The sequence below is a fragment of the Nicotiana tabacum genome, chromosome 18 (assembly GCF_000715075.1).
Source record: "Nicotiana tabacum cultivar K326 chromosome 18, ASM71507v2, whole genome shotgun sequence".
NCBI classification, from domain to species: Eukaryota; Viridiplantae; Streptophyta; class Magnoliopsida; order Solanales; family Solanaceae; genus Nicotiana; species Nicotiana tabacum.
Window position 1 is genome coordinate 85,331,620 of NC_134097.1, and position 72,089 is coordinate 85,403,708.

The 72,089-nt window shown below is 39.1% G+C and overlaps 2 long non-coding RNA genes across 2 annotated transcripts; both read left to right on the forward strand.

The window, feature by feature from the left end:
* Positions 1-14,865: 14,865 nt before the first annotated feature.
* On the forward strand, positions 14,866-18,399 carry LOC142172936 (uncharacterized). Its single transcript, XR_012702178.1, has 2 exons — positions 14,866-15,490; positions 18,145-18,399. It is a non-coding gene; the product is annotated as an uncharacterized LOC142172936 (long non-coding RNA).
* A 7,875-nt stretch (positions 18,400-26,274) lies between these two features.
* Positions 26,275-30,656, forward strand: LOC142172937 (uncharacterized). The gene is made up of 2 exons (XR_012702179.1): positions 26,275-26,808; positions 30,292-30,656. It is a non-coding gene; the product is annotated as an uncharacterized LOC142172937 (long non-coding RNA).
* The last annotated feature ends 41,433 nt before the right edge of the window (positions 30,657-72,089 follow it).

Consider the following 72,089-nt stretch of genomic DNA (forward strand, 5'->3'; position numbering starts at 1 on the left):
GTGTTTCTATCTTTCTATGTGTGTCCCTGTGTCAGAACAATAAAAGGCTTTTATAGCATAGAATAAAGCAAAAAAATAAGGTAGGAAATCAATTGCATACAATAAGGCAAAATGATCAGTTAGTCAGTCTATTAGGGCTAACATGAATCAATTAATAAGCAGAATTAAGTCAGTATCCCTTAAATTAAGGAGAATCTCACACGGAGTAAATCAGCAGACAAGATTGAGGTTTAAATAAGGTAACTAGTAAGTTCAGAGATCAATCAAAACACAGAAATCACACCAGTAGAGGAATTAAGGGAGGTAGTAAAAATTATTAATCACACGTAAGGAAAGAACGAGTAAAAATCGTATAAGGAAATATCAATTTTAAAGGGAAGCACAATTTCAAACCCTAATTAGGCAAGTAAATCAATTAATACATTAATTGACAGAGCTAGGTAAGCAGGCAAACATTATAACCAACAATCAGATAATTGAAAAACCGAAGGTGTAAAGCCATAGAGATGAAACTCCAGTAAGATTAATCGAAAAAAGCAAAGAAGAAAACAAGAATTGAGAAATGCCTAAATGTTTAAAACATTTTGCAGAAATCTCTGAGAAAAATCGAAACCCTAGCTTTTAGGAAAAAATGAAATGAAATCGGTTGACAATAATAGTAAAAACAGAAAAATCTTAAAGGAAAAATACCAAACAAACTCAAAACCCGTCAGATCTAACGGATTCAACCAGAAATAACTAAGTTTATATTAAAAATGAACCGAGGTGGAAAATCTGGTTTGAACTAGAGATTTGAAGTCATGAAAACACGAAAGTGATAGTACTTACAAACTTAGGGTTGAATATAGGCGGATTAATCGAAAAGATGAGAGATTTGAACTAAATCTGGTTCGAATCCCTTGAGATCCCATCAAGTAACATGAAAATCGAACAACCAATAGAGATATGAGGTCGGATAAGGCTTGAAATTGAAGAAAGAACAAATGAATCGAGAGGGATAACAGTGACGACAGGCTAGGGTTAGAAGGGGCGTCTGAAGGAGAAGAAATAAGGAGAGGATTCAGAGGCAGCGGTGTTTGAGAGAATGGGTAGGGTTTGGGGGGTCGTTGAATTAAAAAAGGAAAGGGATAACGTGGACCGTTGATCTTAGAGATTAGCGGCCATGATTATAGGAGGTTCTGGGTCAAGTAAGGGTTATTTAGTTTGGGCTAGGATTTTAAGTAATTGGGATGGTGTAATTGGGTTAGGTCCGAAAATGATTAAGGAAAAGGGGCTATTATTTAAATACCCAATTAACTTAACAAAACAATTTTATAAAATAACTTATAAATGATAAAAATATCCTTTGTACATAAAAATAATTTAAAATAATTACTTAGTATTATAAAAATGTAAAAGGTCATTTTCTTATAAAATAAGATAATTATGCACGCATGGGCTATTATTGCAAAGTCATTGTAATTATAACCCTAACATGTACATATGGCTATTCATTAAATAATCAAGGCTTAGTATATATATATATATATATATATATATATATATATATATATATCTTAGTATAAATATAAAATAATAAAATTAAGCAATAAAAGTATCATAAAACCATTTGTGATGCAATTAGTAATTATTTGGATAATAAAATGCTAGAACAAATTAGTTAAAATTCTTTTAAAATTCCAAAAAATTATGGAAAAATGTTAGTTGATGCTCATGCACTATTTTGAAAGTATATATACGCATTTTTGAAATATATGAGGGAAAAATTAGGTATCAACAGTTGTCCCTCTTTACCCGGGAAGGATGAAAGAGTTTTCGGGTAAAGAAGTGATGACCAATTTTGCCCGAATAGGGTGTTTTGAAAAACAGAGGCTGCACCTTGGTCTCTGAGCTGCCTACATATCCCTGGTTTTAAAATAATCAGGCCATGTGTAGTTCTAGACCCGCCGGTGAATGAAGCCGACGGAATAGGAATGGTAGTCTATTTTAGAAAAAGGGCTTCTTTTGAGTAGGATAGTATCGGATGGGTCTGTGCGGAGTTATGAAGGTGAATCTGAATCATGACGGATGTATCATAGGGCAGGTATCTGAATGGTCGTGGAGTTAAGGCAAGAAATTGATGAGAAATCGGTTACGTTTGCAATAACAACAAGGTATGAGCAGAAATCGGAGCGAAGGTTGCTCCCATTTGAAGAACATTTACCTCTTGGATTTCTTGCAAAGCATAAAACACGATGCATGAAAGTATATAGATTAATGCAAAAATTTAAACATGATGCAAGTTCGCTTTGGACCATGAAAGATTGTCTTTGTACAATGAAGATTATGTCCTTAGACCATGATGTCCGGGGCTATGAATCATGAGATAAGAGATTCGAAGGTCATGAAATGATATTCTCGGGCCATGAGAATGGTGCCTCTGAACCATGATGCCTTTGAATAATGATGTGCATTATTGAGCGATCCTCAGGCCATGATATGGTGTCTTCAGGCTACGAGGATGATGCCTTCGGACTATAACGCCTTTGGACAAGTTGGCTATACATCAGCCCATGAAGTGCAGAGACATAATTCCAAAGGTAATAACAAGGAAATGCTTAGACTCGTGCAGAGTTTGGGGCCAGAGCTTAGCCCTTAGAGAAGAGGATAATGCAAATTGAAAGTGGAGCAACACTTATGCAGAGGGAGACAATGCTTAGTATCACGAGAAGGCGGTGCTTACCCTTATACAAATATGGAGGTATGGCTTATCTTCATGTGAGCTTTGAGACAGGGCTTAGTCTCATGCCGAGAGAAGGCAGTACTCAGCCTTATGCAAATACGGAGGTAGGGCTTAACCTCATGCAAGGTTTGAGACAAGGCTGAGTCTCATGCAAAGAGAAGGCAATGCTTAGCCTTATGCAAATGCAGAGGCAGGGCTTAGCCTCATGCAAGGTTTAAGAAAAGACTTAGTCTTATGCAAAGAGAAGGCAATGCTTAGCCTTATGCAAATATGGAGGTGCAAGGTTTGAGACAAGGCTTAGTCTCATGCAAAAAGAAGGCAATTCTTAGCCTTATGCAAATATGGAGGCAGGGCTTAGCCTCATGCAAGATTTGAGACAAGGCTTAGTCTCATGCAAAGAGAAGGCAATGCTTAGCCTTATACAAATGTGGAGGCAAGGCTTATCCTCATGTTAGATTTGAGACAAGGCTTAGTCTCATGCAAAGAGAAGGCAATGCTTAGCCTTATGCAGTGAAAGAGTAACAAATAGGAGTAGAATATTTCTTAGATGGAGGTATATTTGCATCTCGTGGCCTGATTGTTATGAGGATAGTTACTTTGATATATGTATACTTGCAAATACTCCTCTTATGTTCACTGTGCTTGTATCCAAAGAAAAATCGTGAGTTTTGTTGGGGAAGGTTGGTTCGTGCCCTTGCCTGCTTGTTTTGCTTTGCTTTGCTCTGGAGACCCTGCTCGAGTTACCCTATGTAATACCTGGTTGTCATAGAAATAAGATTTTCGAAGAATATGTACTTATTGATGAAAAAAAGTTATTTTAAAAAACATGGTGGTATAAGTAAATTAGATGAACTAATACTGTGAAACTTTTAGAGACATTGCGGCTTCCTTACATTAGAATTTTGAGGGTCCTCCACAAAATTCTGCCCCAGTTTGATCCTTCGGTCGTTCTACGTGCAACAAAGTTTGTTGGATCTGCTCCGGAATGATAGCTTCAGTACCATAAACCAGTAGATAGGGAGTTGCCCCATTTGATGTGCGCATCGTAGTGCGGTACCTCAATTGGGCAAAGGGTAACTTCTTGTGCCATTGTTTGTGATTTTCTACCATCTTCCTTAGTATCTTCTTGATGTTCTTGTTGGCAGCTTCCACAACTCCATTCATTTGTCGCATATATGTTATAGTGTTTTTGTGCTTGATTTTGAAGGTTTCACACATGGCTTTCATCCGAACACTATTGAGATTAGCGGCATTATTAGTGATAATGGACTCGGGAACCCCGAATCGGCAAATAATATGATCCTTGACAAAGTCTGCGATGACTTTCTTGGTTACACCTTTGTAAAATACGTTGTCTACCCATTTTGCGAAATAGTCGATGGCCACTAAAATGAACCGGTGTCTGTTAGAAGTGGTGGGCTCGATCAGACCGATGACATCCATTCCCCAGGCAGTGAAAGGCCAAGATGCACATGTCGTATTGAGCTCGTTTGGTGGTATGTTTATCATGTTTGCATGTACCTGACATTGGTGACATTTCTGGACGTACCTGATGCAATCCGTTTCCATGGTTATCCAAAAACATCCAGTTCTGAGTATCTTTTTGGCTAGAACAAAACAGTTCATATGTAGTCTGCAAGTTCCGGCATGTATCTCCTCAAGTAATCTGGAAGCCTCTTTTGCGTCAACACACCATAACTATCCCAAATCAGGAGTTCTTTTGTACAGGGTCCCTCCACTTTGGAAGAAGTGATTGGACAACCTCCGTAGTGTGCATTTATGGGTATGGTTTGCCTGTTTCGGATATTCTCCTTTCGCCAAATATTCTTTGATGTCATGGAACCAAGGTTTTCCGTCCGTTTCTTCTTCAACATAAGCATAGTAAGTCAGTTGATTATTGATCCTTACCGGGATGGGGTCGATGAAATTCTTATCTAGACGTTGTATCATTGAGGACAAGGTGGCCAGTGCATCTGCGAGCTCATTCTAGACTCTTGGAACATGTTTGAACTCTATCTTTGTGAATCTCTTCATCAATTCCTACACATGATACAAGTATGGTAGTGTCTTGGTGTTCTTCGTAGCCTATTCTCCTTGAACTTGATGTACCAGAAGATCCTAATCGCTAATTACTAGCAACTCTTGTATACTCATATCGATGGCCAAATTGAGCCCCATGATGCAAGCCTCATATTCTACCATATTGCTGGTGCACGGAAACTGAAGCTTTGCGGATACCGGGTAATGTTGGCCTGTTTCTAACACCAAAACCGCTCCAATGCCCGCTCCTCTGAAGTTGCAGCCCTATCGAAGAACATTCTCCAAACGTCGTGGGCTTCAGCATTGTCCTCTCCTACGACTGATACTTCTTCATCGGGAAAATACATTTTTCATGGTTCATATTCTCCTCCCACAGGATTTTCAGCAAAATGGTCTGTCAACGCTTGTCCTTTGACCTCCTTCTGAGTTTTATAGACGATATCAAACTCACTTCACAATATCTACCACTTGGCTAAATTCCTGGTTGGCATGGGCTTCTGAAAGATGTACTTTAAAGGTTCCATCCTGAATATGAGGTATGTGGTGTAGGCACATAAGTAATGCCTCAATTTCTGAGCTGTCTATGTCACAACACAACATGTGCGTTCCAGTAGAGAGTATCATGCCTCATAAGGTGTAAACTTTTTACTCAAGTAGTATATGGCTTGCTCCTTTCTTCATGTCTCGTCATGTTGTCCCAAAACACATCCGAAAGCTCCATCTAATACAGATAGATAGAGTAGAAAAGGTTTTCTAGGTTCTGGCGGGACTAGGACTAGTGGTGTGGACATGTATTCCTTGATTTTGTGAAAAGCCTTCTGACAATCCTCGGTCCAACTGATTTCAGCATCTTTCCTCAATATTTTGAAGATGGGTTCACATATTACCATGGACTGTGCTATAAAGTGGCTAATGTAGTTGAAGCTTCCTAGGAAACTCATCACGTCCTTTTTGCTCTTTGGTGGTGGTAACTCTTGGATAGCCTTGACTTTGGACGGGTCCAACTCGATTCCTAAGCGGTTGACGATGAATCCCAACAGCTTTCCTGTGGGAACCCCGAATGCATATTTTGTGGGGTTCAGTTTTAGATTGTACATCTTTAGCCTGTCAAATAATTTTCTCAAGTCTGCTATGTGATCTATGGCCCTTTTGGATTTGATGATGACATCGTCAACATACACCTCTATTTCCTTGTGTATCATATCATGGAAGATGGTTGTCATGGCTCTCATGTAGGTGGACCCAGCATTCTTTAGACCGAACGACATCATTTTGTAGTAGTACACTCCCCACAGTGTAATGAAAGCTGTTTTCTCTACATCTTCTTCGTCCATCCAGATCTGGTGGTAACCCGTAAAGTAATCTACAAAAGATTGTAGTTCATGCTTAGCGCAATTGTCGATTAGGATGTGTATATTTGGCAGTGGGAAATTGTCCTTGGGACTTGCTCTATTTAAATCCCGATAGTCAACACATACACTGACTTTCCTATCTTTCTTCGGAACCGGTACAATATTGGCTAACCAGGTTGGGTACTCAACTACCCTGGGGACTTTGGATTTGAGCTGTTTAATGTCTTCCTCCTTGATTTTAAGACTTATGTCTTGTTTGAATTTTCTGAGTTTCTGCTTCACCGGTGGACACATTGGATTGGTAGGCAACTTATGAGCCACTATGGATGTGCTCAGACCAGTCATGTCATCATATGACCATTTAAAGATATCCTCATATTCCTTCAGGAAACGAATGTACTCTTCCTTCTCTGATGGTGATAAGTGAATGCTTATGCGTGTCTCCTTGACGGTTTCGGCGTCTCCCAAATTGATTGTTCGGTTTCGTCGCCTTTTTTGATAAGTCCAATTGATCCCTCGGGGATCCCACTCCTCGTCAGTTTTTATCACATTGATCCCTTTGCCCCTATGATCTAGAAGAGGATTATTGCAGACATTGGGTGCAACTTCATTCACCTGTATGACCTTGTTATCAATAAATGTATGAATCTTATCTTTCAATGTTCGGCACTCATCAATGGTGTGCCCCTTCATACCGGAATGATATGCGCAAGTTTTATTCGAGTTGACCCATTTAGATGAATTCTCCATTGCCACAGCGGGAATAGGGGTGACATAACCAGCAACCTTCAATCTTTCATACAACTAGTTGATAGGTTCAGCAATACTGTCTGGGTGATTTGTGATCAAAATTAGGTCGGGGTTTCTGGTAATTTAGACGAGTTAGAGGTGAATGATAGTAGGCTGAATGAGTGTTATGAGTGTGATAGGCAGTGGTGATTTTAGAGTATCTGAGAGGTGAGGGTTGGTATGTAGGTGGAGGTGTTTGGTATGTGAGTGGAGATTTTGGGCCTTGGGCCACCATTACTGCCCCTACCTCTTTCTTCTTTGATATGCCACCTGATTTCAATGCTTTATTCGTGGCCTGTAGTGCCTCAAAATTTGTCACCATCCCGCTTTTTATGCCCTCTTCAATTCTTTCTCCGAGTTTGATGATATCGGAGAACTTATGATTCTCAATAACCATTAGCCTTTGATAATATTGTGGGTCCTGTGCCCGGACGAAGAACTTGTTCATTTGTTCCTTGTCTAATGATGGTCTAACTTTGGCTGCTTCGGACCTCCATCAAGTAGCATACTCGCGAAAAGTCTCAGTTGGCTTTTTCTTTAGGTTCTGGATATAGAAAACATCTGGTGCATTCTCCATATTGAACCTGAATTGGTCCATAAATTTTGATGCCATACTCACCCAATTGGCCTATTTCTTAGGATTCTGGCTTGTGTACCAGGACAAGGCATCTCTAGTAAGACTTCTCATGAAGAGCTTCATTCGAATCCTTTCATCCTTTCCGACCCCCACGAGCTTGTCACAATAAGTTCTCAAATGAACCTTGGGATCACCTGTTCCGTCAAACATTTCAAACTTTGGAGATTTTTAACCCTCCGGTAGTTCCACATCTGGTATTATGCATAAATCCTCGTAGTTCAGAACTTCTATCCCTTTACCTCCTTCAACAACCTGAATTCGGCTTGTCAACTTCTTGAGCTCCTCGGCCACGTTCTTGATGAGCAGGTCCTTCTCAGCGGATTCTAGTGTATAGGAGATTAGTTGAGTGGAGTGAGGTAGGGTTTCCACGTATATGGGGTTGTTTTGGTGAGTGTCAGGGATTTGGGTGTAGTGGTGGTCGTTGCTTGAGTTTTGAGGATCGAGAATAGGTTGGGGTGTATTCTGAGGAGTATGATAGGTAGTCGTGTGTGGGTACTGGGTTGGTTGATGATGGTGTTGTGGAGGAGTTGGTATCGGTAGAGGATTGGGGTTTTGAGGTGGTGTGGCATATTGATGGGGTGCAGGAGGATTTTGTGGACGTTGGTTTGGAGTATTCTGAGAAGGCGCTGGGTTATGAACATTTTATTGGTTAACGTCTGGGACGTTCAGAGTGAGGGAGAGGTTTGCCAAGTTGTGGACTTGCTCAAGTTCTCCTTGTAAATCCAGTATTTTCTACTCTATTCGCAGGGCCAAATCATTCTGAGCTGGAGTCCTTCGACCGTCTGAAGTTTCAATATTCTTAGCATTTTCTTTTCGTATACCACTCTCAAGTCATCCATCTTAGCTTTTCCTCTGCTTTTTGGATTACTTGGAGGAGGATGAGGTAGAGGGCCTCTAGATTTGGTGTGATATGGTGATGATACCAGTATGTGCGAACCAACCTTAGGTAATAACAAAAATAAAGAAAAACAAAAGGCAAAGAAATGAGTAAGGACTCTAAAATGTTTGTGGTATTTTAACACATATTGTGTAAATGTAAATTCTACTCCTAATTTTGGATCCTCGTTGTGCCCGAGGTAGGCCTACCAAAAAATAGATTTGAAGAATTTCGGTGCCAATAATTGCCTCATTTCATTAAGGTAAAAGTAGATGAATCTAAAACGATACTAAATAAGATAAGTCACTAATGGCACTTGGCCTTATTACATTTGAAAACAGCAAGTAAATCTAATCTACTTGGTCCGAGAAGGACCTTCTCCAGGATGGATGCCCTTGTCGATTAGATTCCCCAGTTTGCACAGGTTCAGTAGTAGGTATGCCCTTGTAAATGTCCTCTTTCACTTCCTTCAGTGTTCTAGCAATCAGTGACTCTCTTCCTCATTTTTCCCTCCAATTCTATCAGACTGTACTCCAGATATTCCAACTTTTCGTAGGATTTACAAACCCTTTCTCTCCATTCATTGATTAGTTTCATATCGGTCTTGTGTCTCTCCAGGTTATCGGCCTCGGACTCGTGAACTCTTTTGCGTAGTTTGTTATATTTCACCTGTGCTTCGACAACTTCACTTATGACCCTATTTCTTGGACCAACCCTTGGCTCGAATATTCCTGCTATGTTATCCTCTAACCATGATGGGTAAAAGTACACATGACCAGCATGATATCGATCTGGCTCGATGGTGTCCTTTTCCATGATAATTTTCAAATATCACATGTGCTGAGCTTCACATTTGTATGGGACATCGTCATCCTAAAAATTTGCCCTGTAGTGACTCATTTTAGCAACCTGTGGTATGACCTGCTTCCTACCTGCTTGTCTCATAACCCTGAGGGGAGCATAAGGGTATATGCCCCATAACCCGATCAGTACCAAGTATGGAACATCCCTAGATCTGATGATGAACTCGTTGGTAGGGAACCATTCGAACATCCATTGAACCTGATCCTCGGTCAAATTGCTGAAAAACAATGCCCACCCTATAGCATTTTTGGATTGAGCAAACCTGTCTGGGATATAAGTCATTCCCTTAGGATGATGGAAAGCTATGTGATCATTCCACAGCCTTCGCGGACGCTCTTGATGGTATTGACCCTTTTGGAGATGATCTTACAACCAAACTTGAAGCAGTAGATCACAACCGTTGAAGTATTTGTACCCCTTCTGATAGCATTCTAAGGCCCGGTATATGTTTTCTATGATCATAGGGACGATGGTATATGTTTGCCCCTCGATCCCGTGCATCAAGGTTTTGGCTACTATGGACAGTCTAGTGTGGATTTTGTCCCGTTGGATCGGTAACACTAACATACCCAAGAAACAGAAAATGAACATAAACCCTGTGGTGGATCCAACCCAAGGAAGTGATGAAGAGTTCGTCATAAAAAATACTATAAGATTTACTGTGACCGTATCGTTCATAGAGGAAATCGAAGGGTATGTAGGAATTTTTTAGGCACTTCAAGTCATCATTCTTCTTTAGTCCCATCATCTTTAGAAATCCCCTAGTAGAGCGATTTTCTGGCACCGATAAACCATGACTATCCCAAGGTAGCCCAGCAAATCCCCCTATTTCTTCCAAGAGAGGGGCCATTTCTATGTTTCCAAAGCGAAACGCGACTCTTTCTTTGTCCCAAAACATTGTGGCAGCTTCGATCAACATGTTGTTCGGCTGGAGGCCCAACAGAGAAGGCAAGTTTCCCAAAACCCTTTTCACATGATTTTTATCACTTGGTGGAAGATCTTCCTACCAATCTAGCAACAGTGGTGGTATGTTACGAACCATGTCGAACCTGGGGACTTCATGCCTCAATTTCTGCAAAAGAATATGGTTAGGCCTTTTCTCCCTCAAAATTCGACTATTTATAAAATAATGATTAGTATATTGGCACTTAATTCTCCAAAATTAATACATACAATCGTGGTTGCGTCGATTGGAATTATGAAAAACCCGATGGACTTTTGGATGACGCTTGTCTTAAAGGGTTATTATGTGGACAACATAATAACCCGGCTAGGTTTGACCATGATGAATGTATGATTAATCAGAGTAAGGTTTCTAGAGAGGTCTAGAATGGTACCCTCAAATAGACAACTTGAGGGGGAAAGGGACGGAACCATCGATTGCACCGCTGATCGACTAGTTTTACCGCAATTTCTGAATTTAAAGGGTGATATATAGGAGAGCGCAAACACTCATCAAGCGTTGCTATAGGATTGATTACGCACGAGTGGAATATGATGTCGAGCATGATTTAAGCAATAATAAATAGCATGTTGTCACGTATTTGCACGTTAAAATGATAAATGCGGTATTTAATAACTGAAAGACGTTTAAGAAAGAAAAAAAAGGAGACAAATCAGTTTCTGTAATAAAGGAAATCATAAATGCTTAAAAGTAGGCAATTAAATCCAAATAAAGGAGAAAGAGAGAGGGTGCTCATGTATCAACAAAAATAAAGTATGCTTAAGACTAATTCACACAAATAAGTTCGTTATGGTAAGAGCCTAAAAATATCCCCAGCATAGTCGTCATGCTGTTTAAAAGCAGTAGACAGGAAGAACATAAGTCTAATCACATAGCATATTGAATGATAGCAGAAGTGGAGACATACCAGTTAAGAGATAGCAACAGGAAAGTGAAGCAACTAGGATCCAAGAGTCTAGCCTTGGCTTTCAGCCGGCTAGACAGTGCAACAAACACAAGTAACAGAAAGAATTGCAATGGAGAGTGTGGTGAATAAGAGCAAGAATGTGTGTGTGTTTATATCTTTCTATGTGTGTCCGTGTGTCAGAACAATGAAAGGCTTTTATACCATACAATAGAGCAAACAAATAAGGTAGGAAATCAATTGCATACAAATAAGGCAAAGAGATATGTTAGTCAGTCAATTAGGGCTAACATCAATCAATTAATAAGCATAATTAAATAGGTATCCGTTAAATTAAGGAGAATCTTACTCGGAGTAAATCAACAAACAAGATTGATGTTTAAATAAGGTAAGTAGTAAGTCCAGAGATCAATGAAAACACAGAAATCAGACCAGTAAAGGAATTAAGGGAGGTCGTACCAATTATTAATCACACATAAGGAAAGAACGGGTAAAAATTCTATAAGGAAATATCAATTTTAAAGGGAAGCAAAATTTCAAACCCTAATTAGGCAAGTAAATCAATTAATACGTTAACTGACAGATCTAGGTAAGCGGGAAAACATTATAACCAACAATCAGATAATTGAAACCCCTAAGGTGTAAAGCCATAGAGATGAAACTCCTGTAAGATTAGTCGAAAAAAGCAAAGAAGACAACCAGAATTGAGAAATGCCTAAACGTTTCAAACATTTTGCAGAAATCTCTTAAAAAATTGAAACCCTAGCTTTTAGGAAAAAATGAAATCGGTTGACATTTTTAGCAAAAACAGAAAACTTTTAAAGGAAAAATACCAAACAAACTCAAAACCCATCAGATCTAAAGAGATCTAACGGATTCAACCAGAAATAACTAAGTTTATATTAAAAATGAACAGAGGTGTAAAATCTGGTTTGAACCAGAGATTTGAAGCCATGAAAATACGAAAGTGATAGTACTCACAGACATAGGGTTGAATATAAGCGGATTAATCGAAAAGATGAGAGATTTGAACTAAATCTGGTTCGAATCCCTTGAGATCACATCAAGTAATATGAAAATCGAACAACCAGTAGAGGTACGAGGCCGGATAAGGCCTGAAATTGAAGAAAAAACCCATGAATCGAGAGGGATAATAGTGACGGCGGACTAGGGTTAGAAAGAGCATCTAAGGGAGAAGAGAGGAGGAGAGGATTTATAGGCGACGGTGTTTTAGAGAATGGGTAGGGTTTGGGGGGTCAATGGATTAAAAAAGGAAAGGGATAACGTGGACCGTTGATATCAGATATCAACGACCATGATTAGAGGAAGTTCTGGGTTGGGTAAGGGTTATTTAGTTTGGGCTGAGGCGGATTGTGCTAGGATTTTAAGTAATTGCGCTGGTGTAATTGGGTTAGGTCCGAATAAGATTAAGCAAAAGGGGCTATTATTTAAATACCCAATTAACTTAATAAAACAATTTTATAAAATAACTTATAAATGATAAAAATGTCCTTTATGCATAAAAATAATTTAGAATAATTACCTAGTATTATAAAAATATAAAAGGTCATTTTATTATGAAATAAGGTAATTATGTACACATGGGCTGTTATTGCAAAATCATCGCAATTATAACCCTAACATGTACATATAACTATTCATGAAATAATTAAGGTTTAGTATACAAATAAGATGATAAAAATAAGCAGTAAAATTATCATAAAAGTATTTATGATGCAAATAGTAATTATTTGGATAATAAAATGCTATAACAAATTAGTTAAAATCCTTTTAAAATTACAGAAAATTATGGAAAAATACTGGTTGATGCTCAAGCACTATTTTGAAAGTATATATGTATTTTTAAAATATATGAGGGAAAAATTAGGTATCAACAGCGGTTGAAGTAGTAAATCTTGGAGTTACAAGGCGAGCTCAAACAGGTCCCAAATCTCGCAAACCTTTCCCTTACCTTGAATTTCCCCGACATCAACCATCAGAACACCACCACCGATAATCAAACGCCACAACAAAACACTTAAACCCAAAATCCTCTACCCTTAGCTCCACAAAATCCTTCCGGAAAGCATTAATATCACAAACACATACCCCCTCAAAACCTTAACCCTCCAACATTACAAACCCCTCGGCAATGACACAATCATATGACCCCGTACCTGCAAACAACTACCTATAATACCCCTTAAAACATACTAAAACCTACCCCTGATCCACCTCAAACCTCAATAAATGATCACCCATATACTCATGTCTTAGGGACGCACCAAGGCAACCTGATATACGTAGAAACCCTACCACACACCCCACGATAAACACTATACATCCCCGAACCAACTAAGAAGGATCTACTCATCCAGAATATTACTGAGTTAATGAAACTGACAAGAAAAGTCTGGAGTGTCGAGGGAAAAAAAGGTGTCGAAGGTTTGAATTATGAAGATCTGTCTATCCAGCCAAACATGGAACTACTAGAGGGGTACAAACCTGTCATGACCCAAACTGGAGGGCCATGACTAGCACCCGACCATACTTGTCGATCACCAACATACATTTTATCTAACCTTCTTTATTATCTTTTACGGCTGACGAGATCAATATAAATGGTAGACATGGATCATGGACAACCAACAATAAGAACTAATGGCATGAACATATATAATATGGGATAACCAGACAATCAAGAAACTATATATAAGGTATGAGCTACCACGCTACCATGAAAGACTATACAACAAAAACTAGCCGACAAGGCATACCATACTATACATGAGTCGACACCTGTCTATGAGCCTCTAAAGGAACATAAGTGCTGCAACATAGCCAGAACAGGGCCCCGACATACCCATAATGTCTATAACAAAAATGCATACCAAGACCAAGGCAAGTCCGGAGAAGGGATCTCGCCAATCACCGCTGAACTGGACAGCCTACTGTGGTGGGGGAGCTGCACCTGCCTGTCTATCAGGACCTGCAGCACGACATGCAGCGTCCACAAATAAAAGGACGTTAAGGTATGTGGATTTCTCTCTTAGCTATTAGATTCTTTTGTTTCTTCAGCTCCTTTGCTTAGTGTGAAATGATAAAATGGCTGAAACTCTTGAGGGTTTAGGGCTTGAGTTAATGTTCTAAAATGGAAATCTTGTGTGCTTGTTTGTTGGGTGAGATTAGTTGAGAGTGTAGACATGTGATTTTTGACCCTCCCCAAGATTTCCCATATCTTAGTACGTAAATATTTAATTTAGGCCTAATATAGCTATTTCAACTAATTTTAACTCTTTTACTTTATTTTATTACAAGAAAATGAAAATTACAAAAAATTTATTCCATTAATGTTTTGTAGTTATTTTTAATCTTAAAAAATACAAAAATATATCATGCATGACATCTAGACTTTATTTTCACATTTTTAGGATTAATCGGTAGTTACTTTTTTTAAAAAAAAATTGAAAATCACAAAAACAAAATGCTTCATTTTTTACACTTTTTCCTTTTATTGATTTTTTTCTCTTAGGATTAAGTAGCTTTTATAATTTTTATAATTAGTTAATTAGTTTAATTTCATATTTTTAGATAATCTAGAATTTTAATTAGGATTTTTAATTAAAGAAGAAGAAAAAAAAAAAAAGAAAAAGGAATGAAAGAGGGGTTTTAATATGTGTTGGGCTAATTCTTAATACCCAAACCAGCCCAAATAAATGGCACCAAAATTTATCTAACCCAAGCCCAAATCACCCATGACACTACCCGGTTTGATCCCAAGACCTTTTTTAATTAAAACCTAACAAAACCTAAGGATATAGGGAGGCTCCCCTGCAGAGAAGCTAGGAACGGCACCTTTAATGGCTGCCTAGAGACCAAAAATTCAGTCCTCCATTCTATCTTCAAATGGCTTCATCCTTCTTCTACATCCAATGAAACCTAACCTATTTCCCCTCATTTCCTCCAAAGAAAAACCAAAACATCTGCTTTCCTTCTCCTTCCTCAACTCACCCATTTTCTGATTTTCAACAAAGGGAACGTTATTCCCCACCTTTAATTCCCCTTCTCTGTTCAGAAATCGAGTCAAGTCGACCAAAAAAGGAAATTAAAAGGGTGTTCCTAAGTTCGACATAAATTGCTGCAGATTCTTGGGTTTTCTCTAAAGCTTTGAGTCGAAACTTGCTACTAGTGGTCATTCCAATTTGTTGGGTTCATAAGCATTACTTCGGTTTGAAATTTCCGTGAATTGATGTTGTATTTGTTGCTGTTTGCACCGGAATTGCTAGCTGGTATTTTTCAACCATTATTTGGCAATTTTAAAGGCTTGTTACTGCTTTCAAGGTACTTTTCCTTGATTAAACAATATAAATTTGCATATTTGCTTAGTAATAAGAATTGTTGGAAATTTTTCATATGTCACCAACTCGGTCATTATTTTGTTTGATAGCTATTATTGGTCTGTGTAATCGCTGGAGCCTTACATTGAAAGATAAGGTTGAGTTGCTAAGTTAGAATTTATTGTGTTTATTCTATTGGAAACAAACATATAAATGTGCATTTTTCTTCTTTGTCTTCTAGTGAAAAGTTGAAGGAAAACGTTGATTAAAACATGTAAAAGGCAAATGAACGACTAATTGGTGTAGTCCCATAGGTAGAATTGAAGGAATTTCATTACGTCAATTTAATCGCAATTGTTGGCTACTATATGATTAATTACTATTAGATTAAATCATGATTTGTTGTGCTTTGGATTGTTCTAAATTTGCTCTAAACAACTGAGCATGGGGTGCCTAGAATCTATAAGCTCATTCGTGGAAATCGCCTTTCAAGGGACAAATTTTTGTGCGCAAACTCGATGTGCCAAGCTTGAGTGATTCAATAGTCTTGTTTTTGATACATTGCACTGAAAAATGCTTCAGTTCCATTCACATTGTCTTTGAGCTCAACTCATATAGAATTCTTCAAATTGCTATTTCTTTGTTGATTTAATTGATGTGGAATTTTGAATTTCTTGGCCATCTGCTCTGTTGGTTGATGTTCCAGTGTCACTTGTTTGAGTTTGTTCTTTAAACATCATAGCTTACTTTAGATGCGATTAATAATAAACCATCATGATTATGGGTACGGTTCCCGTGACATAGTTATGATGCTTAATTTTTCAAATTCGGGTGTGCATTTCATGTAACCCGATTATAACAACTTCAAATAATAAAACCCTTTGAAATAATTTGAGGTGTGTCATATTAGGCAAGATATAATTTATGACCCTCAAAAGTTTAGTTCAAACATCCTTTGAAATTAGAATCGAGGTGTGCCATTAGTTGAATTTTCCATGGCCCTTGCAAACTTGAAAGTGCGTAGTTGCTTTAGGCGCGTAATTTTAAATTACCTTCTTAAACTCGGGTGTGCATTTCATGTGACCCAAATCCAAATCTCAACAATGTTATATAAAATGTGTTGCGGACTACAGGTGCATTTATGTGACATGGTTCAAGACATATTTTAAATGACGTGCGATCTTCCTAAAATGAATAAAAGCAGTTAAAAAATTTAAAATTGCACATAGGTTTTCGAATGTTCTAAAATCAGATAATTAAGCCAATAATAACAGTTGAGTGACCGTGCTAGAACCACGGAACTCGGGAATGCCTAACACCTTCTCCTGGGTTAACAGAATTCCTTATCCAGATTTATGGTTCGCGGACTGTAATGCAGAGTCAATCTTTTCCTCCATTCGGGATTTGAACCGGTGACTTGGGACACCATAAATATCCCAAGTGGCGACTCTAAATTTTTAATAAAAATAATCCCGTTTCGATTGTCCTTTAATTGGAAAAACTCCTTATACCCTTACGGGGTGTAGGTAAAAAGGAGGTGTGACAGCTCTGGCGACTCTAATGGGGATCGAACCCAGAATCTCTGGTTCAGGGTTCAGAATTCGAGCTTTGATGAATTGTTATAGTTGGCTTTATTTATTATCTGATTTTGTCACATGTTTGTGATTAATATGCTAAGTGTTGCTTTTACCACTTTGATACTATCTGAACTGTATATAAGTGCTACGAAACCCTTCTCTTCTCATCTTTGGGGATGTGCTCGCTGGTCGAGACTCCCTATTCTGTTAGTGTTATACCTTGAAATAAGAAAGAGGCTCGGACAAGTTACTAAGCCGGATGGCCGTTTGGTTCCCGGTACGTAGCCCCCTCCTCAGCTTGAGTTGTCCGCTCGGGTACATAGTCTAGAACAAATACCCAGGTTTTGAACCTAGAATAACTCAGCCTCATGCAGGATCCCGAATAGGAACGTTTGTTTGCATAATGTGCATTTGATTTTGGAGACTCAACACAGGGGTAGGGTCCGTCTACGACAGGTATACCCCAAAAAATAAAAGACCATCCTGATGCATCTTATGTGCTACATGTTGCATTTATTCAAGGGTAAAAATGTCATTTGGTGGACCAATGATAGCTGAGGGTAAATGAAGAAATGAAAAAAAAACAATGAAAAAAGAAAGAAGAAAGAAAAAAAGAAGAAAAAGAGAGGGTGAAGTGTGAAAATAAAGCGAGGGGGGCCTAATTATGTTTTCTGTTATATTTTGTTAAAAAAAAAAAAGAGCTTGAAAAATTCAAACGATTTTTGTACTTTTTAATCATTTTTCAAAAATCAAAAATAAAAAAAAGAGGAAGAAAAGACAAAAAAACATATTTTCTCTAAATTAGTTGTTATTTTTATTTCTCGCCCGTATCCAATCTTTCCGAACTACGCATACCTGATTCTCGTCTTTCAAGGCGTGATACGTAGGCAACCCACATAGGGTCCGGTCTTCCTAGTAAATCTTAGGTTCTTGGCTTTGTGGGGTCATACCCAAATTTTGCACTTCTAACCACCATTTGGCCAAATAAGTCATTTTGCAAAAATAGCCTCGATCATGTCTTACATGTGTCTAGTTGAATGTTGTTGTCTCACATAATGTTGGTTTAAGTTTTCTCATACAGGTGTGGATCCACTTACCGGAGTTTGAGCACTACAGATACCCAGGACCACCGCATTCAGGAGTTGCTTAAGGAGATTTTTTATATTTGTTATTTTTATTTTATTTTTATGTTTTGAGTATGTTTTTTATGCCGTCTTTTACTTTCTAGTTTTGTACAACAATGTCGAGTTTTTTGTTATTGTACTTTTTATTTTGTATTTGAAAAGCTGTGGTGCAACTCAAAAATCCAAAAAAAAAGATATTTTGCCTTTTTATATTTCCGTTATAATTTTCTTTAGAAATACTACTCCTAGAAATCAAGAAGAAAAAAAAGAAAGTTTGAGGTGGTTTTATTTTAGGAAATTAGTATCTAAAATTTTTTATTTTAAAAATTGCTTTTATACTTCCTTTAGTATATTAGGACCAAAATTCAAAAAAAAAGAAGAAAAGAAAATGAAAATGCTAGTTTGTTTATTTTATTCTCGATCTTCCAGAACTACGCAAAGATCTGATTCATGCGGCGTCATGATACGTAGGCAACCTACATAGGGTTCGATCGACTCATTTTTATTATTATTAAAAAATAAAATAAAAACAAACAAACAAAAGAAAAGAAAAAAAGGGTTGAAATCATGGGATGTAAGAAATGAGAGGGAAGAAAAGAGCGATAATCAGAAAGAAAAAAGGAGGAAAATGAGCGATTTAAGAAGTGCAAGAAAAGAAAAGACAAAAGAAGTTCAAATGGAGAAATTGGGATGATACCAAGTGACCTTTTGACCCTCGAATTCATTCTCGGACCATTAATTATTTCTAGGTGCATGGCGCGAAATGTGGTATTTTTATCTGTTAAATGCTCTAACGCTAACATGATGACTTCTTTGTTCCTTTTTGTTGTCCTCATTATAGCAGAAGGTTGGTTGGTTTGTGGTTCTTAAGGTAACTCATCCATTCAACACAAGGCCAAAGGGCAAGGTAGCCATGACTAACAAAAACTTGGGCACAAGAGTTGTTGACCCATCGAGGAAATTTGTGGAGTCGGAGTCTGAATTGAAAGAGGAGGTCCAAAGGGTGAAACAACAGATGACAGAAATGTATTAGTCTTGGATCAGGGGCATCCTCCACCTTCATTCCCTACTAACTACACTGAAAACCCTGCAACTATCACATCACTATCACAAGTCCAGGTTCCCACTGTTGTTGATATCTCCCCACAATCTTTTCACACTCCACCCCTCAAAAGCACATCATATCCTGCTCCTTTGGCCACTCTGCTCTTGCAGATCCTCCTCCAGTTATTTTTTCTCGATCCTCTAATGAGACTGTGTTCAAAGTCCCTGATGCCCAACACTATGCACCAGAACCAACTTTTAAAGTCTCAGATTCATACTCTCTCGCTCCTCATTTTGAGCTTCCCGGTGAAACTGAAAAGCTTTCTAAGATAGTGGAGCAAGATGAGATATCCAGGAAGGTGAAAATCTTAGAGCAGTCTTTAAGAAACATGCAAGGGATAGGGAGCCAGATGAGCGTGGCTTACAAAGACTTGTGCTTGTTTCCTGACGTCCAACTGCCTGATGGGTTTAAGATGCCAAAGTTCGATTTATATGACGGACATGGAGATCCCGTGGCCCATTTGAGAGGCTACTACAGTAAGATGAGAGGCGTCGGTGGGAAAGACAAATTATTGATGGCGTATTTCAGTCAAAGTCTGAGTGGGGTAGCTCTGGAGTGGTACACCCGCCAAGATGCTAGCAGGTGGTACACGTGGGATGATATGGCTCAGGCCTTTGCCAGGCACTTTCAGTACAATATAGAAATTGTCCCAGATCGCATGTCCCTCGCCAAGATGGAAAAGAAGCATAATGAAAGCTTTAGGGAATACGGGCTCAGATGGAGAGAGCAAGCTACCAGAGTCCATCCTCCCATGGAAGAAAAAGAGATGGTCGAGTACTTTCTTCAAGCTCAAGAACCAACTTACTTTGGGCATTTGATCACGGCTGTGGGTAGGTCTTTTAATGATGTGGTAAAAATGGGAGAAATGGTAGAAGATGGGTTGAAGTCTAGGAAAATCATGAGTTATTTTGCTTTAAAAGTCACAGCACAAGCAATTCAGAACGACACAAGAAGCTTGCTGGGTCAGAAGGAACATGATGATTTTGCCATAATTGTTTCAAAGTCACGACGTGGACCAAAAGGTCCGCCTTAACAATATACCCAGCCTCAACTCCAACCCCAAACCTGTCCCCGAGCTCCACATAATCCACTTTAGTATTATCCTCCGAACAATGTCCGGTCATATGTCCAACTACCAGGTCACTCCCTATGGCGAGTGCCAGCACCGCATAATGAATTCTTGCCTTCACAACATTTTCGAGCACCCAACAACCCTAGAAAATAGGGGGCAGGGAAGGGAACAAAGGCAAAAAAATAGTTTCACGCCAATTGGGGAGTCCTACACAAGCTTGTTTGAAAAGTTAAAGCATTCTGGCCTGAATGAGCTGCTCCTCGGCTATACTCCAGACCCATATGCAAAAGGCTTTGATCCTATTGTACGATGCATGTACCACTCTAATGTCCAAGGGCATAACATTGAAGATTGTCGTTCTTTGAAAAGGGAAATAGAAAGAATGATTCAAGAAGGGATAATTGTTAACAATGACAGTGACAGGGAGCATGCAAATCCTCTTGGAAACTTGTGAACTGAAGTTAATGATATTGAAGTTGTTAATGGTTTTGCCAATATTGATGTGGAACCCAGTGGCTAAGATACCGTGCTTGGTAATTGGAAAGACGCTTCATCTCTTGGCTAGTTAGAGAGGAGTCTTGGTGGTCTATTTTGTTGTCATTTCTGTTGTCCGAGTTATTTTCAGGGTTGTAATCCGGATATTGTCTTGTGATTCAAACTCTTCTATCCTTTTATTTTGCCTAGTTTATTTTTCGTAGTAACTCGTTTAGTATTGTCTAGGTTTGTTCTAGGGTTGTAACCCAGTATAGTTTGCTTGTTTTGTTGTTCAAACCCTTTCACCATCTGTCTAATGCAATTTTCCGTTTTCTGGTATTTTTAGTCATTTTTGTTTAGTTCTGTTCTCCTTTTATAGTCCTTTTCCTGTTGACTCTAGTGACATGACATACACTCATAATTCTCAGTCTGGCCTTAAAAAGATAGTTTAGTCATGAAGCAATGAAACAATTTTGAAGATGATAGGGTCATTTGAGGGGAAAAAGTAAAGGCATTTTGAGATCACTTCAAGCCCGAATTGTGAAACTGGGGAAGATAGAACAAAAGAAACACTATTGAAACGCATCCTGCCGCATCAGGTTGAAGCTAAAGGCAAGTTTGCCCCGAATTGGCAGGGGTCGTTCATCGTAATGAGAGTGTTGTCCAATGGTGCTTCGTATTTAACAGATATAGAAGGCAAATGTGTAGATATGGCTATCAATTCTGATGAAGTCAAAAGATATTACGTATGATTTCTTAGGTTTGTTTAATTGTGTTGTTTGTGTTTGGCATGCTTTGAAGATTGGAATGACGAAGGCATTTTATTCTGCTATCTAAAAATACTTTGTCACCCCTTTGAGCCTTATTTATTTTCTTTCATATCCCACTTTTGGAATCAGAAGCAGAGTTTACAAATGTGATACAGAAAAAGGGAGAGAAAAGAGAAAAAAAAAGAGAAAAAGAGAAGGAAAAATGGAAAAAGAGTAAATAAAAGAAAATAAAATGAAGAAAAGAGAGGAAAAACAAAAAGGAAAAAGGAAGAGAAAACAAAAGTTTCCATGAACTACGTTCGACCTATTCCTTTTAAGGATACATAGGCAGCCTCATGGTTCGGTCCCATCAAAATAAAAATTCAAAAGTCCCCAAGCAAAGAAACTGGGGTAGAAGTTGTGGTTGTTGTAAGAGATCTGATTCCAAAAGTTGTAAATTTGAGCTCTTTTAAGCTGTTTTGAGCCTTTATGATACCCTTTCTTTCTAACCCCATCCAAAACCCACATTATGATCCAAAGAAAGACCTTTCGATCAATCTTTGTGTAGTGCCAAGGCAAGCGAGTTATAGGTATGATTCACATCAGGGGAAACACTCCGTTCTACACAAGGAAAACAAAAATGAGAGAGTCTTATTGGTGAAAACCTTCACAGGCACCATAAGGCGACAGTAAGTTGAGAGAAAGTACAAAATGAGAGAGGCTTGATGGTGAAAACCCTTCGGGCACTACAAGTCGAGTAAGGATATTGGAAATTGGAGCATTGAAACCCAGTTCTACGGCGAAAATGTACAATAAGAGTTGAACATCGGACTTGCTTGGCAGATTGGGCCATTTAATCCAAAGGTGCATGTCACGGTCATTAGAGTTGGTATCTACATCTGATAAGTGTTTAGTTTTCTTGTTATGAATTATCTCTTTCCTTTGTCCTTTAATCTGTTCCTTTGGTCTTGTTTACTTCCTCTTCCTAAATCAATTTGGTCAAAATAAGTGAGAAATGACATCAAAATTTGCTACCAGCTTTCCAATTGCACAAAACGGGATCTGGCCAGCACATCAAAGTGGCATAAGTTAAGAACAACGTGCGCACTGAGTTGGTAACAATCAACATGCTTTGGGATTCATGTGAAATACAAAGGTTTGGTATATATTAGATCATGAACAATGCAACAGATGGAGGGTGTAGGGTGAACGGATCAAAGGGATTTTATGTGATAAGATTAACAAAGAAAGTGGTTAACCAGTAACAAGCAAGGTCTTCCAGGTAGAAATCAAAGTTATCATGGCAAGTGAAGGAGCAATAGACCTCAAGGCCAGGTCCAGTGGGTTAAATCAAGAAATAATAGCATACGCACTAAGTGGGTGGCAATTGATGTGATTTGGAATTCATGTGAGACACAAAGGTTTGGTAAATGTCAGTTCATGAGCAATGCAACAGACATGGTATTGGGTCTGAACGGAGAAGAGCTATTTTCTATGATAAGGGTGATAGAGAAATTGGTTAGTCAATAAGCAAGCAATATCTTTCAAGGTGAAATTAAAGTTATCATGGCAAGTGAAGGAGCAATCATCACAAAGTCAAAGCCACAAACCAACCACCATGTTTAAAATCACAAGTTTTCTTTATCTAAATCAGGGACGGAAGCTATGTTTATATCAAAGCTTGGAAGTTTGAAATTTTCTGGTGTAATTTCCCAATTCTGCTTACGCAAAGGCTATTGAGAAGATCACACATCACCACTATGAAAAGCATTTCCTAGTCTGGGTTTTCAAGTTATATTTTGTTATAGGATATGCACTTCCTAAATTGAGATTTTACCACTAGGAGACGCACTTCCTATTTGGTTCATTTAAGTTCATTCCTAGGAGACACACTTCCTAGTTTGAGTCATTGATGTTTCACCCCTAGGAGACGCACTTCCTAGTCTAGATCTTTCGGGTTATATTTTTGCTTTAGGAGACGCACTTCCTAAATTGAGATTTTACTACTAGGAGACGCACTTCCTATTTGGTTCATTTAAATTCATTACTAGGAGACGCACTTCCTTGTTTGAGTCATTGATGTTTCACCTCTAGGAGATGCACTTCCTAGTCTGGGTCTTTCAGGTTATATTTTTGCTTTAGGAGACGCCCTTCCTAAATTGAGATTTTACCACTAGGAGACGCACTTCCTATTTGGTTCATTTAAGTTCATCCCTAGGAGATGCACTTCCTAGTTTGAGTCATTGATGTTTCACCCCTAGGAGACGCACTTCCTAGTCCGGGTCTCTCGGGTTATATTTATGCTTTAGGAGACGCACTTCCTAAATTGAGATTTTACCACTAGGAGAGCACTTCCTATTTGGTTCATTTAAGTTCATTCCTAGGAGACGCACTTCCTAGTTAGAGTCATTGATGTTTCATCCCTAGGAGACGCACTTCCTAGTCTGGGTCTTTCGGGTTATATTTTTGCTTTAGGAGACGCCCTTCCTAAATTGAGATTTTACCACTAGGAGACGCACTTCCTATTTGGTTCATTTAATTTCATTCCTAGGAGATGCATTTCCTAGTTTGAGTCATTGATGTTTCACCCCTAGGAGACGCACTTCCTATTATATTTTTCTTTAGGAGACGCACTTCCTAAATTGAGATTTTCCCCTAGGAGACGCACTTCCTAGTTTGAGTCATTAAACTTTGCCCCAAGAGGCGCACTTCCTAGTCTAGTTCATTGAAGTTACCTGTAGGAGACGCACTTCCTAATCAAGACCTTTCAAGTTATTCTTTTAGGAGACGCACTTCCTAAATTGAGAGTTCATTCATAGGAGATGCACTTCCTAGTTTTGTTCATTCAAGTTTCACCCCTAGGAGACGCACTTCCTAGTTTGGTTCATTCAGGTTTTATTTTTAGCAGACGCATTTGCTAGCCAAAGTTTTTGGTTTTACTCATAGGAGACGCACATCCTGGTCTAGTCATTAGTTTACTCTTATTATTGTATCAATAGTATAAGTGATTTATAATATTGCTAACAACTCACAAATCTTCCTAGTGCAAACTGGGGCAGAAAATTTTCTTTGTTTTTTTCTATTTTTGTTGAAATCAGGTGCCCACCTAGAGAACAAGGGAATACATTTCAAGTTCAGCAATCAGACGCCCACCTGGAGAACAAGGGAATACGTTTCAAGCTAAGCAATCAGGCGCCCACCTGGAGAAAAAGGAAATACATTTCAAAGTTCAAAAATCAGGTGCCCACCTGGAAAACAAGGGAATACATTTAAAGTTTTGGTAATCAGGCGCCCACCTGAAGAACAAGGGAATAAATTTCAAGTTCAGCAATCAGGCGCCTACCTGGAGAACAAGGGAATACTTTCAAGTTTCAGCAATCAAGCGCCCAATTGGAGAACAAGGGAGGACAATTCAAGTTTTAGCTTTCAAGTTCTTACTAATATTTGGTAACATGATTTAGTTTATAATCACATATGTGCCCAGCCACCAAACTGGGGCAGAAAATTTTCTTTGTTTTTGTCTATTTTTGTTGAAATCAGGCGCCCACCTGGAGAACAAGGGAATACATTTCAAGTTCAGCAATCAGGAGCCCACCTGGAGAACAAGGGAATAAATTCAAGTTTCAGCAAGCGGGTGTCCACCTAGAGAAAGGGAAACATCTCAGATTACAATTCAAGGCGGCAACAAGGGAATTCCACCGGGAGAATACAAGTCAACAAGGCAACATGAACCACAAGAGCAAGTTTGAAGATATAGATATGATTTTGTAATGCATAGATCATAGTCTAGGCTAGCTTCTTTTTATTTTATCATGGTGTAATAAGGGGGTTCAGTAAGCAGTAGCAGCAGCAACAACAGTGAAATCACAGCTTCATGGTAGTCCCAGCTACCAGACATTTCTGAACTACACGTGGCGTGATTCCTTTATAGTCAAGGATATGTAGGCATCTCAGATACCAAGGCTCGGCCACATTCCCCTTTTCTCTAAGTTTTAGTCTCTCCAAATAAGGGTCGGGTCAAAAAACCTGTCTAGTCATTCTTTGTCTGAAAACTCTTCGCGTTTCCAGTTAAAGAGGGGCAGTTGTAGACATATAATTTTTGATCCTCCCCAAGATTTCCCATATATTAGCACATAAATATTTAATTTAGGCCTAATATAGCTATTTCAACTAATTTTAACTCTTTTACTTTATTTTATTACAAGAAAATGAAAATTACAAAAACAATTGTTCCATTAATGTTTGTAGTCATTTTTAATCTTAAAAAATACCAAAAAATATCATGCATGGCATCTAAACTTTATTTTTACATTTTTAGGATTAATCGGTAGTTACGTTTTTAAAAAAAATGAAAATCACAAAAAAAAAATGCTTCATTTTTACACTTTTTTCTTTTATTGATTTTTTTTCTCTTAGGATTAAGTATCTTTTATAATTTTTGTAATTATTTTAATTTCACATTTTTAGATAATCTAGGATTTTAATTAGGATTTTTAATTAAAGAAGAAGAAAAAGAAAAAAAGAAAGGAAAAAGAATGAAAGAGGGGTTCTAATATGTGTTGGGCTAATTCTTAATACCCAAACCAGCCCAAATAAATGGCACAAAAATCTATCCAACCCAAGCCCAAATCACCCATGACACTACCCGGTTTGACCCCAAGACCCTTTTTAATTAAAACCTAACAAAACCTAAGGAGATAGGGAGGCTCCCCTGGAGAGAAGCTAGGGGCAGCACCTTTAATGGCTGCCTAGAGACCAAAAATTCAGTCCTCCATTCCATTTTCAAATGGCTTCATCCTTCTTCTACATCCAATGAAACCTAACCTATTTCCCCTCGTTTTCTCCAAAGAAAAATCAAAACATCCGCTTTCCTTATCCTTCCTCAACTCGCTCATCTTCTGATTTTCAACAAAGGGAACGTTATTCCCCACCTTTAATTCCCCTTCTCTGTTCAGAAATCGAGTCAAGTCGACGAAAAAAGAAAATTAAAAGGGTGTTCCTAAGTTCGACATAAATTGCTGCAAATTCTTGGGTTTTCTCTAAAGCTTTGAGTCGAAACTTGCTACTAGTGGTCATTCCCATTTTTTGGGTTCATAAGCATTACTTCGGTTTGAAATTTCCGTGAATTGCTGCTGTATTTGTTGCTGTTTGCACCGGAATTGCTAACTGGTATTTTTCAACCATTATTTGGCAATTTTAAAGCCTTGTTACTGCTTTCAAGGTACTTTTCCTTGATTAAACAATATAAATTTGCATATTTTATTGGTAATAAGAATTGTTAGAAATTTTTCATATGTCACCATCTCGGTCATTATTTTGTTTGATAATTATTATTGATCTGTTTAATCGCTGGAGCCTTACATTGAAACATAAGGTTGAGTTGCTAAGTTAGAATTTATTGTGTTTATTCTATTGGAAACAAACATATAAATGTGCATTTTTCTTCTTTGTCTTCTTGTGAAATGGTGAAGGGAAACGTTAATGAAAACATGTAAAAGGCAAATGAACGACTAATTGGTGTAGTCCCATAGGTAGAACTGAAGGAATTTCATTACATCAATTTAATCGCAATTGTTGGCTACTATATGATTAATTACCAATAGATTAAGTCATGATTTGTTGTTCTTTGGATTGTTCTTAATTTGCTCTAAACAAATGAGCATGGGGTGCCTAGAATCTATAAGCTCATTCGTGGAAATAGTCTTTCAAGGAACAAATTTTTGTGCGCAAACTCGATTGGCCAAGCTTGAGTGATTCAGTAGTCTCGTTTTTGATACATTGCACTGAAATTCTTGCTTCAGTTCCATTCACATTGTCTTTGAGCTGAGCTCATATAGAATTCTTCAAATTGCTATTTCTTTGTTGATTTAATTGATGTGGATTTTTGAATTTCTTGGCCATCTGCTCTGTTGGTTGATGTTCCAGTGTCACTTGTTTGAGTTTGTTCTTTAAACATCATAGCTTACTTTAGACGCGATTAATAATAAACCATCGTGATTATGGGTACGGTTCCTGTGACATAGTTACGATGCTTAATTTTCTAAATTCAGGTATGCATTTCATGTAACCCGATTATAACAACTTCAAATAATAAAACCCTTTGAAATAATTAGAGGTGTGCCATATTAGGCAAGATATAATTTATGACCCTCAAAAGTTTAGTTCAAACATCCTTTGAAATTAGAATCGAGGTGTGCCATTAGTTGAATTTTCCATGGCCCTTGCAAACTTTAAAGTGCGTAGTTGCTTTAGGCGCGTAATTTTAAATTACCTTCCTAAACTCCGGTGTGCATTTCATGTGACCCAAATCCAAATCTCAACAATGTTATATAAAATGTGTTGCGGACTACGGGTGACTCTGACTTGGGAAAGATTGCACAAAGGTGTTAATTCTTCCTGGTTCATAGTTGAAGCCAAGACATGGCTGTCCATTATTGCTACCAGAATCTTGCCGTCTAAACATGAGTTTGAGGCGACGCCTGAGAAGGCATTGTTGATTGCTGCTATTATGGATGACAAATCTATAATTTAGGAATTTATGGACCTCCCACTATGCGCTTCCTCTCTAGTCAAATCTATGGCATCGATGCACACATTTGCCAACTTGTAGCTAGCCTTCCGTCCAGTCAATCTAGGGAGGGAACTTCTACTGGGACTGGTAAGAAGACATCTCTAGATGATGTAGTTCAAGAACAAAAAGCAATAAAAAATAGGTTGGAAGACATGAGCCGAAGACAAGGAAATATTGAGAGGCAACAACAGAATTTCAATGAGCATGAGAAAAAGAAAAGAAAAGTCTTGTCCAAAATGATGCACAAGATGAGTTCATTCTGTGGCTCACATGAATCAGAGGACGATGAGGAGCAGAATTTGGAGCTCGAATTTCCCACCACTTTCAGCTCCAAGTGATGCAGTTTCAGGGAGCACCTCTTTCATTTCATCTTGTTTTGTTTAGTTGCATTGAGGACAGTGCAACACTTTAGGTTAGGGGTAGCTCATTAATATGTGATGATGTATTTGGAGCATGACGATTTTTTGTGAACTTGTGTAGATTGGTTAACATTTGTAGTTTATTAGTGATATTTTGTAGTTTATTTCTAGCATGTTAGCATTAGTTTTTATTTTGTTATTTCGTTACTATATTTATTTGTAGTAGTGCTAATTAAACTCCTTGATTTTTATTTATGTCACTGTTCTTTTTCAAGAAGATAATTTGTGTCGAACCGGGTGACTTTTCTCTATGATGGATAGCGTGACAACTTTCTTAAAGGATTAGTCTTGTCTAGTTTTAGGTAAAAAAAATTTAGTTAGTTTAGTAGCTAATAGTGAATAAATTGGTTTTGGGTTGTGATCTTATTGTCCATAAACCAACGTGTAGCTTGTTTGGTACCAACATGATTTAAACTTTGATATATGAAATCTTGATCTTTAAAATGAAAAATGATTGATGTGATAATACTTGTTGTGAAGTTTAGGTTCTATTTTTGGCTCTTTGATTCATTAAGTGGTCTTTTAGGCTATATGTGATTTTCTTTCGGTTTATTGATTTTAATTGGATTTTGGATTTATATGGCAATCGAGTTTCCATGTGCCATGTGTGGTGAGACTTGTTGTGAATTCTCGTGCATTATTTGTAGTCTAGAACTTGCCCGGAATGTGCTTCAAAGCAAAATCCTAGACTAACTTGGTTTGAAAAATGATGTTAGGCCTTCCTTGGACCGTTATTATGCCTTAAATTTTCTACCCTTGCAGATTTTCCCTAGTCAGCCCCTTTTGAGCCTTTAAACTTTTTCTTTGGCAACTATGTTACAAGCTTAAACCCTTCATTCTTTATTGATTTATCTTTTGGCATCCTACCTCCCTAAGTACTTTGAAAGTGTAAACATAGGCTAAAAGCCTAAGTTTGTGGCTGAAGGTTGGAAAAGTTATGTTGTGTAAGTTGCAGAAAAGGTGAAAGGTAATAAAAAAATAGTAGTGGAACCTTCCTTGATTTATGAAAAAAGTAGAGTAATAAAGAAGAAAAGGGAAAAAAATAAGGATTTGTGGATAAAGGGAAGATTAGGTATGAAATAAAAAGTGAAGAAAGGATGGATAAATTTTTGAAGGAAGTGTGCTTTAATAGTTGAAAATTATAGTGCTTAGGGAGGTTTTGAGTCACTGTTATCCATGTTGTGTCCTACCTTAACCAAAAACCTACTCTACCATCCTTTAAGTCCTACTTTATTTTGAACCAAGTGTCTACATTAGTGGAGAAATACTTGAAGGGCAAGCATATGTCATTACTTATGTGCATTTGAATATCTTTGTATGAGAGAGCATTAATTCTTTCCATTTGATATCCCATTTGTTTATTAATTGCAATTTATATGTTGGTGACTCTGTCTTAAGTGTGAGGGCACAGAAAATTTTAGGTTTTGAACTTAATCCAAAATCCAATAGGCAGGAATGAACAAAAGAAAATTATTTGTGATAATGAGGCAAATTTTGAAGCTTTAGTGTCATGACTTGGTTTCTACTTTGATTACTGTGGTGTTTCAGCACTTAAATTTAAATGGAATTTGTGAGAAATTGTTGGTGATTCATATTTTTTGGATTGATTGTTGGTACCAACTGAAGTCACTAGATTGTGTCCAATTTGAACCTTTGTGAGCTGAAATGATGTTTGATACGCCATTGAGCTTATTTTATTTAATGATGTTCTTAGTTGTCGAATTGCTTGAGGACAAGTACTAGTTTAATATCACGGAGAGTTATATGCAATCGCAGAAGTCCGGGTTAATGAAGCTATGCGAACGCGGTTGAAGCTGTGCGAATGCCAAAAAGAAAGCCTGGTCAGCTTGCACACACACTTAGGTCTTGAAGATTTGAAGCTTTTGGTTGAGAATTGCTTACTCATTTATGCTCATTTCTTCATTTCCTTACTTTATATTGAATATTTAAGTGTGTAGTATTTTTTTCAACACTTGAATCTTGTTAATGGAAATATTCATATTAAAGTGTGGATTAAATATCTTGTTGTGCTTATGTATTGAACAATTTTTAGTTATATTGAAGTGAGTTATTGTTTATTTAATTATTCTTATTCTTTAATGTTGTCAAAGGGATTAGCTAACCCTAGGACTCGCCCATTTACTTCGAATTAATTTTGGGAAAGACAATTTGGGGTTGGGAAAGATTGATTAACAAGAACTTGAGGCTTTAACCATCACTTTATGGATTCTACCTAGGGACAAGATTGAACTACTTGTAGCCATATTCGAGTGTACCTAATCTCTTAATTGTTTTAGGGATAATTCAACTAGGAAGTCTTGTTAGTCTTCGGAAGAAGCTAATAAAGAATTATTAACCGAGGCTAATTAAAATAAACTTGCTCATATTTGTAAAATTGTGAAATACATTGGATCGTTACTTGAGTGTAATTCCCATTGCATCTGTGCTTGTAGCCATTGATCATTTTACTTGCTTTATAGCTTAGTTTATATTTTTGCATTTAGCTATAAATATTTTCTTAAAATCATTCTAAGTGTTTGGCTTAGCATAATAAGTGATAATTCTCTTACACTCCTAATTGCCTACATATTGTTCTCTGTGGGATTTGACCTCGACTTATAATTGGGTATATTATTGCATGTGACCGTATCCATTCATTTTTAGTAGTGGATTTAGGCGTCATCGGAACATACCTGTTTCACCCTGACATGGATAGCCCAGAAATTGAGACATTACTTCTATGCATACACCACATAACTCATATCAAGGATGGATTCACTAAAATACATATTTTAGAAGCCTATGCATATGGGCAAGCTAGCAAAATGGAAAATACTACTGAGTGAGTTCGACATCCTCTATGTGACCCAGAAGGTAGTCAAGGGGCAACTATTGGCCGATCACTTTGCGGAGAACCCTATGGACAGAGAATATGAACCATTGAAGACGCATATTCCCTACGAGGAAGTATCATTCATAGGGGAAGACATTGTTGAAGCGTATGATGGTTGGAGGATGTTTTTATATGGAGCCACAAAATTCAAAGAGTGGGCATATGAGCTATTTTCGCATCAGAAACCGGTCAACATTATCTAGTATCCGCCAAGCTCAAGTTCCCGTGCACCAACAATAGGGCGGAATATTAGGCTTGCATCTGAGGACTCAGATTCGCCATTGACATGAATATTAAGGAATTGCTAGTAATTGGAGATTCAGATTTGCTAATACATAAGGTACTTAGAGAATGAGCAACCAAGAACACCAAGATGTTGCCATACCTACACTGTGTGCAAGATTTGATCAAGTGGTTCACAAAGGTAGAGTTCAAACATGTTTCGAGAGTTCAGAATGAGTTTGTGGATGCGCTAGAAACCTTGTCTTCTATGATATAACATCTAGACGAGAACTATATTGATCTCATCCCAATAGAAATCCGTAACCAGCCAGCTTGTTGTGCTCATGTTGAAGAAAAGTTCGATGGAAATCCATGGTTTCATGATTTCAAGAAGCAGAATACCCATACATTGAGGAAGCATGTAACGCATGGTTGGAGATGCTAAAGGACTATGATATTATCATTTTATATCATCCCGGAAAGGCCAATGTGGTGGCCAATGCTTTGAGTAGGAAGGCAGTGAGTATGGGTAGCCTTTCTTTTATTCTTGGTAGTGAGAGACCGCTTGCATCATATGTTCAGGCATTGGCCATTCATTTTGCGAGATTAGATATTTTGGAGCCTAGTCGGGTTCTAGCTTGTTTGATTTTTTGGCCTTTCTTATATGATCTCATAGGAGAACGACGGTATGATATTCCCCATTTGCTTGTCCTTAAGGATACATTTCAACACGGTAATGCTAAGGAGGTTACTATTGGTTATGATGAGGTGTTGAGGATGCAAGGTCAGATTTGTGTGCCTAATGTAGATGGGCTGCGTGAGTCGACTCTTGAAGAGGCCAATATTTTGTGGTATTCCATTCATCCGGGTGCTGCAAAAATGGACCAGGCCTTGAGGAAACACTGTTGGTAGACAAGGATGAAGAAAGATATAGTGGGGTTTGTAGCTTGATCCCTAAACTGTCATCAGGTAAAGTACAAGCATCAGAGACCGGGCGGATTATTTCAAAGGCTTGAGATTCCAAAGTGTAAATGGCAGCATATCACCATTGACTTCGTATTTTGGCTCCCATAGGATTCAAGGAAATGGTATGCTATTTCGGTGATTGTGGATCAGTTGACCAAGTCCGTGCATTTTATTCCAATTGGTACTACTTATTCATTAGAGAGGTTGGCTGAGATCAACATCCGCGAGATTGTTTGCCTTCAACCTTGTATTACCGCCTAGTCTGTCAAGTGTTCATCTAGTGTTTCATGTTTTGATGCTTCGAAAATATATCGATGATCCTTTAATTGTATGGAATTCAGCACGATTCATTTGTATTGTGATTTGACTTATGATGTGGAGCCGGTAGCCATTTTGGATAGGTAGGTTCTAAAGTTGAGGTCAAAGAACATAGCTTCATTGAAGCTACAATGGAGAGGTCAACAGTTGAGGAGGCTACTTGGGAGACCGAGCAGGAGATGCGGAGCAGATGTCCATGCCTATTTGATACTCCAGGCATGTTTCTAGACCCTTTCGAGGACAAACGTTTGTTCAACAGGGGGAGGATATGATGACCCGGCCGGTCATTTTGAATATTGTAGCCACGTTTCCCCATTGAATGCTTATTCGATGCTGAACTATTGTTATGTGACTTGTCGGGGTAGTTGGTTTGGGTCCGCGGACATTTGAGAATCAGTTGAGATACTTAGTCTCAACATTGGAATCTTAAATTAAAAAGGTTGACCGGATGTGTGTAAATGGTCCGGAATAGAGTTTTCATGGTTCCTCTAGCTCTGTATGGTGATTTTGGACTTAGAAGTGAGTCCGGATAGTAATTTGGAAGTCCGTAGTTAATTTTGTGTTGAAATGGTGAAAGTCGGAAAATTAGAAGTGTTGAAAATTGGAAAGTTAGACCAAGAGTTGACTTTGTGGCTAACAGACTCAGATTTTTGTTACGAGAGTTGGAATAGATCTATTTTGTCATTTATGTCTTATGTGCAAAATTTGGGGTTAATAAGACGTGATTTGATAGGTTTTGGCATCGATTGAAGAAGTTGGAAGTTTGTAGTTTTCATTAGGCTCGAATTGAGGTGAGATTCGTGCTTTTGATGTTGTTTGATGTGTTTTGAGGCCTCGTCTAAGTATGTGTCATACTTTAGGACTTGTTACTATGTTTGGTTGAGGTCCCAAGGGCCTCGAGTGGAGTTCGGATGGTTAACAGATTGAAGTTTGGACTTGAGGGATTGCTGAAGTGCACCAGGTATGATACGATTGCACCAGCGAAGAGTGTGAGTACGCGAGGCTTCATTGTGTTGCACCACATACGATATGCATATTGGAATATAGATATAGAGATGTCATATCCCTCATATCATTCCGACTTTACCTGTATTGAGCTTAACTGTTAAATGTGGAAGTGTGTCTAAATTCTTGTACTGTTACCTGCATATTATGAATTCTCTGTGATATTGTTGCCCTAATTTCTGTAATTCTCCGTACTGTTAATTCTGTATGTGGACTATAATTCTTACTTATTGAGTTGATTGTACTCACGCTACACCCTACAATTTGTATGCAGATTCAGGTGTTTCAGCCGTTCGGAGATTATCGAGGTAGCTGCCTTGGAGTCTGCAGACCTTGACTCTCCTTTCCCTATCTCTCAGTTTTACTTATTCAGTTCTACTTTCTTAGACAGTGTCTCAAACTATGTCATTATATAGATGCACATGTACTCAATGACACCCAGGTTTTGGGAAATTCTGTAATGACTTTTTACGTCTTCATCCAGTCTTATGAGATTTTTACTTATTTAAACCTGTTTTAGCATATTTTGAATTTTAAAGTGCTTGTATGTATAAGTTGTCAGCTTGCATAGTTTCATGATAGGAGTCATCACTACAGGTTGAGTTTTGGGTTGTGACACCCGAAGGTGGGAATTACGGGTCATGACAGAATCACTTTCTTCCTCATATTTAATAATTTCTTTCTCTTTATAAGGATAATCACTACCCTCGTTACACGAGGCTAAACAATTCCCCCATTATTGCATAAGGCTAAATGCTCTCTTTCCCCGAATAGGGCTAACCACACTCATTACATTGCATGAGGCTAAGCAATGCCTCCATCATTGCATGAGGCTAAGTACTGCCTCCATTATTGCATAAGACTAAACGCTTCCTTTCTCCTCAGAGGGCTAAGCACTTCCCTCACTACATTGCATCCAGCTAAGCACTTCCTCCATTATTCATAAGGCTAAACTCTACCTTTCTCTGCATAAGACTAAGCATTGTCTCCATTATATCACATAGGGCTAAGCACTGCCCTCATTAGATTGCATGAGTCTAAGCACTGCCTCCATTATTGCATAAGGCTAAACGCTGCCTTTTCTTTGCATGGGACTAGGCACTGTCTCCATTACATCGCATGAGACTAAGCACTGCCTCCATTATTGCTTAAAGCTAAACGCTACCTTTTTTTGTATAGGGCTAAGCATTGCTCTCATCTCATACAAGGCTAAGCACTGCCTTGTCTCCTTATCGCATATGGCTAAGCATCACATGTTACATCTATCGAGCAATCAATATCAACGCATCTGTTGATACCCAATTTTTTCTAAAATAGTTTTAAAATGCATATATATCTTCAAAATCATGCATTAGCATCATTGACATTTTTTTCATAATTTCTACGATTTAAATTAACTTGCCCTAGCAACTTATTTCATACAAATAATTATAAAATTGCATCACACATGATTTTAAAATATTTTTTGATTTAATATTACTATTTATGGTCCTATTAAGTCAAAATTATTTCACAAATAGCCAAATTGGCACCTTTTGATTATAATTGCAATAACTTTACAATTATAGCCCATGCATACAAGTTTTGCGTTATTTTACAAGAAATTAGTCCATTATATTTCAAAATACTAAAAATTATTTTTAAAACATTTCTACGCATGAAAATCATTTTTATAAGAAAGAATTGCGTCCCATGTCACTTTGCCCAACAACCTAACTGAAAATGGCCCAGGTTTGAAGTCCTTATGCTGTTTGGCCCAGGTTGTACATAACCTGAAAGAATCTTTTCATCATTTAGCCCATTATTAGATGCTCAGTTCCTCCACAGTCCAACACACCTAAGTTTCTTGATATCTTTCTTTTATGCGTATTCTGCCTTATCATATAAGCGCACTTCAACTCCAAGAGCGAAGCTGATCTTTGAACAAGATTTAAGTTGTTCAGTTACGAATTCTTCTCATCCTTGCTACTAGGTTTAGTATTCTCTTCGTTCAAGTATATATAATTATAAAACCTCCATTATTGGAGCTCAAGTTTCTCAATCTAAAATTTGATTGATAAAAAAAAACTCCATTGAAGGATAAAGCTTTAAATTTGAACCATATTTGAGACTATGGGTTTGAAAGCCCACTCAGATCTAAGATTTGAGATTAATTTTGAAATGGGTATTATTGGGTTTGCTTGAAAACATGATTTGGTGTTGTTCTAATTGATTGGAAACATCAAGAGGAGTTCAAAACTTAAATTTGAAGTGATTTAGAGCAGATTTGAGCTAGATTTAAGTTAAATTTTAGTAAAGGCTCAAGAAAAAAGAAGAAAACCCGTGAAGCTCCATTGATAGGATTCATTTGTATAAATGTATAATATTGTATATGGGTATGTAAACATCTCTTATACACTATTATACCACGTCGATACATTATCTTTTTCTTCTTAAAATTGAAGTGTAATGGTGGCTAAAAGATATTTTCTCTATAAACGTATTATAATTGTTGTTTATGCATAATTGTACAACGTAAATACATTGTTTAGACATTATAAATATAATTATATATATTTTCGTATAAATATGAATAAGTGTGTATAACTATGTATATACCAGTGTATAAGAATGTAGAAAGGCGAAATTCAATTTTTGTATGTTTTCTTATCTTTTCTCGAGCTGGACAACCTTCTTTATTTATTTTTAACTTATTCTTTGTTTTAGATTAAACTTTATTAGTGGCACCATTAAGGAAAAAAATAAAAAAAATTAAAATCTAGCAATGATGTGTGTATGAGAAGTAATTACCATCTGTCATACCGTTGACAAGGCAAAAAGCTACCAAATTTATTTTTATTTGTTCGTTTATATTTGAATGTATATTTTGCTAATTATTTAATCGAATTCTTCTACATTTATATTCATATACTATATATTTAATAACTATTTAATTGAAACCCAGCAAATTCTCTACCTTTGGCAAAGGGAAAAATGCTACCAATTCCTTTTTTTTCTTTCTCTTTTTGTATTTAAATATATTTTTATTAATTGTCTCATAAAGTTAATAGTAAAACACTGATTTTGGTAAAAGATAAATACAAAAGCTTTCCTCAACAATAGGAATGTTGAATAGCATTGATCACAAGAACTGCTGGTTGCGTAAAAAAATGCTGGGTTTTTCGGATTTGGGCCTATTGTCTTTGGGCTATAGATTTGCAAAGTTAAAACTGGGTTAGTCAGTCGTAATGTGTGTGTATGAGTTATACTTATATGCAATTCTCCCTTTTTTTAATTAGTTAATTGTTTTACAAATTAATTTTATTCAATTGTTTTGGGTATTTAATAAACAACCTTTTTATTTTCAATTTTAGCCTAAATAACTAGCACAAAACCTTAGGCCCAAATCATTTACTTGCCCGACCAAATGCTTAGCCAATCCTCGTCGTTGATCATTATGATCAACGGTCTAGGATTTTTCTACCATAATTAAACTAGCCAAACCCACTCTAACCCTAATCATTTACCCCTTTCCCCTGCCGTCATTCTTCCTCTTTCTCTCTCAAACGCTCTCTAGCAAAACCCTAATTTCCCCACCGTCACCGGCTTACGCTGCTATTCTATGGTGTTTTTTATCATCACAGGCCTCTACCGGCCTCCTACCAGCTATGGTCTATCCATCTCCTAGATCCTTGAGGGGATTTTTAGGGACCTAGGCAGGTCTGTTTTTCACCTTTGGATTTCTTGCCTATTTCAGGCTATTTACCCGGCCTTGAGTAAGAATCTTTCTTATTTTATTACGAATCCATAGTTTTCTAAGCCTATGTTCTCGTCTCTGTTGCACTTTCTAAAAACCCTAATTTTTTAGTCTCCGATCTTCTCATATATGTACAGATCGGAGACGAATCGAACATATTACACATGTTTTCCTTGAAAGTTTTCTGCTTTTCAACTGATTTCTCGTTTTTCATAAACTCAGATTTACTATAAGTTATCTTCTCAAAGGGTTTCTGATTTTTAAAGCTTAATCGTTTGTTCTTATGTATTCTCGACTGATTTAGGCTAAGGCTGCCTAAGCCCTAGTCGATTTATGTGAAAACCCTAATGTTTTATGCTTTACTTCGATTCTGAGTTTTTCCATGTTACCTGTTGCATTGTTCATTCTATATTTTGACTTACATGCTTTTCCTTAGTCAGATTCATTGTTTTGTGACTTTTACCCAAATTAATCCTTATCAGGGTTATTTTCCGCCTAATTTCTCTATGTTTATGGAATTCACTTAGCCTATCTTCTATTTATGGAAGTTGGTATCTTTCTAGAAATCAGTATCACTTCGAAATTTTGATTGACGGATTCTCGATTGTTTCCCTGTTTATGACTTTAATTAGTCTTCTTGCCTTATTTAATTGCCTGTAGTATCTACTGATTTCTTGCACGATTATTTCCTTAATTAGATTCCTAATTATTAACTCTTTGCCTAAGTCTGATTTGAATTTCTTTCCTTAAATATTTCATGTCCTTACTGTTGGTTAATTACCCTTAATTAAGGGAAGACTATGCTGATTTTTCGTGTAATTTATTCTGTGATCCTCCCTTGATTGACTGAAATTGGTATTGTTACCTTATTTTCCCTACCTTTGAACTACTATATAAACTCCTCTATTTTACTCTAAGACACGAATATTAGTTCAAAAAAAAAAGACACACACTTACACTCAAAACTCTCATTTCTTTCTCTGCTACTTGTGATAATCACTAATCTAGCCGGCTGTAAGCCAAGGCTAGATATTGAACTGCACTCGCTTTACATTCTGTGTTCTCTTAATTAACTGGTATGTCTCTGATCAGATTTTGAAACCTAAACTCTATGTGTTGGCGTGCCCCCTTTTTTCCTCTTCCCATCGGAAAATCGGGTTTCTGACATTATGGGTATAAGACAACTCATTCCTTTTGGGAACTGGGTTTTGCATTTGAAGAGTCGCCACCTAATGATTTAAGGTGCATTAGGACACCTATAAGGTTCACTGCTAAGTTTGTTTGATAACCAGAGATAGGGTAAGGGCTTGAAATTATCCCAAGGGGAAGGTGTTAGGCACCCCTCAGGATCCACTAGTGTGGTTCCCGGCCAGACCGTTTTTTGTGAATTTGTGTAATTTAGCAAATAGACAAGCATAGGCTCAAATAGTAGGGGATTTAAGTTTAAACACGTAAGAGTTTGAAAAAAAAGCAATTATTAAAAGATAGATTTTGAAAAAAGAAGTTACAATTCTACAAATAATTGAGAATATAAAAAGGGAGGGGGTCCTAGGTTTATTTATAATATGGATCACATCAATACGATACCCGGTATGACAATGCTCAGAAGAGGGGATACACGTGGTATTAGAGCAGCGATATACATATCCATATCTACCCTTCCCACCCCGTCAAGGTATTAAAGCGTGGATTGGTCTCGACCACTATTGCATGTTATTACATGTCACACTCCTATCATTCCTGGAGGAACTTAGTACTACTATTCCTAAATGGGAGGGATATTAGGCTGACATTTAGGTTTCAAAAGGTGAAAAGCTAAGGCTCATACAAAAAAACATATAGGACTGCATATTAGGGGAAACATGTAAACAACTAAAAGGCTCATGTATACCTCCTCAAACAAAGCACATAAATAGCATGACTTAAAAACAGTTAGGGTCTGGATTTAAAGTGCTAAGGCAAGGAGAATTTTAATTGTTGAGGCAGACTAGTTTATTACATAACTTAGGTAAGAAGTATGAATCAGGCCTGCCTCTTGGTTGTAGCAGTTACTGATTAACAAAGGCGAATTTAGTTTTTATTGTCGTTATCACCTAAGGCTTGCCTAAGTGTCTGGGTGAGATCCTATAAACATGATATCTATTGCTGATTTAGAATGTAGTGAAACAGTAACAGTTCTACAACAAACGATTTGAGATCCTATAAACATGCTTTCTAAACCGCGTTGAATAAAGGAGTAGGACTATTTAAAACTAATTCAGAACAATACGAGTTAGGCTGATTTTAAACTAAACTGGTTTCAGATTTTATAGACGTTGATATCTATTATTGCTAATTTTAATTCATATAGACATGATATCTAGTCTAACGTTAAGTGAAGCAGGCTGTATTTACTTAAATCTTATAGGCATGATTTCTATAAAGGTAGTGATTTTAATGATGTCGGATTGTAACCACTTAGATCCTAAGAGAATGTTGTCTAAGTGTGGTAATAAACATGCAGAATTGAAGACAACCCTTATAGGCATATTATCTAAATGTAGAGTTAGACATGCATAATTTAAACCAGTCCTAAAGATAGGTTCTCTAAATGCAGAGTTAAACATGCAGAAAACAGGTCCTATAGACGTATTCTCTAGATGTAGCACATGCAGAATTTTAAAGAAAACAGATCTTATAGGCATGATATCTAAATGCAGAGTAAAACGTGCAGAACAGTAGATCTTATAGGCATGATATCTACCCTTAAGCATACACAATTACCCAACCTTTTTCACTAGCCAACCCTAATGTTTATTACAAATTATTACAAATTGAATAATAAATTGCATCAGAAAAGTGGAAAGGAAGAAGTTACAACCAGAGGAAGCCTGATTCTTGACTTCCTCTCTGAGTTATGGAATAAACCACCTCAAATGCCATTTTTTCCAAAGCCTTTCTCAGACTTGAGTGTGTGAGCACGTGATTTTTGCCCTATGTATGAATAATTCCCAAAATCCCAAACAAAATAATTTTTCTTTATTTTTACCATTTTTGTGCGTTTTTGTGTCATCTTCCGATAATTGTTGCATTTTTATTTTGTGCGTGTTAATTTCTACAAAATAAAAAAATACGTATTTATTTTGCATTTAGGATTTAATTTTATACTTTAGTACTAATTAGGCATTAACTTGTTTTAGAATAGGATGTGAAGAAAATGACAAAAATAGTTTACTTTAGCGTTTTATTATTCTAATTGAGAAACAGTCGCAAATAGTTATTAAGTTAATTTTAGGCATTAATTGGTTTTAGCTTAATTGTTAGTTTAATTTCACATCTTTGAAAAATCAGAAAATAAATACAAAAAAATACAAAATTGCAAAAAGAAAAATGACAAATATATAATGGAAGTGAGCTTGTTTGAGATCCGGAATTTTGGGCCAAATACATAAAATATTTCCGGCCCAAACGCACTAAACTTTGAAAAGGGAGTCCAGCCCAAGTCCATACCCGGTCCCACCCCCTTTAAAATGAAACGGCGTCGTTTCAGGGCCATTGGATCAGGACCATTGGATCTCATCAATCCAACGGTCCGGAACTAACGAGGTTTTAGATATTTAAGTGTCCAAACCAGACCCCCTACCCCCATTTACATCGTCTTCCTCACCCCACCCCTTCTCCCCAAACCCTAATCCGCGCCGCCCTAAAATTCCTTGCCGGCGGTGAACGCGAACTACGCCGTTCACCCTTAAACTAACACCATAGACTCCCCTCATCCTCCTCTTTCTATTACACCCGTTGGTTTGCCGGGAATAGGGCCGGAACTCTTCGAATCTTGATTTGAAGTTTTCTGGCCAAGTGAAAGTTTGTCCAAATCGGCCCAAAATCACACCCTACAACCCCCAGCCTTTCCTCAACACTAATCTGTGGTTGTTTCCTTTCAAATCACCTTGAAACAACCCAAATCGTAGATCTAAGAATCGCGGCCCAAACCCTAAAATCAAATCCTTTTGATTTCGAACCGTAGCACCCTTAACCATGTGGTCTCGTGTAAGAACACATGGTTAGGGATGTTACACGTCAAAAATCTGAAAGGATTCATATATTCATGAATGGCCGGAACCCCTTTTGCCTTTGTGAGTTTTTCTTTTCTTTTTTCACTGCTTCTTTAGCTCGCATGAATAAAATTTTATTTGCAATCGTTGTTTCATTATTGTTCTGTTAATTTTATGGTTTAATAGTTAGATTCTGTTAATTACTGTTGACTCTGAGTTTGTTAATTGGTTGAATGAGTATAAGTTTTGGTTTAAGAATTAGTTTAAGTTCTTTTAATGTTAATCGTGGTGGCTTAAGTTCAGTTTAATTTCATTTTTAGTTTGATTGAGTTGGTTAGTTGAGCGTAATTGGGGCAGTCAGTCTGGTTAGTTGGTTTCTGTTTGTCATTTGATTAATCTTAGCTGGTTTCTGATTGTTAGCTAATTGATTTTAGTTATTTTTAGACTGGGTTAGGGTATTGGGTTTTGGTTATTAAGGATAAGGGTAGGGTCAGTGATTCTGAAAGGCTCTTAGGGGTAATCTGGGTATAGAAAAGGGTAGTTCTGATAGGAATAGTAATATCAAGGTATAGGGAAGGACAGTATGGGTATTGTATGGGTAGAGGAATGCTTTAGGACCTTCTAGAATGGGTTTCAAGTGTAGATCTTAATAAGTACACTGCAGTTACTTGTGTAGCAAGATAAAAATAGAGGGACCAAAGTGAAAATAGAGAGGGACTAATTAGAAAATCAGAACTTAGTTTACTCTCTTTGGGATTGCCTATAAAAGGGCATTAGAGGCCTTGGAAAAGGTGTCGGCTCTGATGCTGCTGCCTTGAGCCTTAAGTTTTAATTTGAGCTTTCATTCTTGTTAAAAACTGAGTTAAGATTTCAGTCCTGAGGTTATTCAGAAATTAAAACACCAAAATATGCAGATCTGAAACAGTTTCACAGTTTCATCACCAATTTTGGGTTTCAGTTGTGAGGGTTAGGGAAGTGTTAGAAGTCTGTTAAGCTGATCGGTGGGAATTTGTTTATATTTCTGGTTTCAAAGCAATCTGCCTGTGTTTCTGTGGTGTATCATTGCTGGGCTGGTTGTTTGTTGCTGTTGAAATTGGCTGATTCCTCTCCTTTTCTCTATTTTCATTACAATTCCCAGGTACATTTCCTTGACTCTCACCTATGTAAGTCCAAGTTTGAAGTGGAGAACAATGAAGAATGCTACTGAATTCTATTGCCTTAGGAAATATTGTCTGTTGGCTATTTTTTCCATAGTTTAATTTGTGTAAATTGTCTGACTGTTAGTAGTTGATTTAATTGGCATTGATTCGAGCCAATAACTGAGTTGTATAACTGAGACTGATGAATCGTCCGGCATAATCTTGATTGTTTTAATTAGTAAGTGGGCAGTTGGGTATTCAGGTGCATATTACAGGGTGGGGGGTTGTGTAAATTGAGCATTTCATGTTTATACAATTGTAATTTTCTATCTGCTTAAGTTGCACAATACGCTGAAATTAAATATGCAAATGTTGCAGTAAATTTGGAGTCTGTACGCATTGGTCGATTTTAAATTTGGGTTAGTCTGAATCACATATTTAAACAACCTCAGATTGGGCCAATTTTGGGGGCTTGGCATTTTAGTAGGTAGTCCAAAAGGTTGGAAATTAAAGGGAGCCCAAGGATTCGATCTCTGGGCCGCCCGAGTGCAAGCCAAAATTTGGGCTTGCTTTAGGCCCGACGCAAAAATGCACTAAGGGCCTGCGCCCACAGCCTGTGCAATGGCCAGATTGGGCTTTGTGAGCTCAGGGCCCATTTACTCGACATTTCTGCCGGGATATTCCACTTCAAACTCAACGAGTTGTAGGCCTAATCAATTAGAATCCTCAAGTAGTTAACGACACAATTATTCCATTGCGTAGACTTGGAAAGGATGTTTAGCGAATTTCACCGCCTTTCCCAAAATAACAATGCGTTAGAATCTTTAAGCATTCTCTTAAATAAATTACCTTCTTAAACTCGGGTGCTCATTGATGTGACCCAAATCCAAATCTCGATGAAACCAAAACGTGTAGACAATCACGGGTGCATTGATTGCGACGTGGTTCGAAATGCGTTTTCGCGACATCGTAATCCTTATAAATAAATAATGATAGAAAAGAGGTTTACAAATTGAAACGGGTCTTACCACACAAAATAAACAAATGTGGGGCCCTTAGTAAGTAATTATCGAAATAATTAGAATTTGGGATGGCCGTTTAGCGAACTTCGTGGCTTTTCCCCAAAGTAACACTACGTTAGTATCTTTAGGTACGATTTAATTAAATAACCTTCTTAAAATTCGGGTGCGCATTGATGCGACTCAAATCCAAATCTCGACGAAGTCGAAATGTGTTGATAACTACGGGTGCATTGATTGCGACGTGGTTCGAAACGCGTTTTCACAACGTCGCAATTCTGCTAATATAAATAACAATAAAAGCGGTTTACAAATAAAAGGCACATAAGTTAACATGTATTAAAATCAGATAAAACCAAATACAACAATTAAGCGACCGTTCTAGAACCACGGAACTCGGGAATGCCTAACATCTTCTCCCGGGTTAACAGAATTCCTTACTCGGATTTCTGGTTCGCGGACTGTTAACAGAGTCATAATTTCCTCGGTTTGGGATGCAACCGGTGACTTGGGACACCATTAATCTCCCAAGTGGCGACTATGAATAATTAATAATCAAATCCCGTTCCGATTATCATTTAATTGGAAAAACTCCTTTACGCTCCTCTTGCGGGGTATAGTGAAAAAGGAGGGGTGACAGCTCTGGCGACTCTGCTGGGGAACTAACCCAGAATCTCTAGTTCAGGGTTCAGAATTCGAGCTTAGATAAATTGTTGTATTTAATTGTATCTGATTTTCCTACATGGTTTGTGCTGAATGTGCTAAATGTTACCGCTTTGATATTATCTGAACTGTATATAAATTGTGCCGACACCCTTCTCTCTTCACCTCCGGGGATGTGCTCACTGGTTGAGACTCCTTATTCTGTTAGTGTCATACCCTGAAATAAGAAAGAGGTCGGATAAGTTACGAAGCCGGATGGCCTTTTGGTTCCCGGTAAGTTGCCCCCTCCTCGACTCGAGTTGTCCGCTCGGGTACATAGTCTAGTACACTGACTCAGGTTTTGAATATAGAATAACGTGACTTCATGCCGGATCCCTAGTAGGAACGCTTATTTGCATCACGTTGCGTTTGACTTAGGGGACTCAACACAGGGGTTGGGTCCGTCTAGGGCTAGCAACCTGAAATGAAAAGACCATTCTGATGCATCCTACTCGCTCTGTACATATATTTGCTTCGAACTTGCATGTTGACCAGTTTTTGAATCTCGGGAATGTTGGAAAATTAAAAAAAAAAGAGAAAAGAGTGAAAAATAAAATATCAGTTAGGGAGTTAATTGATTATTTTAGGAAAGTCAATGACCAATTACTGGCGAAACTCTGCCGAAATTTTGAAAAAAAATGTGTTTTATTTTGTTTTACTAAAAAAATATATAGGAAAAAAAAGAGAAGTCTTTTATTTAAGTCTTTTAGTTTAATTTGGGAAAATAGATTGTGTTATTGTTTGTTGAAAATGGAAAAATCGTCATTTTGTCTTGTTTTCAAAAAACAGAAAAGGAAAATAGGTTGTCTTGCCAGGGAAAAATAGAAATCATGTTTTAAAATAGTTCGGTTAATTTGCCCGAACTACGCATGGTTTGATTCTCACAGGGTGTGAGATACGTAGGCAACCCTCGCCGGGTCCAACCTCCCCTTTGCAAAAATAACCAAAAATATTTATTTTTTAATTTTTGTCATAAATAAACCAGATGATGCTGTTTTTGTCAAAAATAGCCAAATGTTCCCAAACGGGGCACCAGAGGGCTAACTTTGCATAAGCAGCCACCTTTGGTCGTATTTTGATTTTTGACCCTCACAGCCTTAAAATTTTCGCCCTCGAGGCATTGAAAGGCCGTGTCGCAATATCGGGTCTTTTATCTAAATAAAAAAAAATCTTAAAATTGAGAATTGAGTTCTTCATGTGAAGTATAGGGGTAATTTTAAGTCGATAATATAGATAGTTTTTTTTTGAGTTAAATAAAAGTTTTTCGTTTTTTTTGCTTAAACGCTTTAATAAATGTGCAGGATGAGCACGATGATAAATGAGCCTTTTTCAATAATGACCAAAATCCCTTTTGAGCTGCAGTTGTGGTGGAATGATTTGGGTAATGAAGGGCAAGACGAAGTGAGAAAATATTTGAAAGACCTTCCGGATTTATTAAACATTCAGCCTCGGGGGGATATCATCAGGGCATTGGTCGCCCATTGGGATGCGGCACACAATGTGTTTCATTTTTCAGACTTCGAACTCACCCCAACGTTGGAAGAAATAGCGGGGTACATTGGAAATGACCAAGCTCCATTGAGATTCAAATACTTGATTGCTCCTAGGGCCATTACCATACACCGATTCCTGGATTCCTTGAAAATACCCCGAACAGTTCATCATCCAGATTTTGCAAAGGGTTTCTGCAGTTTCCGCTTCATGTATGATAGATATGGCCATGTGGGCGGGTTCAATAATCCAGACTTTAAGCTGTGCAGCAAAAATAGCCGACAAAAATGGGAGGACCACAGACGAGTGGCATTTATGATAGCTTTTTTGGGTCTCGTAATATTCCCAAGGAAAGATGGCAATATTGATTTGAAAATAGCAGGCATCGTCAGTACCTTGCAAACCATGGGGAAAAACACTTTAGCACCTATGATTGTGGCTGATATCTTCAGAGCTCTCACTGCGTGCAAAGCTGGGGGCAAATTTTTTGAGGGATGTAACTTATTGTTACAAATGTGGATGATTGAGCATTTATGCCCACGCTCTCAGTTATTGAGTTATGGTTCGGCTGAGAAAACTTGTATAGGGCAATTTTGTACGAGAATCAAAGGGGCTAGTCTACCTGAAGGAGTCACAGCTTGGGAATTATTATTTCGGAACCTCACGGCTAGCCAGATACAGTGGGTGCTTGGTTGGTTGTCTGTCAAGGAAGTCATATATATGCCAGCAGCCCGACCGCATTTTTTGTTAATGGGACTCAAAAGCATACAACCTTATGCACCGTATAGGGTTCTAAGGCAACTCGGTAGATATCAAGTAATACCAAGAGATGAAGATTTGAGTACCCAAGTGGTCGAAATTAGTCCTGACGGTCGATTCCCTGAGGAAGAAGTTAGTCAAATTTGGAGTGAGTGTCAATATTTGATGGAAAACACTTGTGTGTCTGATAGGGTCAAAGGGGAAATTGCTCCAGGGTATCACGAATGGTTCAGAGGTGGCGTGGCATATGGGAGACCGGCTAAAAGACCTCATCTCGAAGATTTTGCCAAGTCGTCCCAAGAGCACTGAGATTGGTTAGCAAAGGAAGAAAGCTATCGAGTTGAGATTGGTAAATTAAAGCAACAAGTCAAGAGTCTGAAATTCGAGAACAGTGTACAGGTTGCCGCAGATCAAGGTGAAAAGAATAGACTATCCAAAGAAAATGAAGCACTTAGGAACCAGATCCGATAGTTGAAGATAACCATCGATAAGCAACCGAGGAGCCGATCCGATGAACAATTGGTAAAAAGATTGGAAAGCGAAGTCAGAGAGTGGCAGGATTTGTTAGGAAAAACTGAAAACGTTATGGTAGAACTTAAAGCACAATGGGCGATGAGAACCGAAGAGCGTCGCCAATACTTGAATCGGTTGAAAAGGGACCATGAGAAAATTGTTGCCAATTTAAAGAGAAAAGTGGTTGCCCTTGAGGGTAAAGCGGTCAGGCAGGCTAGAGACTTCGAAACCGAAAGCGGACATTGTTACAACTTGTTGGCCCAAATGGAGGCAGAAGTGCAACAACTGCAAGACCAACACTTACAAGACTCCCGAGCTTTAAAGACATACAACGATCAAATAAGACGCTTGCTTATAGAAAAGAAGCAAACAAAATACAGGATTAGAGCCATTGCTCATGCTATTGTCAAGAGATGCCGGGTTTGTGAAGACATGACCCGTACTACTTTTATCTCAGCAGTGATAATCTATGTGAAGCGAACCATGAATGAGTTAGAGCATATTGCGTTTGTTAGTTTCTTTCCAAAACAAAAAAAATGTCGAGTTTGTAAGAGTCTGTTTATTAATGAAATTGAGCATTTTATTTCCACCCTTGTTTTTACATTTATTTCCACGAACTACGCTTGGTCTGATTCGTGCGGGGTCACGATACGTAGGCAATCTCCATAGGATTCGACCATAACCAAAAAGAAAAACAAAAAGATAGAAGGAAAACCGAAATAGAGAGAAAGAAAGAAAGAGTAGAAAAACAAAATGAGAAGGAAAAAGAGTGGAAAAACAAAAAGAGGAAGAAAAGAGCGTAAAAACAAGAGAGAAAAGAAAAAGCACAAGAGAGGGATAAGGCGAGGAGAAGAAAAATGAAACAAGGAATGAAATGACCGGGATGACGCATGCAATCGAGCAAACGCATAATAGAAAGGATTAATTGTATAAGTACATTCATGCCAGCGTGTGGTTATTAAATCTGTTAAGACCTAATCGCTAACAAAGTGGTTGTCTAAATGTGTGAGTCCATGCATGTGGTTAGTTGATTGGCAATTCTGGCAACTCATCCATACAACACCCGGTTGAAAGATCAAGTAAAAATGACAGGGCAGGATTCGAAAATCAGCATCGTGGACCCTTCGAATGAGGTTGAGGTAACAGATGTGGGTGCTATGAAAGAAGAGATGAGGAAATTAAAAGCACAAATGGCTGAAATGCATTGGGCATGGTCGCAGGGACACCCAGCACCACTATATCCTGCCAACCCATCTTACATCCCACCCCTGGCTCAAGCTCAGGAGCCTACCACTCCCCACGCATCTTCAGCTTTCCCTTACCAGGCCCAGGGTTATGGTACTATATCATACGCTCCCCCAGCTCCACCCTCCAAATAGAACCCTCCACCACCCATGGTTCTCGTCTTTGTGGCACCTCCCCTAGCTCCACTACATAGATCATCCAGTGAGCCGCTATTCCAAGCTCACGACACCCAATATTACCCTCCCGAACCCACTTTTAAAGCAACTGAACCATATACCTACTCTCCCCATTTTGAAATCCCGGGAGAAGTTGAGAAACTGGTTAAGAATGCGGAGCAAGAGGAGGTGATTCGTAAAGTCAAAAGCCTGGAGCAATCCTTCAGGAACATGCATGGTTTAGGAAACCAAGTTAGCGTCGCATACAAAGATTTGTGCCCTTTTCCTGATGTACAGTTGCCTGCGGGATTTAAAATGCCGAAGTTTGACTTGTATGAGGGGCACAGTGACCCAGTAACCCATCTGCGTGGTTTCTGTAGCAAAATGAGAGGTGTCGGGGGAAAGGATGAGTTGTTGATAGCATATTTCGGTCAAAGCCTGAGCGGGTCAGCACTAGAATGGTACACGAGGCAAGACCCCAGCCGATGGTATACATGGGATGATTTGGCCCAGGCATTCATTGGCCATTTTCAATATAACCTCGAGATAGTACCCGATCGTTTGTCATTGTTAAAACTGGAAAAGAAGCCTGGGGAAAGTTTTAGAGAGTTTGGTTTCCGCTGGAGGGAACAAGCTGCAAGGGTTGACCCTCCCATGATGGAAAGTGAGATGGTAGATTATTTCTTGCAAACATTGGAACCTACCTATTTTGGTCATCTAGTGACATCTGTCGGAAAGTCGTTTAATGAAGTGGTCAAGATGGGAGCCATGATTGAAGAAGGGTTGAAATCTAACAAAATCTTGAGCTACTCGGCGTTGAAAGCAACCACCCAGGCCATCCAAAGTGGCACTGGTGGTGTGCTTGGGAAGAAGAAGAAAGAAGAAGTTGCTGCAGTTGAAGCTAGTGCTTGGTCCAGGACCAATAACCCTCCACTCTACTACAACCAACCCAGACCCCACCACCCAAACTATCAATATACCCCATATGGCCCACCGCAACACTATTATCCACCACCAGAACCACACTTTTCTATTCACTACGCCCAGACCTACACTCCGCCCCCAGTGCACTCGCAATGGCGTGTACTGAACCCCAAAACACACATCCACCCCCACAAAACACCTATCCACCTCCCAGGGCTAACAGACCAGGAACCAACTTCCGCCCAAACCAAGATTTTAGAAATGAGAAGGCCCCAAACAGAAAAACATTTACTCCGCTGAGAGAATCTTACACTTCTCTCTTCCACAGATTGAAACAGTTGGGGATGCTGACCCCAGTTGAATCCAAAGTACCAAATCCTCTTCCCAAAAACCTGCACCACTCTGTTAGTTGCGAGTATTGCTCAGGGATGCCGTGGCATGATACTGAAAAGTGTTGGAAATTGAAAAACGCAATACAAGAGCTCATTGATAATCGCCGTATTGAGGTACAGGCTCCAGAAGCCCCAAACATCAATCAAAATCCGTTACCAGCACATTATGAGGCCAACATGATCGAACTAATACATAAAGGGGCAGAGCCTAAGAAACCTTCGCAGGTGGTTATGGTGATTCGTTCTACGGAAGCCAAAGAAAGACAGTGAGTGCAAGGCCAGTGGTGCAGTTAAAAGCAATAAAAGACAAGCCAGTGTTAGTAATGGGGAAGGGACCGGTGGTGGCCGAGAAAAAGCAGGAGCCAGTCAAGATAGTGGTACCAGGGTCAGTATCAGCGCCCGTGGTGGTTGTGAAGGGAGCTTATGTCGAACCGATTGTTATAAAACCGGTAGTCCAGTTGCCCATGGTTGATAGCAAAGTCGTACCGTGGAAATATGACAAGGTAGTGGTGACATACAAAGGAAGGGAAATTGAGGAAGAGAGTTGCGAAGCACAAGGACTAACCCGGTCGGGACGTTGTTTCGCTCCCGAGGAGTTGAAAAGGCTAAGGGCGTAAAAGACAATCCAGTGCCAGTTAAAAAGGCTGTAACGGAAGAAGAGGCAGAAGAGTTTCTTAAAAGGATGAAAGTACAAGATTATTCCATTATTGAACAACTGAGAAAAACACCGGCCCAAATCTCGTTGTTGTCGTTATTAATTCACTCTGAGGAGCACTGCCGAGCTTTAATGAAGATATTGAATGAGGCTCATATGCCTGACAAAATTTCAGTGAACCACTTAGAGACAATTGCCAACAAGATCTTTGAAGTGAACAGGGTAGCATTTTCTGATGATGAATTGCCTATGGAAGGCACAGAACACAACAAGGCTCTGTATTTGACGGTCAAATGTGAAGGTTCAATGGTTACTCGGGCACTAATCGATAACGGGTTGAGCGCTAATATTTGCACGTTATCCACATTGAACAAGTTAAAGATTGATGAGGATAGAATCCGCAAAAATAGCATTTGTGTTCGAGGGTTCGATGGAGGGGGAACAAACACAGTAAGGGATATTGTACTCGAATTGACTATTGGCCCAGTCGAGTTCGCGATGGAGTTTCTGGTGTTGGATGTTGCAGTATCCTATATTCTTTTGTTGGGTCGACCATGGATTCATGCAGCAAAATCCGTGCCCTCCACACTGCACCAAATGATCAAATTCGAGTGGGACAGACAAGAAATTGTGTTACATGGGGAAGATCCCTCGTGCGCCATGAATGATGCCATTGTACCCTTTATAGAGACCGAAGATGATAAGGGTCCATGGGTGTATCAGATCCTCGACGCAGTTCCGGTGAGCAAGGTGCCTGAGGGTAAAAGCATGCCCTGTCCCAGGGTGTCAGCTGCGACCGTCATGGTAATGTCAGAAATGCTGAATAACGGGTTCGTGCCCGGGAAGGGTTTGGGGGTTGAACTGCAGGGCATTACTCAACCTGTGTCTTTGCCCAGAAATCTGGACACCTTCGAGTTAGGGTTTAAACCAACAGCGGCAGATGTCAGAAAGGCCCGTAAATCAAAGAAGAAAGCTTGGGTGCTCCCTAAACCAATTCCTCGATTGTCCAGGTCCTTCGTCAGGCCGGGTATCAAGAAACAGTCATTGGCAAAGATATCAGGTTCGTTAATTGAGGCGGAGGGGAATTTGGATAAGGTGTTTGAGAAAATATTTGCTGAAGTAAACATGGTTGAGGCCGGGGAAGGGTCAAGAAGAGCAGACATACAGTACATCGGACCACGTGCTAACATCAGCAATTGGGAAGCTACTCCTCTTCCAGTTCGGAGGGAGTCGTGGTAGTGGGTTTTGTTTTCCTTTTTGTCACCTGGATTATTGCATGGTTTGTAATCCAGTTGCTATGTTCCGTCCGTTTGGATGAGTTAAAACCTTGTTGTCTTTACGTTTAATGAAATGCAATTTTCTTCGTCCCTAATTCTCTTTCCATTTTCTTTTCTTTTCTTTCTTTGTACAGTTCTTTTTATGCTGATATCAATGACATGACATGCATGAGGAATCTTCGGCCCAGTTTTAAAAGCCAATCTAGTTCAGAAGTAATAATACAAGAGATCGAATGTGATGATGGGGTGGATTGTAACAATGATGAAGCTTACGAGGAAATTAGTAAAGAATTAAGTCATTTTGAAGAAAAACCCAAACCTAACCTAAATGACACAGAAGCGGTTAATTTAGGGAACCAAGACAATGTACGGGAATCTAAAATAAGTGTTCATTTGGAGCCACAACTCAAGGAGGAGATAATTAAAGTATTGCATGAGTACCAAGACGTTTTTGCATGGTCTTATGATGATATGCCGGGTCTAAGCACCGATTTGGTGGTTCATAAATTGCCCACTGATCCAGCACTCCTCCCTGTCAAGCAGAAGTTGAGAAAGTTCAAAACGGACATAAGTGTGAAGATCAAAGGAGAGATCACCAAGCAGTTTGAGGCAAGGGTCATTCAGGTTACACGATATCCCACTTGGTTAGCTAATGTCGTGCCTGTGCCAAAGAAAGATGGCAAGACCAGGGTGTGCGTCGATTATCGAGACCTTAACAAAGCAAGTACAAAAGATAATTTCCCATTGCCCAACATCCATATACTAATCGACAATTGTGCCAAACATGATATTGGCTCGTTTATGGATTGTTATGCGGGTTATTATCAGATTCTAATGGACGAGGAAGATGCAGAAAAGACGACATTCATTACGCCGTGGGGAACGTATTGTTATCGGGTCATGCCGTTTGGTTTGAAAAATGCTGGGGCAACTTATATGAGGGCCATGACAACTATCTTCCATGATATGATACATAAAGAAATCGATGTATACGTGGATGATGTGATCGTGAAGTCTAGACAACAATCCGACCATGTCAGAGACTTGAGAAAATTCTTTCAAAGGCTTCGCAGGTACAATCTTAAGCTCAATCCTGCGAAATGTGCTTTCGGGGTGCCATCTGGGAAGTTGTTGGGATTTATAGTCAGCCGGTGGGGTATTGAATTAGACCCGTCAAAGATCAAAGCTATTCAGGAGCTGCCACCTCCAAGAAACAAAACCGAGGTGATGAGTTTGTTGGGAAGATTGAACTATATCAGCAGGTTCATTGCTCAGCTCACGACAACTTGTGAACCAATTTCCAAGTTGTTGAAGAAAGATGCTGCGGTCAATTGGACTACTGAATGTCAGGAGGCTTTTGATAAAATAAAGGGTTATTTGTCAAACCCACCTGTATTGGTCCCGCCAGAACCAGGGAGGCCTTTGATTCTATATCTGACAGTTGTGGACAGTTCATTTGGCTGTGTACTGGGACAGCACGATGTTACAGGCAGAAAGGAGCAGACTATCTACTATCTCAGCAAGAAGTTCACATCTTACGAAGTTAAGTATACTCATCTGGAAAGGACATGTTGTGCCCTAACTTGGGTGGCACAGAAGTTGAAACATTACTTGTCATCCTACAGTACTTACCTCATATCTCGCTTGGACCCATTGAAGTATATTTTCCAAAAATCCATGCCCACAGGAAGGCTTGCTAAATGGCAGATTTTACTTACAGAGTTCGACATTATATATGTGACACAGACTGCCATGAAAGCACAGGCATTAGCCGATCATTTGGCTGAGAACCCCGTCAATGAAGATTATGAGCCTTTGAAAACCTATTTCCCTGATGAAGAGGTGATGCACATTGATGAATTGGAACAAGCTGAGAAGGCGGGATGGAAACTTTTCTTTGATGGGGCTGCAAATATGAAGGGCTTGGGAATAGGAGCAGTACTTATTTCAGAAACAGGTCAGCATTACCCTGTTACAGCTCGGCTTCATTTCTACTGTACAAACAACATGGCAGAATATGAGGCGTGTATATTGGGATTGAGATTAGCTGTGGATATGGGTGTACGGTAAGTCTTGGTCAAGGGCGACTCGGACCTACTAGTACACCAGATTCAAGGGGAGTGGGAAACACGGGACTTGAAGCTTATACCGTATCGGCAGTGTCTGCATGAGCTTTGCCAGCGTTTTCAGGCCATAGAATTCAGGAATATTCCAAGGATTCATAATGAAGTTGCTGATGCTTTGGCTACTTTGGCGTCAATGTTGCACTATCCAGATAAGGCTTATGTTGATCCGTTGCAGATTCAGGTCCGTGATCAGCATGCTTACTGTAATGTGATAGAAGAGGAAATCGATGGATAGCCGTGGTTCCATGATATCAAAGAGTACATCAAAGCGGGAATATATCCAATGCAGGCCACCGGTGATCAGGAAAGAACAATTCGGCGGTTGGCAAGTGGGTTTTTCCTTAGTGGAGGGGTATTGTACAAAAGAACGCCAGATCTCGGGTTGTTGAGATGTATAGATGCACGACAGGCCACAACTATCATGACTGAGGTGCATTCCGGAGTTTGTGGACTACATATGAGTGGGTATGTTCTAGCAAAGAAGATTCTCCGAGCGGGTTATTATTGGCTCACGATGGAGCGGGACTGTATCCGTTTTGTGCGTAAGTGTCATCAATGCCAAGTACATGGAGATTTGATTCATTCTCCACCATCAGAATTGCATACGATGTCTGCACCATGGCCTTTTGTTGCATGGGGCATGGATGTTATTGGGCCAATTGATCCAGCAGCATCAAATGGGCACAGTTTTATCTTGGTAGCTATAGATTATTTTACCAAATGGGTGGAAGCTAAGACATTCAAGTCTGTGACTAAGAAGGCTATAGTCGACTTCGTGCATTCAAATATCATCTGTCTATTTGGTATCCCAAAGGTAATCATCACAGATAATGGGGCTAATCTTAATAGTCATTTGATGAAGGAGACATGTGAGAAGTTTAAGATTGCTCATAGGCACTCTACTCCGTACCGTCCCAAGGCAAATGGTGCGGTTGAAGCGGCCAATAAGAACATAAAGAAAATACTCCAGAAGATGGTCGAAGGATCTAGACAATGGCACGAGAAATTGCCTTTTGCATTGTTAGGATATCGCACCACCGTACGTACCTCGGTCGGGGCGACTCCTTACTCATTGGTATACGGTACCGAGGCAGTAATACCTGCAGAAGTGGAAATCCCATCTCTGCGAATCATCGCAGAGGCTGAGATCGATGATGATGAATGGGTGAAAAGCCGTCTTGAGCAGTTGAGTTTGATCGACGAGAAAAGATTGGCATCAGTGTGTCATGGCCAACTATACCAGCGAAGAATGGCGAGAGCATACAACAAGAAGGTACGTCCAAGGAAATTTGAAGTCGGGCAATTAGTATTGAGGCGGATCTTGCCTCATTGGGCTGAGGCAAAAGGAAAATTTGCCCCAAACTGGCAGGGACCATTTGTAGTAACCAGAGTGTTGTCTAACGGAGCATTGTATTTGACCGATGTGGAAGGAAAATGTGTAGAAATGGCCATCAATTCTGATGCGGTCAAAAGAGATTATGTATGATTTCTTTATTTTTTCTGAATGTGTCTGTCTGTATTTGGCATATCTTAAAGATTGAAATGATGAAGACATTTTATCCTACTATCCAAACACTCTTATCCCTTGTTATCCCCCTTCGAGCCTTACTTATTTTTCATACCCCTCTTCCGGAATCAGCGGAACTATCAGAGAACACAGGTGCCGAACGTAAAGATGGTAAGGTATGGGTGTTTCAAGGTACCGCGGAAAAACAAGGGTAAGGTATGGGTAATTCAAACAATTGATGGAGGTTCTGCGCAGCGAAGTATAGCAATTGAAAGCTGGACATTTGGACAGATTGGGCTGGTTAATACAAAATGCATGTCATGACCATGGGTACCAGCCGTCTCACTCAGATAAGTTTCTTTTCCTTCTCTTCCTAAAAACAGTCATCTGGTTTTGGATTCTTTTTATCCTTAACTCAAAAATCGATGCATTTCATTTTTCTGTTGAGGGTTTTTATTTAGTAGAGATATTCTAGTGCTAGTTTGGCCAAAGCGGGCAGGAGGGACTTCAAAGCTCACTACCAACTTCCGGAATTGTAAAGCTAACGTGGTCAGAGCATGTCAAAACAACATGATGTAAATGGAATAGAGGAAGTTGCCAGAAGTTACATCGGCAGAATATTTGGGAAATGTTATGGGAAATGTGAAGGTTCAGGCAAGAAGGTCGGAAAGATGAGACAACGGTAGGGGTATAAAATCATTCAGGTGGTTAGAAATTGGGGGAATTAACGGAAGTTTCATCGGGGAAATTATTGGGAATTGTCGTGGGAAAGGCAAAAGCTCAAACAAAGGTTTTAGAAAGTCAAGCGGTTCAGGAACAGTATGGGGAAATCAGTCAACACAAAGCAATGCGGGGGAAGGATCTTTCAGCATGAATGCCATCAACTAACCACCATTTTTAACTGACGAAATTTTCTTTGATTGTAACAGGGGCAGAAAGCTAGTCGGTGAGGAGGAATTCTCCAAGAAGGAAAAGCAAGCAGTAATCAGGTTTGACCGCAAAGTGCGGTTTGAAAAAAAATAATAATAAAGTACATAAGAGGAATGGAACTTGGTCGCGAAGTTCGCATGATTAGAATAAATGCAAGTAGTCAGGAGTCCGCCTGGAGAACGGAGACACACAGTTCAAGTTTTGGGAAGTCAGGAGTCCGCCTGGAGAACGGAGACACGTATTTTGAATTCCAGTAGTCAGGAGTCCGCCTGAAGAATGGAGACATACAGTTTTAATTTTAGCAACCAGGAGTCCACCTGGGGAACAGAGACATGCATTTTGAAATTTAGCAGTCAGGAGTCCGTCTGAAGAATGGAGACATACAGTTTTAATTATAGCAATCAAGAGTCCGCCTGGAGAACAGAGACATGTGTTTTGAAATTTAGCAGTCAGGAGTCCGCCTGAAGAATGGAGACATACAATTTTAATTTTAGCAATCAGGAGTCCGCCTGGAGAACAAAGACACGTATTTTGAATTTCAGTAGTCAGGAGTCCGCCTGAAGAATGGAGACATACAGTTTAAATTTAGCAATAAGGAGTCCGCCTGGAGAATGGAGACACACAGTTCAAGTTTTGGGAAGTCAGGAGTCCGCCTGGAGAATGGAGACACGCATTTTGAATTTCAGTAGTCAGGAGTCCGCCTGAAGAATAGAGACATACAGTTTAAATTTAGCAGTTAGGTGTCCGCCTGAAGAATGGAGACATACAGTTTAAATTTAGCAATCAGGAGTCCACCTGGAGAACGGAGACACACAGTTCAAGTTTTGGGAAGGCAGGGGTCCGCCTGGAGAACGGAGACACGTATTTTGAATTTCAGTAGTCAGGAGCCCGCCTGGATAATAGAGGAGTAGTTTTAATTTTATGTTCGGCAGTCAGGAGCGCGCCTGAATAACAGAGGAATACATTCAAGTTCGAGTTTATTTAAGTTCAACAGTGGGGAGAAAGGGAATAACATCTCAGTCAACCAGGGAATAGCAACATGGATTTTTGTCGAGAAAGAACAAGGCAACAAGGAAGTTCAAGAGCAAGTTTGAAGAATTTAGATAGGATTTTTATAATTCATAGAGCATATTTTGTTTAGCTTCTTTATCTTTGACATGATGTAATAAGGGAGGTCAGCAGCAGTAACAACAACAAGCACAGTGCAGTCACAGTTCCTGGTAGTCCCAGCTACCAGACACTCCTGAACTACACTGACCTGATTCCTGTTTAGCCCAGGATATGTAGGCAACCTCCGAAGCAGGATGCGGTCAAGCTTTTCAAAATGTTTCACAAGGAATTTTCGAACGGGCAAAAATCGCTCGTATTTGCTCACTTTTCTTTGCCCGAAAACCTTTCGTGTTTCCGAGCAAAGAGGGGCAGCTGTGAGCACGTGATTTTTGCCCTATATATGAATAATTCCCAAAATCCCAAACAAAATAATTTTTCTTTATTTTTACCATTTTTGTGCGTTTTGGTGTCATCTTCCGATAATTGTTGCATTTTTATTTTGTGCGTGTTAATTTTTACAAAATACAAAAATACGTATTTATTTTGCATTTAGGACTTAATTTTATACTTTAGTACTAATTAGGCATTAACTTGTTTTAGAATAGGATGTGAAGAAAATGACAAAAATAGTTTACTTTAGCATTTTATTATTTTAATTGAGAAACAGTCGCAAATAGTTATTAAGTTAATTTTAGGCATTAATTGGTTTTAGCTTAATTGTTAGTTTAATTTCACATCTTTGAAAAATCAGAAAATAAATACAAAAAAATACAAAATTGCAAAAAGAAAAATGACAAATATATAATGGAAGTGAGCTTGTTTGAGATCCGGAATTTTGGGCCAAATACAAAAATATTTCCGGCCCAAACGCATTAAACTTTGAAAAGGGAGTCCAGCCCAAGTCCATACCCGATCCGCCCCCCCCCCTTTAAAATGAAACGGCGTCGTTTCAGGGCCCTTGGATCAGGACCGTTGGATCTCATCAATCCAACGGTCCGGAACTAACGAGGTTTCAGGTATTTAAGTGTCCAAACCAGACCCCCTACCCCATTTACATCGTCTTCCTCACCCCACCCCTTCTCCCTAAACCCTAATCTACGCCGCCCTAAAATTCCTTGCCGGCGGTGAACGCGAACTACGTCGTTCACCCTGAAATTAACACCATGGTCTCCCCTCACCCTCCTATTTCTATTACACCCGTTGGTTTGCCTCGAATAGGGCTGGAACTCTTTGAATCTTGATTTGAAGTTTTTCGGCCAAGTAAACGTTTGTCCAAATCGGCCCAAAATCACACCCTACAACCCCCAGTCGTTCCTCAACAGTAATCTGTGGTTGTTTCCTTTCAAATCACCTTGAAACGACCCAAATCTTAGATCTAAGAATCGCGGCCCAAACCCTAAAATCAAATCCTTTTGATCTCGAACCGTAGCACCCTTAACCATGTGTTCTCGTGTAATAACACATGGTTAGGGATGTTACGCATCAAAAATCTGAAAGATTCATATATTCATGACTGGCCGGAACCCCTTTTGCCTTTGTGAGTTTTTCTTTTCTTTTTTCACTGCTTCTTTAGCTCGCATGATTAAAATTTTATTTGCAATCGTTGTTTCATTATTATTCTGTTAATTTTATGGTTTAATTGTGATAGTTAGATTCTGTTAATTACTGTTGACTCTGAGTTTGTTAATTGGTTGAATGAGTATAAGTTTTGGTTTAAGAATTAGTTTAAGTTCTTTTAATGTTAATCGTGGTGGCTTAAGTTCAGTTTAATTTCATTTTTAGTTTGATTGAGTTGGTTAATTGAACGTAATTGGGGCAGTCAGTCTGGTTAGTTGGTTTCTGTTTGTCATTTGATTAATCTTAGCTGGTTTCTGATTGTTAGCTAATTGATTTTAGTTATTTTCAGACTGGGTTAGGGTATTGGGTTTTGGTTATTAAGGATAAGGGTAGGGTCAGTGATTCTGAAAGGCTCTAAGGGGTAATCTGGGTATAGAAAAGGGTAGTTCTGATAGGAATAGTAATATCAAGGTATAGGGAAGGAAAATATGGGTATTGTATGGGTAGAGGAATGCTTTAGGGCCTTCTAGAATGGGTTTCAAGTATATATCTTAATAAGTACACTGCAGTTACTTGTGTAGCAAGATAAAAATAGAGGGATCAAAGTGAAAATAGAGAGGGACTAATTAGAAAATCAGAACTTAGTTTACTCTCTTTGGGATTGCCTATAAAAGGGCATTAGAGGCCTTGGAAAAGGGGTCGGCTCTGATGCTACTGCCTTGAGCCTTAAGTTTTAATTTGAGCTTTCATTCTTGTTAAAAACTGAGTTAAGATTTCAGTCCTGAGGTTATTCAGAAATTAAAACACCAAAATATGGAGATCTGAAACAGTTTCACAACTTTATCACCAATTCTGGGTTTCAGCTGTGAGGGTCAGGGAAGTGTTAGAAGTCTGTTAAGCTGATCGGTGGGAATTTGTTTATATTTCTAGTTTCAAAGCAATCTGCCTGTGTTTCTGTGGTGTATCATTGCTGGGCTGGTTGTTTGTTGATGTTGAAATTGGCTGATTCCTCTCCTTTTCTCTATTTTCATTACAATTCCCAGGTACATTTCCTTGACTTTCACCTATGTAAGTCCAAGTTTGAAGTGGAGAACAATGAAGAATGCTACTGAATTCTATTGCCTTAGGAAATATTGTCTGTTGGCTATTTTTTCCATAGTTTAATTTGTGTAAATTGTCTGACTGTTAGTAGTTGATTTAATTGGTGTTGATTCTAGCCAATAACTGAGTTGTATAACTGAGACTGATAAATCGTCCAGCATAATCTTGATTGTTTTATACAATTGAAATTTTCTATCTGCTTAAGTTGCACAATACGCTGAAATTAAATCTGCAAAAGTTGCAGTAAATTTGGAGTCTGTACGCATTGGTCGATTTTAAATTTGGGTTAGTCTGAATCACATATTTAAACAGCCTCAGATTGGGCCAATTTTGGGGGTCTGGCATTTTAGTAGGTAGTCCAAAAGGTTGGAAATTAAAAGGAGCCCAAGGATTCGATCTCTGGGCCGCCCGAGTGCAAGCCAAATTTTGGGCTTGCTTTAGGCCCGACGCAAAAATGCACTAAGGGCCTGCGCCCACAGCCTGTGCAATGGCCAGATTGGGTTTTGTGAGCTCAGGGCCCATTTACTCGGCATTTCTGCCCGGATATTCCACTTCAAACTCAACGAGTTGTAGGCCTAATCAATTAGAATCCTCAAGTAGTTAACGACACAATTATTCCATTGCGTAGACTTGGAAAGGATGTTTAGTGAATTTCACCGCCTTTCCCAAAATAACAATACGTTAGAATCTTTAAGCACGCTCTTAAATAATTTACCTTCTTAAACTCGGGTGTGCATTGATGCGACCCAAATCCAAATCTCGATGAAACCAAAACGTGTAGACAATCACGGGTGCATTGATTGCGACGTGGTTCGAAATGCGTTTTCGCGACATCGTAATCCTTATAAATAAATAATGATAGAAAAGAGGTTTACAAATTGAAACGGGTCTTACCACACAAAATAAACAAATGTGGGGTCCTTAGTTAGTAATTATCGAAATAATTAGAATTTGGGATGGCCGTTTAGCGAACTTCGTGGCTTTTTCCCAAAGTAACACTACGTTAGTATCTTTAGGTATGATTTAATTAAATAACCTTCTTAAAATTTTGGTGCGCATTGATGCGACTCAAATCCAAATCTCGACGAAGTCGAAATGTGTTGATAACTACGGGTGCATTGATTGCGACGTGGTTCGAAACGCGTTTTCACAACGTCGCAATTCTGCTAAAATAAATAACAATAAAAGCGGTTTACAAATAAAAGGCACATAAGTTAACATGTATTAAAATCAGATAAAACCAAATACAACAGTTAAGAGACCGTGCTAGAACCACGGAACTTGGGAATGCCTAACACCTTCTCCTGGGTTAACAGAATTTCTTACTCGAATTTTTGGTTCGCGGACTGTTAACAGAGTCATAATTTCCTCGGTTCGGGATGCAACCGGTGACTTGGGACACCATTAATCTCCCAAGAGGCGACTCTGAATAATTAATAATCAAATCCCGTTCCGATTGTCCTTTAATTGGAAAAATTCCTTTACGCTCCTCTTGCGGGGTATAGTGAAAAAGGAGGGGTGACAGAGTGTGTCAAAGTTCCCTAAGGGTCTCAATGGACCCCGTGAAGTGCTTACACCCAAGTTTGCATAACTAGATAGAGATGAGTGCAGTGTGGAAGGGCCAGCCCTTAGGTGTCCAAGTTCAGAAGGAGCTCATGGGTTCTAAGACAAGGCTCACAAAAGAAGGGCAGAACCTAAGTCTAAGAGTATAGTGGAAGTGCAGGAGTAGAGATTTTGTTTAAAACTGGGTTAAGAATAGTAAGGTGTAATGGTAATTTGAAAACAATAATAGTAAAACTAACACTACACAGAATCAACATTTTTATACAAAGGGGTCAGGGATTTGGGAATACATTGTAGGGAGCATATGACCCTAAGAGGGGTCAGGTTTGGACATGCACAGCAATAGCCGGTGCTGGCATGCCCATAAACCAGCCGGAGAACACAACACCTAGAGGGGATATGAAGCATATGACCCTAGGGAGGGTCAGGTTTGGGTCATACACAATAATGTCTAATGCTGACATTCCCTCAAACCAACCAAAGAACACAAATACATAGGGGATATGGGGGTTTGGGATTAATAAGTCATAATAAGTGACTGACAGAGTTCATACATAAGAAAAATACATTAATTCAGAAGAGGAAGATGTAGATTACAACATGCTTGGTAGTGTAACTGGATTAAACGCAAGCAAGAAATAGGCAAGAGTGAAGGAAATAGTAAAGAAACATGTTGATGTTGATGTGGGAAGATTAATTAGAACATACCAGTAAAGAGGCAAATGTAGAAAGAAAAGTAAGCAAGTTTCCACAACCTAGCCTTGGCTTTCGGCCGGCTAGACAAGGCAGTAACATAAGTAGTAACAGAGAAAAGAGAGAGAGCTTTGAGTGAAGTGTGTGTTCTGAAATCAAGTGGTTCGTTCGTGTTTTTGAAAGAAGAGGGGTGTGGAGTATTTATAGTTTTGAAAACATATGAGGAATAAGGTAATAAGTAAAGTTCTACCATAAACATTAAAACAATCACAAGTCAGAATCAATTACACAAGTGACTCCCTTTAATTAAGGAGTTTAACAGGTAATGATAGATTTAAAATAAGGAAAGGAGATCAATTTAGAGACAAATTGATTATTGCCATAAAAGGAGTAGTAAAAGCATTGAGTAAGTAATCAAGTCTAAGCACAGAAATATGCTTATTTCGGTAAGGCAAAATAAGGAAAGGAATCAATTAACTTTAACAGGCGAGTGAAATTAGAGTTCATAAAAGAAAAGTTTTTGAAATCAGTCACACGATTGAGATCAATTAAAGAAGAAACGTTCTTCTGCACTTCAGTATATAATTGAAGTGAACAGGGTCATCAGACATACGAGGCCAAGCACAATGGCAAAAGAGGTAATCACAAGCATGCAGTAGTGGCAGAAATAAGCTAGGGTTCAGTAGTAAAGCAAATAGTCGAAGCATAGTAATCAAGTAGGTCAAGTCACGTTGAATTCAACAGTGAAGAAACAGAGTATCAGAAACATGCAAAGGTCTCACAGTAGCAGGTGAGGAAACTTTTTGAAAAGTTAGGGTTTTTGACAAAAGTTGAGTTAGAAAGATAGTAAAACTCAGAATTAGATGAGCCACATAAAGAAAACAAAGTTTAAAACAAAAGCTTTCAGTCGGGTCAAGTATTCAACCAAACAATTTCAGCCCCAAAGACCTAGGGCTTTTCAACAACAATCGAGTTTTAAAATGGTAAAGCAAATAAATCAAACAAGAACGAGGAACATAATTAAACAAGTATACATTTAAACAAACATCTTCAGGATTCGAATGAGACCCAAAAGATATTAGGGTTTTCAACATGCTGACTCAAGTAGAAGGAAAGCATAAGAAACAGTTCGAACATAGTAAAGTCATAAAACAACATCAAGAATTAGCGGAAATATTTTCGAAATAACTTAAAGGAAAACCATAATCAGAACAATGAAGAGTTGTTTTGAAAACAACATTGAAGAACCTTCGAGAAAAATGCTTAAAAGTTCATGGTAAGCATAGATCTAGGGTAGATCTGAAAGAAATCGAAAGATCATAGAGATTAGGGTTTCAGAAAACCCAAAAGAAAACGAGAAAGATCTCGAAAGTTAACGATCTAACTAGAAAATGCCAAGGACCCGCCTTGAAAGGCCATGTATGGCCAGGAAAGGTCGTGGATGGACAGAGAAAGGTCATGAACACCAGTCGAGCAAGGACTGGACCAAACTCCATCAAAGTCTAGTCGTGAAACCATAGAACCAAACACATAGGAACCATGAAAGGCTGGTACAGGTCTCAAATGACCACGGAAGGCCATGGATTAGGTATGTATCATAGTGGATTAGGGTTTGGTTTGATGGCGGTGGATAGGGTTTGTAGGAGTTTCAGAGAGAGTTGAGAGAGAGGAGGGATTCAAGGTCAGCAGTAGGTGAGAAATGAGATAGGTTTAGGGGTCGTTTGGGGTTAAAAAAGGAAAGGCGGAACGAGAGTCGTTGATCTAAATGATCAACGGCTGGGATTAAAGGAGTTAGGTGGGGAGTCTGGGTTGGGTCATTTAAGTTGGGTTAGGGGTCGGGTTCGTGTTGCAATTGGGTTGGGATATTGGGTCTGATTTGGGCTCAATTTCAGGCTATAATTGAAATAAAATCGAGCTATCATTTAAATAGCCATTTTTCCTATTTAAAATTAAAAAAAATAGTAAATTGATTTTTGGAAATAAATTAAAAGTACTAAAATGATTGATGACATATAATTATCAATTTAAAAATACGGGACTTCATTTTCATGCATATAAACGCAATTAAATCCTAAAAGAGGCTAATATTGCAATTATGCAATTTTGCCTTTAAAAATACTAAATACATTTGTAAAAATATGAAAAACTTATATTAGCTATATTTTAGCATAAATGTGAAAGTCCAATAAATGAATTACCAAAAATGATAATTTTGAAAATAATTATTGGGGTTTTATAGATAAAATAAGGAAATAAATTGATTTAAAAACCTTTAAAAATTAAGGAAAAAATAATAAACATTTGGACATACTTATATATGAGTACATATGCTATTTTGAAGGTATTTGCATATTGAAAAATATATAGGAAAAAGTTGGGTATCAACAGCTACCCCTCTTTACCTGGGAAGGATGAAAGAGTTGTAGGGTAAAGATATGGTGACCAATTTTGACCGAACGAAACGGTTCGAAGAAGTTAGGCCGCACCCTAGCCTCTGAGTTGCCTACATAACCCTAGTTTTACAGGAATTAGGCCATATGTAGTTCAATATCCGTTGGCAGAGTATGTCAATGGAGACTCTTCAAGAAAGGATGCAATACCCAAGATGGGGTGAGTGGGCGGCTTGCGAGAATGGTTAAGGTTTAATATGGCTGCAGGAACTGGCGTATACTGTGCATGAATTTAAACATGATGCAAGTTCCCGTCGGACCATGAATGTTGTCTTTGGACGGTTAGGATGACGTCGTTTAGACCATGACGTCCTGGGCCATGAAGCGTGCAATAAGGATTCGCAGGTTATGAAATGATGCTCTCAGGATATGAGGATGGTGCCTCCTAACCATGATGCATTTGAATAATGACATGCAAAAGATTAAAAAGGGATCCTCTGGCCATGACATGGTGTTCTCGGGCTATGAAAAGGGTGCCTCCGAACGATGACGCCTTTGGATAATTTGGCGATCTTTCAGCCCATGAGATGCAATACGTGGCGATATTTCAGCCCATGCGGATGCAGTATGAGGCAATATTTTAGCCGTGCGGAGGCAATCTTTCAGCCATGCAGCTGTAGTATGAGGCGATCTTTTAGCCGTGCAGAGGCGATCTTTCAGCTATACAGATGCAGTATGCGGCGATCTTTCAGCCATGCTGAGGCGATCTTTTAGCCATGCAGATGTAATATGCGGCGATCTTTCAGCCATGTAGATGCAGTATGTGGTGACCTTTTAGCCATGCAACTGCCGTATGAGGTAATCTTTTAGCCATGCAGATGTAGTAAGCGACGATCTTTCAGCCATGAGGATGCAGTACGAGGCGATCTTTCAGCCGTGAGGAGGCGATCTTTCAGCCATGCAGATGTAGTATGCGACAATCTTTCAGCCATGCAGATGTAGTATGCGGCGATCTTTCAGCCATGCAATGTAGTATGAGGCGATCTTTCAGCCCATAGGATGAAGATAGAGGTAGAGCTTATCCTCGAAAGGCAGAGTGGTAGCTTCGGAAGGCAGAATGGTAGCCTTATCTAAGAAATAAAATGGCAAATAGTGATAGAGCTTTCTTAGCTGATAGCAGATTGTGATATTGTGACTGCTGGGGACATTGTGACACACTGAATGTCACTGGTGTGTGTGGATAACAAATGTTGGTAAGTGCAACGATTTCGAGAATTGTATTCCCGAACAATGTTTGTCTCGTGAGTGTATAGTATGTTTGATGATTTCGTAATCCAACTGCCTGCATCGAAAGAAAAATTGTGAGTTTTGTAAAGGGAGGTTAGTTTGCATCCCTGCTGGCTTTTGCTTGACCTGCTCGGCTCTAATCTGGTGATACTGTATGTATTATTGGGGTAGCGTTGCTAAACAAAGCAATTTCAGTAATATGCATGATTTTGTAAAAATATGATATAATAATTTTTAGATGAACTGACGACTGTGACGTGGTTCGGGACATTGAAACCTCTCTTGATACGGAATTTTAAGGGTCCCTCTCAAAATTCTGCCCCAGTTTAATGGGTTGATGCTTCTGGCCGTTGCTTGTGGCAATCGGCTGAAATTACTTCGGAATTTTGAGGGTCCTCCTCAAAATTCTGCCCCAGTTTCCAATTGCGGGGGAAATGAAAATTTTATTGAATTGTGGCCGAACCCATAGGGCTGCCTACGTATCCCCTCTTAAACGGGAATTAGGTCAGGCATAGTTTAAATTACATCATATATGGGAAACATGAAAATTACACATAGTAACACTTGACTGCATTTGAATTGATCGGTTTTGGCCAGACTTCTCCTTCCATTTCTGCAAGTATGAGGGCTCCTTCGGTCAGAACCCGGTGGACCATGTATGGACCCTGCCAATTGGGAGAGAATTTCCCCATGGCTTTATTTTGATGCGGAAAAATTTTCTTTAACACCAGCTGCCCCGATGTGAACTGTCTCGGCTTGACTCTTTTGTTGAAGGCTCTGGACATTCTGTTGTGATAGAGTTGACCATGGCAAACTGCATTCATTCTCTTTTCGTCTATAAGGGCTAATTGCGCATAACAACTTTTTACCCATTCTGCATCGTCGAGCTTAGCTTTTTGTATGATCCTTAGGGAAGGAATTTCTACCTCGGCGGGAATGACTGCCTCTATACCATAAAACAACATATAGGGGGTTGCCCCGGTTAATGTGCATACTGTGGTGCGATACCCCAATAGAGAAAATGATAACTTCTCGTGCCACTATTTATGCTTCTCTATCATTTTCCTCAATATCTTCTTGATATTCTTGTTGGCGGCCTCTACAGCTCCATTCATCTACGGCCTATAGGCTGTGGAATTCTTGTGTTTGATCTTAAAGGTTTCACACATAGCTTTTATCAAGTCATATTGAGATTTGAGCCATTATTAGTGATGATCGACTCTGGAACCCCGAATCGACAAACAATGCGGTCGCGGACAAAGTCTGCCATGACTTTCTTAGTTACTGCTCTATAAGATGCTTCTTCGACCCATTTGGTGAAATAGTCGATTGCTACTAGGATAAACCTGTGTCCGTTGGACGCGGCAGGCTCGATTGGTCCAATAACATCCATTCCCCAGGCGGCGAGCGGCCATGGCTAGCTTGTTGCATTAAGCTCATTTGGAGGTACCTTTATTATGTCTACATGTATCTGACAAAAGTGGCATTTTCGGACATATTGGATGCAGTCCATTTCCATAGTCATCCAAAAGTAACCAGCTCGGAGTATCTTCTTTGCTAAGACAAAACCATTCATATGCGGACCGCAGGTCCCCGGCATAAATTTCTTCTAGTAGCCTGGATGCTTCCTTTGCGTCGACACACCTTAATAACCGCAAATCAGGAGTCCTCCTATACGAGATTCCTCCACTGTGAAAGAAGTTGTTGGACAATCTCCAAAGTGTGCGTTTCTGAGTAGGATTTGCAAGTTCTGGGTACTCTCCTTTTGCCAAATATTCCTTGATATAATGAAACCAAGGCTTTCGGTCTGCTTCTTCTTCAATGTGGGCACAATAAGCTGGCTGATCGTGGATCTTTACTAGAATGTGGTCAATGAAATTCTTGTCTGGATGCTGTATCATAGACGACAGGGTAGCCAATGCATCGGAGAACTCATCTTGGACTCTGGGAATATGCTGGAACTCCGTCCTCGTGAACCTCTTTCTTAATTCCTGTACATGATGCAAATACGGGAGTATCTTAGAGTTCTTGGTTGGCCATTCCTCACGCACCAACCTGAGTTTGGCAGACACCGGATAGTGCTGACCGATTTCTGATACTAGGACTACTCCTATGTTGACTCTTTTGAAGTTTGCCGCTCCATCGAAAAACATTCTCCAACCATCATTGGATTATGCAATGTCTTCTCCTATGAAGGATACCTTTTCATCAGGAAAATACATATTCAGGGGTTCATATTGTCCATCCACGGGATTCTCGGCAAGGTGGTCTAACAGTGCTTGTCCTTTGACTGATTTCTGAGTTACGTACACAATGTTGAACTCACTCAACAGGATTTGCCACTTGGCTAGCTTGCCAGTGGGCATGGACTTCTGAAAGATGTACTTCAACGGATCTATCCTTGATATGAGATATGTGGTATAGGCCCAAAGTTAATGTCTCAAATTTTGAGCTACCCAAGTCAAAGCACAACAGGTGCGCTCTAATAGAGAATACCGGGCCTCGTACGGGGTAAACTTCTTACAGAGGTAATAGATGGCATGCTCCTTCCTCCCCGTTACATCATGCTGCCCTAGAACGCAACCGAAAGCTCCATCCAATACTTCAAGGTAGAGTAATAAGGGTCTACCTGGCTCAGGCGGGACCAAGACTGGTGGTGTTGACAAGTACTCAATGATTCTGTCAAAGGCTTTTTGGCAGTCATCGGTCCATTTGGTGGCGGCATCCTTCTTCAACATCTTAAAGATTGGCTCATAGATAACTGTGGACTGTGCTATGAACCGGCTGATATAGTTAAGTCTTCCCAAGAAACTCATCATGTCCTTCTTGTTCTTTGGTGGTGGTAGTTCTTAGATGGCTTTGACTTTTGATAGATCCAGTTCTATTACTCGGTGAATCACAATAAACCCAAGCAATTTTCAAGTAGGAACCCCAAATGCGCACTTCGCGGGATTCAGTTTCAGGTTTTACATTCGCAGTCTATTGAAGAACTTCCTCAAATCTTTCATGTGATCAGTGGCCTTCTTGGATTTGATGATGACATCATCTACGTATACCTTAATCTCCTTGTGTATCATATCATGAAAAATGGTAGTCATAGCCCTCATGTAGGTGTCCCCTGCATTCTTCAAGCCGAACGACATCATCTTGTAACAGTATATTCCCTACAGCGTAATGAAAGCCATTTTCTCAGCATCTTCTTCATCCATCCAGATCTGATGATAACCGGCAAAACAATCTACAAACGAATGTAGTTCATGCTTGGCGCAATTGTCAATTAGGATGTGTATGTTCGACAAAGGGAAGTCATCTTTCGAACTGGCCCGGTTGAGATCCCGGTAGTCGACACAGACTTGGACCTTCCTGCCTTTCTTTGGTACCGGTATGATGTTGGCTAACCATGTCAGGTATTCTACTACCCTGAGAACCTTAGCTTTGACTTGCTTAGTGACTTCTTCCTTGATTTTCAAACTCATATCAGGCTTGAACTTTCTGAGCTTTTGCTTTACCAGTGGACATATTGGATCGGTTGGCCGTTTGTAAGCCACAATAGACATACTTAGACCTGTCATGTCATCATACGACCAGGCGAATATGTCCTCACACTCCCTTAGAAATTTTGTGTATTCCTTCTTTTCTGATGGAGAGAAGTGAACGCCGATTCATGTTTCCTTGATGTTTTCTGCATCTCCCAGGTTAACAATTTCTGTCTCGTCTAGGTTGGACTTAGGTCTATTCTCAAAGTTCTCAAATTCTTTGACAATCTCATCTGGTATGTCATCCTCCTCTGAATCAATGTTCGTTTGTTGCGTTGTCTCATTATATGTCACAGTCATTGGTTCATTAAGATAAGGACCTTCCCCTGAATCGGCATCCTTGGCTCCGTCAAACAGCTTTCCTAACTCGCGAAGTCCCAACAATAGGTAGCCCTGGCTAGATGTCCGCCTTCGATTACTTCAGCATTTTGGCAGTCTTCGACCCTTTTGAGAAACTTTCTCTCCAACTCCACTATTCCTCGCTGCAAGTATCCCAGTCGCTTGTTGGCACTGACAACCATGTCCTTCCATTCCTCAATTAACTTTTGGTTGGAATCTTGTATCTCGTGGTGTTCGCTTTCATATTCCCGAGTTCTTTTGCGCAGTTGGTTGTATTTGACCTGTGACTCGGCCCTTTCATCTATGAACTTATGACCTCGAGCAAATCCTAGCTGGCCCAGACCATCATGATTGTCTTCCAACCAACCTTAGTAGAAAGGAGTGCAACCAGCATGATACTTGTCTGGCTCGATGGTGTCTCTCCCCATTATGATCTCGCAGTGCCACATATGCTGAGCTTGGAACTTGTAAGGGCTATCATCATTCTGGAAGTCAGCCCGAAAATGACTCATCTTGTTGACCCTAGCTATAACCTGCTTCCTACCAGCTTGTCTTATAACTCATCTTGTTGACTCATCTTGTTGACTCATCTTGTATTTGACTTGTGACTCGGCCCTTTCATCTATGAACTTATGACCTCGAGCAAATCCTAGCTGGCCCAGACCATCATGATTGTCTTCCAACCAACCTCAGTAGAAAGGAGTGCAACCAGCATGATACCTGTCTGGCTCGATGGTGTCTCTCCCCATTATGATCTCGCAGTGCCACATATGCTGAGCTTGGAACTTGTAAGGGCTATCATCTTTCTGGAAGTCCGCCCGAAAATGACTCATCTTGTTGACCCTAGCTATAACATGCTTCCTACCAGCTTGTCTTATAACTCGTAGAGGGACGTAAGGATAGGTTCCTCTAAGACCAATCAATATCAGGAAATGTGCATCTCTGGATCGGGCGATGAACTCCTCGGTTGGAAACCACTCGACCATCCATTGAACCTGTTCTTCAGTCAGATTATCAAATAGCTCCAACCATCTCTTGGCATCCTCAGGCTGAGCGAACATATCAGGAACGTAATTCATTTTCTTTGGATGATGGAAAGCGATATGATCATCCCAGTCTCTTCGCTGAATCTCTTGTCGGTATTCACCCTTTTGGAGGTGTTCCATAAACTAGAGTTGAAGTAATAAATTGTAGCCTTCGAAGTGTTTTGCTCCTCGTGGACACTTCTCCAAGGCTCGATATATGTAGGCAATGATCTTGGGCACGATGCTGAATGGCTTCCCACCGATACTTTCCATTAGAGTTTTAGTTACCATAGCCCGCCTGGTGTGGATTCTTGCTTTCTTCATCGGAAACACAATCAGCCCCAGGAAACAAAACATGAATACGAAGACCCTTCGATAGATGTGCCCCAATGATGTGATGGCAAACTCGTCAGGGTAGGTACGATAGGATTTGCTATGATCGTACATTTCATACAAGTAGTCCAAAGGGATGTATGACTTCTTCAGGCATGTTAATTCTGGATTCTTCTTTAAACCCATCATTTTGAGGAAACCCCAGCCTTTACAGTTCTTATGCATCAGCAGACCCGGATTTTCCCATATTAGACCGGCTAATCCTCATATTTCCTCTAGCAATGGTGTCATTTCAATGTCCCCAAAGCGGAACAAAGCCCTTTCACAATCCCAAAATAGTGTGGCAGCTTCTATGATCTTGTTATTGGGTTGGATTTCCAGGAGGGAAGGTAGATTTCCCAAATATTTTCGGACAAGAGTTTAATCACTAGAGTAAAGATCTTTCCACTAGCTTAGCAGTTTTGGGCGGATGTTGGTGACCATGCCGAATCTAGGGACTTCGTGCCTCATATTTCTGCAAGAAAAATAAGGTTAGGCCCTTACCCCCACCAGACTCGACTATATAATAGCAACAATTAGCATGAAACATTTAGTTCTCCAAATAAATGCACAGAACGTGATGGTGTCTGT